This window comes from Phoxinus phoxinus (genome assembly GCF_949152265.1).
Source record: "Phoxinus phoxinus genome assembly, chromosome: 13".
Lineage (NCBI taxonomy): Eukaryota > Metazoa > Chordata > Actinopteri > Cypriniformes > Leuciscidae > Phoxinus > Phoxinus phoxinus.
Window position 1 is genome coordinate 29735096 of NC_136888.1, and position 56632 is coordinate 29791727.

At 39.5% G+C, this 56632-nt stretch overlaps 2 protein-coding genes across 3 annotated transcripts; both read right to left on the reverse strand.

Annotated features, from left to right (window-relative positions):
- Positions 1 to 4484: 4484 nt before the first annotated feature.
- LOC307009448 (histone-lysine N-methyltransferase set-1-like) lies at positions 4485 to 13672 on the reverse strand. Of its 2 annotated transcripts, XM_079633216.1 has the most exons (6): positions 13566 to 13672; positions 12864 to 13005; positions 11237 to 11423; positions 10928 to 10999; positions 4764 to 4805; positions 4485 to 4666 (listed from the first exon to the last, which is right to left on the reverse strand). In XM_079633216.1, exons 1-5 carry the CDS (start codon positions 13669 to 13671, stop codon positions 4791 to 4793), a joined length of 522 nt encoding a protein of 173 aa, XP_079489342.1. In that variant the 5' UTR covers position 13672; the 3' UTR covers positions 4485 to 4666; positions 4764 to 4790. The 2 variants fall into 2 exon arrangements, with proteins under 2 accessions (XP_079489342.1, XP_079489341.1); XM_079633215.1 differs by lacking the exons at positions 4485 to 4666; positions 4764 to 4805 and having other exon boundaries at positions 10028 to 10999.
- Positions 13673 to 18816: 5144 nt separating this feature from the next.
- On the reverse strand, positions 18817 to 55802 carry LOC307009447 (kinesin-like protein KIF26A). The gene is made up of 3 exons (XM_079633214.1): positions 55535 to 55802; positions 54817 to 55050; positions 18817 to 19366 (listed from the first exon to the last, which is right to left on the reverse strand). Exons 1-3 carry the CDS (start codon positions 55589 to 55591, stop codon positions 18830 to 18832), a joined length of 828 nt encoding a protein of 275 aa, XP_079489340.1. The 5' UTR covers positions 55592 to 55802; the 3' UTR covers positions 18817 to 18829.
- Positions 55803 to 56632: the final 830 nt, after the last annotated feature.

A 56632-nucleotide genomic window follows, 5' to 3' on the forward strand; every position in this document is an offset into this window, starting at 1 on the left:
TGCTAGTCTTGAGAGAAATAAGCAGTTTAGACGTAAAGATCTCGAGCTGAAGACGTTACTGTAGTTTTACACATTAATAAACACGACACTTCCTTGAGAATAAACTCCAGCACAACAACCATAATGAGCTGATCTTCACAGTAGAGAACGCTTTACAGTGAACTCTGTTAGAGACACACACACACGACAGTTCATCTGTTCAATAACACACTCACTCTCCTGCTGAGTAATACACACCATCATCTCCACGTCACTTTACAACACTTCAATCCCTCAGTTCTTCATCTCCTAAAGACAAGCTGATGTTGATTCTTGTTTTATTATGAGCTCTGTCACACACACACACACACACAGTGCTCACGCACACACACACACACGCACGCACGCACGCACGCACGCACGCACGCACGCACGCACACACACACACACACACACACACAATCTGATGTTGATTCTTGTTTTATTATGAGCTCTGTCTCACACACACACACGCACACACACACACACACACACACACACACACACACACACACACACACACACACACACACACACACACAATCTGATGTTGATTCTTGTTTTATTATGAGCTCTGTCTCACACACACGCACGCACACACACACACACACACACACACACACACACACACACACACACACACAATCTGATGTTGATTCTTGTTTTATTACCAGCTCTGTCTCACACACACACACACACACACACATACTGGTACGGGTGCTTTATAAGGACTTTTCCCCCTAAAAAGATCCATCCTGGTTTATGGGGACCCACCTTTCCCTTTGTCATAGAGATTAATAAAAAATATTAAACTGCTCCTTATGGCATGGGGTAAAAATCTGACTGCTCAGAATTTAATTCTAATGAAACAGTCTGGTAATATGAAGACCTGACAAACTAAAGCACTGTAAGGACAGGGCAGGAGTGGGCGTTTCCTGATTCAATTATGATTTATGAGGACTACCCTGGTTTATCTGGACATCACTCACATACACACACACATCTGACCATTAATTATGAGGACTAACCTGGTATAACCTGGACTAACTTTACCCATGAGAGTGCCACATCACTTAAGTTTGTTTCAATACCAGCATATAGAAAAACAAAACAAGAAATTATCATCAAATTGTTCACACTGGCTTAAACTTTAAGAGAGATTTCAGAAAACTAACCTGAGTTTGTAATGTGAGATTTAACAGGTGTGAAGTGAGTGAAGAGCAAAGAGAGAAGAGGGAAAGTGAAATACGGAAATATTTTAGCTTTAAAAATTAAGAAAATAAAAAACCAAAAGGAGTTTACACTATTTAACCATCACTGACAAATGCATTCACCCACAAGTATTTTTCATATTTGAACCTTGAATGTCAGTCTTAATTTATTCATTAGATTTTAAGAAGTTTTGTCTAAAGATAGTTTTGAATAAAGCTAAATATTTCCAGTTGATTGGGTTTGGGTTTTGTTAATGTGAAAAGAGAAGATTGTTCAAGACTTGGTATTAGTATCTAAATGAACATTGCTGACCATTTGGGTTTAACTGTACATCTGTAACCATATGAATCATGCATACACACACAACCCTAACTAACCCTTGATTATGAGGACATTTTGGGTTTAACTGGACCTCTCACACACACACTCTCAAACACCTGACTAACCCTTGATTATGAGGACATTTTGGGTTTAACTGGACCTCACTCACACACACACTCAAACACCTGACTAACCCTTGATTATGAGGACATTTTGGGTTTAACTGGACCTCTCACACACACACTCTCAAACACACACACAAACACCTGACTAACCCTTGATTATGAGGACATTTTGGGTTTAACTGGACCTCTCACACACACACTCTCAAACACACACAAACACCTGACTAACCCTTGATTATGAGGACATTTTGGGTTTAACTGGACCTCTCACACACACACTCTCAAACACACACAAACACCTGACTAACCCTTGATTATGAGGACATTTTGGGTTTAACTGGACCTCTCACACACACACTCTCAAACACACACAAACACCTGACTAACCCTTGATTATGAGGACATTTTGGGTTTAACTGGACCGCTCACACACACACTCTCAAACACCTGACTAACCCTTGATTATGAGGACATTTTGGGTTTAACTGGACCTCTCACACACACACTCTCAAACACCTGACTAACCCTTGATTATGAGGACATTTTGGGTTTAACTGGACCTCTCACACACACACTCTCAAACACCTGACTAACCCTTGATTATGAGGACATTTTGGGTTTAACTGGACCTCTCACACACACACACTCTCAAACACCTGACTAACCCTTGATTATGAGGACATTTTAGGTTTAACTGGACCTCTCACACACACACTCAAACACACAAACACCTGACTAACCCTTGATTATGAGGACATTTTGGGTTTAACTGGACCTCTCACACACGAACACCTAACTAACCCTTGATTATGAGGACATTTTGGATTTAACTGGACCTCTCTCTCACACACACACACACTCTCAAACACCCGACTAACCCTTGATTATGAGGACATTTTGGGTTTAACTGGACCTCACTCACACACTCTCAAACACACACAAACACCTGACTAACCCTTGATTATGAGGACAAACTGGGTTTAAATGGACATCACAATTAACTCCACACATAGCAGGAGTACCTGTATTAGAGTTAACCATACTAAACCAAATCAACTATTCTACGTTAAAGAGTGAATTCACAAATGATTGTGCATCTTTTTGCTGCCACTAAACCTGTAAAAGTAATACGCACACCTAAGGAAATAGTGCTACAATGTGCTGTTGCTATATCAACCAACATATACACGTGGTGCAAAATGAACCTGGTTGGAGAAAAGGATTAAAGATCAGCAAGTTTTACACTTCATAGAAGACTAGTTAAAGGACAATTAGATGAAGAAATGCAACTAGACAGCCAATAAAAACGAACAAAATTAAATTGAAAGGGCAATTTTTATTTTGCAAATGGTAAAAAAAAGGCTCAACAACTGAGGTCTAATAAGGCCATTATTAGAGATGCACCGATTGATCGGCTTGGGACCGGAATTGGCCGATTTTCACGTGATCGGCCATGACCGGCGATCGGCCAGTCAGTCTGACATATACCGGTCAAACGCACTCTGGCACCGCATGATTAACATCGCGCAACATCAGCATCACACGTGCACACGGAACGCACATGTAGAAAACCTCATGAATTACGTCAGTTTCACACCGCAAGCGTGAGAGGCGCGTATTTTTTTCGGCGTGCATGTTAATCAATGAGTGCATCACACCGGGAGCAGGACAAGCAGGAGCGTCGCGTGAGCAGCAGTGAAGCGCAGTCTATTTTTGCTGCGTTGCTCACACTCAATTAAAGTGAAAGCACACTTTTTTTGATGTGCAAAATAAATATGATTTCACACAAAAAGTGCCAAAAATGCACTGAATTTGCATGTCTAGTGTGTTTTAACAAGAACTGGAATAGGCTATGTCAGAAAAGAAAATGAAATGACTCAAAAATATTTATAGAAAATTCACCCATTTAAACTTGTTTTTATTATTCAGTTTGGGTAGAAGTATATGGTGTTTTGTATAAAAAAAAAAACATATAGAAAATAAATGTGTGTGCTGTTCAGTGGTTAGAAAAAATGAAATCGGAATCGGCTAAAATCGGTATCGGCGGGTCAACCTCGGAAAAAATCGGAATTGGATTACAATACAAAATTGTAATCGGTACATCTCTAACCATTATGGGACTAAAGTGCATGAGGGAGTGTGCCTCAAAATGACCACAGCAACACACTGGAAATAAAACCAAATTAAATTGCCTTCCAGTAAATGCATGTATTTGTAAATTTCTTTCAAAACAGTGTTTTAATAAAAGTAAATAAAAGGATGTCTTGAACACTCTTCTGGCCCAAAAACACTTTAGAGAACAAAACCCACAGACATTAAAGGTTGTATCAGCGATTTCAGGCCCAAACATAAATGATCACATTCATCTAATCTTTCCTAACAATCCGCTAGCTGCCCGCCCCATAAGCATGCCGTCCAAAAACCGCGTCTCTGTAGGCAGCCTAGGCTCTGAGATCTGCACACAAAAACAATGGGTTTCACCAACCACCAAAACCAAAATAAACAGTGTTCCAACCAATCACCGACAGTTCCAACCAATCACCGCAAAATCTCAAACCACAACACCCCCACCTTTTGTGTGCAGATCTGAGAGCCTAGGCTGCCTACAGAGACGCGGTTTTTGGACGGCATACTTATGGGGCGGGCAGCTAGCGGATCGTTAGGAAAAATTAGATGAATGTGATCATTTATATTTGGGCCTATTTTTGGGCCTGAAATCACTGATACAACCTTTAATGGAAGGCAACACTGATCTCTCGAAGAACTCTAAGATGATTTCTTTTTCAACATCAAACCTCAGTTCCTCACGAAATCCCTTATATTTTGGGCCGTTCTTTCTCTCAGAACAGGGTCCTCTGCAGTCTTGCACTGCTCACACTCTGCCTTTGTTGCAAGGTGTCCCTTTGAAATATGGACTCTGAAATGTTTCATGACAGCATTCACTTCATTTGGGCTCCATGGCCTTTTCACTATTCTCCTCAATTTGGTCTCTGTAAAACAAACAAACAAACAAACATACATATGTATACCTATACACCTATATGTATATACATGGAATAACTTTAATATACCCAAATGTTTAAATACCTCTGGTGTTCTCAGTTTCATCCTGATTCATTTGGCTTTTTCCTGAGGGGTAAAAAGCAACAATTAAAATGTATTCCAGCCCTACAATCTAAACAGTTTCGGACCATGTGAAATATCAGCAGATAAGCACACAGGGAAAACTAGTCTCTGGTCCTGTGTAACACGAAAAGGACCACTTTACACTGAAATGTTTTTTGGTGAACGGAGTAGTATTGGATGAGTTGATCAGAAAGATCAACACCTCCCATATTCTTGTTGTATTCAGTGACAGGGGTTGGGCATGGAATGGATTTGGTGTTCCAGCCTCCATCCTGAGTTCTTACCCTCCTCTGAACTGTGTTGCCAGAGAAGGCCGGGTGAATTGTGGAGCAGACAGAGACTTCCCGAGTGTCCATCCACTAAACGAAAACCAGAGGGCCGTCACGGATCCACCTGATGGTGCCCCTAGGATCCTTTTTGTTCATGGCATTTGTGGTTGTGCGGGGGCATCCTCGTCTCTGTTGTCCCTGTAGGTGCCACATGCTCCAAAGTTCATGCTGTAGAGATCCATGAATAGCTTTGGACTTGTGTAGAAGTTGTCTACATACACATTGTAGCCACTCCCTAGGAATGATTTGCTCATGAGGGACATAACCGAGTCGTATGCCAGTCCTACACCAGAAGCAAACACAGACTTCCCCGTGTATACAGCAAAGTCTAAAGTGTACCCAATGCTGCTGTCTGCCAGCACAAAAAGTTTGAAGCCCCACTTAGTTGGCTTCGCCTTCATATATTGCGTCATGCCAGTGTGAGCCTTTGTTGGCACCATCCTCTCGTCCACTGAAAGGTTCTGCCGTGGGCGATAAAATGCTCTGCATGCATGTTTGATGTCATCTAAAAGGGGCTTCAGACGAAACAGCCGGTCATAAGCTGGTGTCCCTCTCTTCCGGTCGTTGTGGACATCTTCATCAGGGTTGCTCATGTGGATGTTCCAGGAAATTACCTGCTACCTGTCACGTGCCATCACTGAGTGGGGAAACTGTTGGCTGAAAATGGTGTTTGTCCTCCAGTAGTCCCGGATATTTGTCAGTCTCACCAGTGCAAAAAAGAAAGTCAGTCCTAAATATTGGAAAAATTCTTCAACAGTTAATTTTTTCCAGGAATATTTTTTGCCAGTGGCAATGTTTTTTTTGCAGCGTCTGTGTATGTGTTATTACACAAAGTGGTTGCTGCACTGTCACTGACAAAAAGTTTGAAAAGGTCCAATGGTGTGTATATGGATGATGTCCTGGCTTTATTGTTGGGACGAACCTTTTGGGCACTGGAGGGATGTCTGGCTGACTCTTACTGTTCCATGATGGAGTTGGGGCTGCTGGCTGAGGTGATCTAGATCTCGACCTTGTGGATTCAGGACTCTGTCGACCCCTCAAGCTGCCGGATCTGGATCTGGATCTTGACCTTGACCGCGCTCTCCCTCTAGACCGTGACTGCAGCCGTTCATGGCCTATTCTAGAGTGCGGATCGGGCCGAATTTTTCTGTCCGAGCCCGGCCCGCGTCCGACAGAGCAGTAAACCGAACCCGACCCGAGCCCGACAGGCATACAGATATTTATGTTCGAGCCCGACCCGAGACCGAAAGTTAAAATCCCGTTTTTTTTTATTCTCATACTAATGACACATGTACGTTTGTTTGTGTGGAAAGCCCGCTTTTATTAAGCAACTGAAAGGAAGAGATTCAGAAATGTCAATAGATGAGCGTTTCAGCGCGCGGAGCAACAAGCGCACGTAACACAGGCGTACATGCACGTGTTTCGTTGTCACGGGCCACGGCTACATAAACAAATTTCCGCACACAGGAAGACAGATGTTATGGTAATATTTTACATATTTTTTAATCACAAAAACGAACGTTTGCATCAAGTGAAAGCATCAGGCACATTGGCTACCTACATAATAACCTGTTTTAAATTTAAAATGTTCAATGCCTTCGCGCTGATGTGACCGAGCCCGACCCGAACCCGAACATCATTTCTAAATATCTGTCCGAACCCGGCCCAGCCCGTCGGGTACCGGCGGGTCCCGTCGGGCTTGGGTCGGGTATCCATCCTCTAGCCTATTCCTGGCAGCTGCTGGGATGCTGCAGCAGAAGTGGGAGGCTGGGATGCTGCAGCAGAAGTGGAAGGCTGGGATGCTGCAGCAGAAGTGTGAGGCTGGGATGCTGCAGCAGAAGTGGGAGGCTGCGATGCTGCAGCAGAAGTGGAAGGCTGGGATGCTGCAGCAGAAGTGGAAGGCTGGGATGCTGCAGCAGAAGTGGAAGGCTGCGATGCTGCAGCAGAAGTGGAAGGCTGCGATGCTGCAGCAGAAGTGGAAGGCTGGGATGCTGCAGCAGAAGTGGAAGGCTGCGATGCTGCAGCAGAAGTGGAAGGCTGCGATGCTGCAGCAGAAGTGGAAGGCTGCGATGCTGCAGCAGAAGTGGAAGGCTGCGATGCTGCAGCAGAAGTGGAAGGCTGGGATGCTGCAGCAGAAGTGGAAGGCTGGGATGCTGCAGCAGAAGTGGAAGGCTGGGATGCTGCAGCAGAAGTGGAAGGCTGGGATGCTGCAGCAGAAGTGGAAGGCTGGGATGCTGCAGCAGAAGTGGAAGGCTGGGATGCTGCAGCAGAAGTGGAAGGCTGGGATGCTGCAGCAGAAGTGGAAGGCTGGGATGCTGCAGCAGAAGTGGAAGGCTGGGATGCTGCAGCAGAAGTGGAAGGCTGGGATGCTGCAGCAGAAGTGGAAGGCTGGGATGCTGCAGCAGAAGTGGAAGGCTGGGATGCTGCAGCAGAAGTGGGAGGCTGGGATGCTGCAGCAGAAGTGGGAGGCTGGGATGCTGCAGCAGAAGTGGAAGGCTGGGATGCTGCAGCAGAAGTGGAAGGCTGCGATGCTGCAGCAGAAGTGGGAGGCTGGGATGCTGCAGCAGAAGTGGAAGGCTGGGATGCTGCAGCAGAAGTGGAAGGCTGGGATGCTGCAGCAGAAGTGGAAGGCTGGGATGCTGCAGCAGAAGTGGAAGGCTGGGATGCTGCAGCAGAAGTGGAAGGCTGGGATGCTGCAGCAGAAGTGGAAGGCTGGGATGCTGCAGCAGAAGTGGAAGGCTGGGATGCTGCAGCAGAAGTGGAAGGCTGGGATGCTGCAGCAGAAGTGGAAGGCTGGGATGCTGCAGCAGAAGTGGAAGGCTGGGATGCTGCAGCAGAAGTGGAAGGCTGGGATGCTGCAGCAGAAGTGGAAGGCTGGGATGCTCCAGCAGAAGTGGAAGGCTGCGATGCTGCAGCAGAAGTGGGAGGCTGGGATGCTGCAGCAGAAGTGGAAGGCTGGGATGCTGCAGCAGAAGTGGAAGGCTGGGATGCTGCAGCAGAAGTGGAAGGCTGGGATGCTGCAGCAGAAGTGGAAGGCTGGGATGCTGCAGCAGAAGTGGAAGGCTGGGATGCTGCAGCAGAAGTGGAAGGCTGGGATGCTGGAGCAGAAGTGGAAGGCTGGGATGCTGCAGCAGAAGTGGAAGGCTGGGATGCTGCAGCAGAAGTGGAAGGCTGGGATGCTGCAGCAGAAGTGGAAGGCTGGGATGCTGCAGCAGAAGTGGAAGGCTGGGATGCTGCAGCAGAAGTGGAAGGCTGGGATGCTGCAGCAGAAGTGGGAGGCTGGGATGCTGCAGCAGAAGTGGAAGGCTGGGATGCTGCAGCAGAAGTGGAAGGCTGGGATGCTGCAGCAGAAGTGGAAGGCTGCGATGCTGCAGCAGAAGTGGAAGGCTGGGATGCTGCAGCAGAAGTGGAAGGCTGGGATGCTGCAGCAGAAGTGGAAGGCTGGGATGCTGCAGCAGAAGTGGAAGGCTGGGATGCTGCAGCAGAAGTGGAAGGCTGGGATGCTGCAGCAGAAGTGGGAGGACCCTCCTCAGCGGAAGAATGGGAGCTTTCCTGTCTGGCTCGGGTGGGTGGGCTGGTGTCTTCATTATCATGACTGTAAAACAAATAAAGCAAAATATTAGATCATACATATCAGATCAATTAGTGTTTTTGTATTTGATTTCTCACATAAGATAACAATGGCTGAGATTGCTACTGTACCCCCCAACCCACCACAGCTATAATATGAGCACTCTCTCCCCAGCCAAAAGGTGTGACCAACCCCCCACTACAACATCCTTGAGACATTCTCTCCACAGCTAAAAGGTGTGACCAACCCCCCACTATCCTTTGTTTGTCTGAGTTTACCTAGAGATACAAACAATGGCTGAGAGACAAAGTGTAATCCACAACTCTTACTACTCTGTAACAAACATAGAAAACGAAATACTACTTTTACAGAACTTATTATTACATATTTAGAAAATTTATATTTTATAATATTCGTTTTTTTTATATACTTTTACAGTAAATAAATAAATGGAACTTACTCTTCAGCAGTGTCTAGACCATCCTGGTAATCGAGTTCCTCATCAGTCAAATAGCTCTCTTCTCCAGAAAATCCATCATCCTCCATGGCATCAAAAAAGGCCAGCGCTTGATTTAGATCCATGTTTCTCAATCTCTGACGATCCATTATTCTCCGTGTATTCTTCAAAACTCGCGTCTCTCTGTGCGTCTCTCTCTCCCCTCGAAACCACTGTGCCGTGCGTCTCTCTCTCTCTCTCTCTCTCTCTCTCTCTCTCTCTCTCTCTCTCCACAATATCAGCCTTGGTTCATGCGTAATGACGCACACCAACGTGGACGACGGATCAGCCTGTCATTGGTCAACAACCTCACGCAAAGAATCACGTGATATCCAAAATGGCAGCTAGCATCGAGCTAGCGGCAAAAATGACAGAAAATGTATAAATTATGGACATCAAGTGGATAAAACTTGGATATAAGTGTTTGGATTTATTGCTGAAACACTCTAAAAGGACGCATAAGTTCCAGGCTGGATAGAAAAACTTCTGTAAAGGCTAGAAAGACACCAAAGACACCCCCGTGACGGCTAGCTCGTTAGCTTTCTGCTGCAAAAAACGGTAAGAAAATCAATCAAATAATATAAATATTTATCGGAGGAGTCGTGTGGCGTCGTGGACGATGCCGTCGGGCTCAAAGGGTTAATGCAAATGGGTGGAGTGTCTGTTCCGGATGGCTCCTGGACGCCTTCCCGGGAAGGTGTTCCGGGCGCGTCCCACCGGGAGGAGACCCCGGGGAAGACCTAGGACACGCTGGAGAGACTGTCTCCCGGCTGGCCTGGGAACGCCTCGGTGTCCCCCCGGAAGAGCTAGAGGAAGTGGCTAGGGAGAGGGAAGTCTGGGCATCTCTGCTTAGACTGCTGCCCCCGCGACCCGGCCCCGGATAAGCAAAAGAAGATGGATGGATGGATTTGTTTTAGACAAATATGCTTGCACTCTGTCACCAACTAGATATATTTAAATTAATGAAGGCCACTTTTCACTGGTAACAAAAGACATTTAGCATTATCAGGACCCACAAATATTCCCCCACTGCATTATATATATATAGTAGTTTAATGTAGTATTGACACTAAAACTCTGTAAACTTGATTGTTTCCCCTCAAACAGTAACTTTTATTTTTGGGTGTCCTATACACAATACATATTGTCACTATCCACAATATATATTGTTGCATTTTTGTATTGCGATACATTGCTTAATTGACAGCCAATCGGAATCAATTCTGCTATAACATGCTTCAATATATAAGCGGCAGTCAAAGATGCGATCACAATAAACAGAACGTTACCGTCTGCTGGTTGGACCCTAACACAGTTATGGTTAGTGTGAATGGGCCTTAACAGTTTACATCTCTGTGACTGAAAGTCACAAAGCATATCCAGATTGAAAAGTGTGCATATTGGGTCTACAGCTTATCCACAATAAAGAAGCAGCCGACACATACCCAAAGCAACATCTTTTCCTCAAACCCTATCCCTGACATGACGGTCCTCGTAGTGGAGAACTGTCCTTACATTTCAGGTCAGTGTCATGCCCATCCCCCAACGCACGAGTTATGAAAATGAATGAACCGAGCAAGGTACATTTTACTCGAATTTGAGACGTCACAACAGGGTCTTTAAGACGACAGTCCACGTCAACCAGTCTAGTATGGTGCCCAACCATCCTACACTTAACATTGCCTGTGTCAAAGAGAAGAAAACAATGAAGGAACATGCGCTCACTTACTTTCTGTTTCACTGATGAGGAAGGATTCACACTGCATTCAGTCACAGCCACTGATGTCTCGTCACACAATTCCTGTAATTATGAGAAAGACAGGTACAACACTGAGGCAAGGATGTTTGCCAATTGGTCACCGCAACTAATTCTAGTATCAACCAAAGTCTAAATATCTAGTGTCCCTTTCATTGCTCCGTCGTGCACAAAGCAGACATGCAGAATTTAAAAAAAATAATCTGCATCATATAAAAAACTAACATTCATGAAATACAGAACATGGTTGACTTTCAGTGATAAATTATTTAAGAGACTCACCCTTAAACGCCAAGGCCAAGAGGAATCCCCATAGTTGTATGTGACCTCCTCATCTGGAAAGATATGTCTTATACTAAACAGACACAGGTGTGGCCTTCCGTCAACAATGACTGTCTTGACTTTGCAATTTGGATCATTCACCAGTCGTCCAAGTGAATGTCCACCGTACTCTTTTGTTGCATCTATGCTGTGATAAAAATAGTGCAGTAAGAAACTTAAAACATAGACACACACTGAAACATACGGTTCTAACTGAACATTTGGGTTAGGCTAACCTTGGCCTATTTAACCTATATTCAAATACACATTGTTAAAGTTAACTTGACTTCCTAAGAATTTAATAGGTCAGATGATCCACTTAAGGTAAAAAAATAATACCCCAGTTGAAAAATAACCATGTTATTGATTATCACTACTAACTAATAAGTTCCTCATGTTATGAGAACCATAGCAAATCTGCTATTGTAATAGTGCTGCACGATTAATCTTATCGCAATCGTAATCGCGATGTCAAGCCTGTGCGATTATATGACGCAAAATGCTGCGATTTTGTGTAAAATAAACAATGGGCTGGTACGCAATTAACGCAGCATCTGTTATTTTTTGTCATCCTTTGGCTAGTGTTACATGATAATGCTCTCATGCGATTGCTTAAAACCATTAATGCGAGACAAGTCAAAAGAGAGCGCGCTGATTCGCTGAATGTCCGACTGTGACTCATAGAAAGACATGCGCCAGAAATACAGTTCTCTTTCGCGCTTGAACGAACAATAACACACAATTATGCCAAAATGTCGTTTGTCGAGTATCTTCATAACATAAGAGCAGTCTTATGATGGACGTATAGAGTTGTGAGAGAATGAGGCGCATGTGAGATCCGCGTCTCTGTCAGCAGCGGCTGCTCTTAAAGGGCCAGCAGCCAAAGCTTTCTGTCAGTAAAGTAAATCAAAGAACAAAGGGGACAGAGAAAATTACTCACTGCTCTTGACTAAAGAACTTATGTAGCTTTAATAAGGATTAGTCTATTTATTATGTTTGATAACTTTATTAAATTTCTGTATACCTGAAAGAAAGGGAGGGCACAGGTAAATATGACATTTATTATGGGTTTATGTGAGGATTATTTGAAGTTCACTTAAATTAAAAGCTGTTATATTTAATGAAGTCTAATAAATGTTTTTTTTATTTTTTATTATAGCTTTCAATTGTAATGATGGAATCACTGTAATGTTGGATGGCTATAATTAATGTTTTTAATGGGGGTGGATTAATTTATATCCAGACATCAATGGCTTCGATGTTATCAATCATTTAGTTGTTGTTGCTAGTTTGAGTTGAGAAATACACATTTCAGAATTATCACTAATCTGTGTGTGCATTTTGCTTTAGATCCAAGCAAGTAGACTCATGAAACCATTTGTTTATTATATCGCAATTGCATATTCCAATTGCAATATTGACCTCAATCGCAATATGACATTTCCCCCAAATCGTGCAGCCCTATATTGTAATAATAATAATCATCATCATAATCATAACTGTTTTTATTAGAATGACATGCAACTAGTTTGCTCTGAATATGAACCAAAAATAAATAAATAAACCAAAAAAGAAACAGCCAGCTTACCAATAACTGGTTCCATTCCATGTGAAGTCAAACAAGTAGTTGCCTTGAACATCTTTAACATGTTTACTTTGAGAGAGAATCCCACGGTATTCAACAACAAAGGTGGATGGTTCAATGTGCTCAAGTGCAAACACACCTCTCCCTAAAAGAGCAAAATAATATATAATAATACAAATAAAACATGAATCCAAGTGCACCTATATGTTACACAGCTAACCAACCTATCCTTTTAAAGAGTTAAATCCTGTAAAACTGTGTAATGTATAAATGTAATATGAGGTGCAAGAAAAAATAAAATAAAAAATAAAAAAATAAAAAAAATCAAGCATTGGTTTTCACTGTGATATAGTCTACTAGTTGAATTTGGTTGTAACCAAATTAGGTACAACAAATAAAATAAAAATAAATACTTAACTATGTATACAGAGAATAATGTTTACATTATTCTCTGTATACATAGTTAAGTATTTATTTTAAAATAATAATAATAAAAAAATTGTTTAAAGTTTTTTTTTTTCCATCTCTTAACCTTTATGAAAAAATTAGCGGCTTACCCAAGGGTAAAATGTGTGAATTTGAAAGATCATGTCCAGACTGCCAGCAATAGGCCTACTTTTCATTCTTACAAGTGCATGCCTACTTTATGATTTGATTTGCCTGCAGTCTGAACATAGTCAAATTGCCTTGTGGTGCACAATTTACCTTTGAATGTGTTGATTTGTCGTCCCTCAATGAAGGCTTTGTCTTTGCCCGACAATATGTGTTCTTTTGCATCCTGCTCAGGTTTTATTCTCTTCTTTCTTAACATGTTGACTGAAAACATTCCAGACAACATAATTAGTATGTGTGTATATATATAAATATATATATATATTAGATAGATAGATAGATGCTTTATATACAGTACATTATTGTCAGACTGTAGTCTGTATCAATAAATACAACATTTTACACATAAATAGTTGATAAGTGAGGTTTTGAGGCTTGCTACTTATGATAAGAAACAGTCTCCGATTTCAAATTCAGTCCATTTTAATACCATTGTATCACTCTTTAATGTGGCGCCTCAGATCAAACGAAGCTAACTAAACTCGTTACTTAGAAAAATTAACTATAGAGAGAAAGTTTTAGAAAATGTTACATGTATTACACCTGATTTACATTAAAATAATACATGTAAAATCAAATTGGAAATTGAATCGAAAGAATGTGAATTAAAATTGAATCATAAAATGTCTGCTAATATCCAGCCCTAAAATGAATAAACTAAATATTTTTTCAAGTCATTCTAATGACAGTAACATTACATTAATGAAAGTATACTTTTACATTAATGAAAGTATACTTTTACATTAGTTTCGTTTCTGTTTATTTAATAGATTTCTGTATCTTACTGTATTAAACTGTAAATTCATCCACTCAACTTTACCAGTCATCATGATGACATGACAACATAGATTTGATTTATTTCAAAATGTAAATTAATTCTCTCATAGCATCCATGGAGATGTATCTTTCATCAACTAATACTAATACTTGTATGTGTCTATGAACAACAAGAGAATTTCGTTTAAGTACCAAACAAAACAAAAAACGTGAATAGCATGTTCAAGTTGTTTGGAGACGCCATTTTAACTGCTTATGGACTTATATTAGCCCGATTAATGGCCACGTTTAAAGTAATGTAACTAACGTTATTCAAAACTGTCTGACTCATGACACTTAACTCCACAAAGGTAGAATATATAAATAAACGCACTTACCTTCCTCGTGATTTAAAGTGAAAATCTCCCACTATAGCTCGTCAACTTCGCTCGAATTCTGCTAATTAATCTTTCATGATGATGATTAACCTTCAGATTAATCCATAGACAGTGGATTAATCACACCGTCACACCACACGTCTGCGATAGAAGATCAGAGGCGCAGGCGCGCTGACTTTGACGGATGTGAAATGCAGCCAATCACTGACGAGGATTCCAGCAGCCAATCACTGACGAGGATTCCAGCGTTCCACCAATGAATCGCGCTTGAGCGTGGTCTGGGTGTATTAGCGTCGAATTTCACATAGACAATCACTGACGAGGATTCCAGCGTTCCACCAATGAATCGCGCTTGGGCGTGGTCTGGGTGTGTGAAATGTGTATGATACTGCAGTAGCGTCGACTTTCACATAGAGGGAGATTATACACTCTGAGCATACACTGGCACACACTGAAAAACGGGTACAACGGATTTATAAGGACATATTGAGAAAAAGCGGGAGGTGGTTAGGCGCAGCCTGATAAGCCTTTCTACACTGCTCGACTTATGAGGACATTAGTGCTGTCCTCGTAGTAACGGTATGTCCTCATAGAGTCGGTATGTATCCATGGTTTTTGTCCTCATAATCCGGTCGCACCAACGCACACACACACACACACACACACACACACACACACACACACACACACACACACACACACACTGAAGCAGCTGTCAAAAAACCCACTATGGGTTTTTGAGGACTTAAGCCCTCCAGTCAAGCTGTTTTCATGAGTGTCAGACAGAGCACGAGGTGCGCATGCTGTATCCCCAGGTCGGGTCATTAAAGTACAGATGCAAGAGCTCCTAGCATTCAATAAAATCAGGTATTCTCTTTATGCTACACCCTACACCCAGTAAACACCCCACCAAAATCCAGAAAATCCTACTACTCTTCTTTCGAAGGTCTGTGTCTTTCCCTTTCCTTTATAGAAAGAAGCAGCATAATTTCTCTCTCTCTCTTTCTCTATTCTTCTTTCTCTGGCTCAGAGAGCGGTAGATCACAGTCTGTTCACGCTGCTTAAGGATTCCTGGTTTTGGGCTCCCAGTAGGCCACTAGGTCATTCCAGCCCATATGAAGCCCACGTGGAAAATCCCACCTCGATATGCTCTAATAATTTTATCTGCCAGCTCGAGCAAAGAGCAATAAAGCTGACATTAACATGCTCTCAAGACAGTTTTTCTTTCTCTTTTTAAAGGTGCTTCTAATCAGATGATTATTATTATTTTTTCAAACTTAACTGTGCTCATTGCAATGCATTCTGGAAATGATGAATGCGATACTGTCTTAGATTTTGGCCAAAACAAGCTGTCGGAAGTGTGGCTATGTGTCCAAACATGAAAATGATATACACTTTCTTAAGTGTGGGTCTGAATGTGTTTTTATACCCCTATATAAACAGCTATTATGATGGTAACACATCGATATTATCAGATGGCAATACCATGGTTCTTGAATGTTGTAATCACTTGTTACCACGGAACATATATAACCAGTCCTACTCGACCCGCTGCGGCGTGGTATGTGGGCGCGCGAACAAGGACCGCAGCCCCTAGCGTGCCTCTTGAGGCCAGGGGAGTGAGGTTTACAGCTCTTACTGGCCTACGTCTGTTACACTCACCCCCTAAACCTGACTCCCATCCGGCTTCTGGCACCAAATGTAACCAGTCCTGCTCGACCTGCTAGGAGCGGGATTCGAACCCGGGTCTCCGGCGTGGAAGGCGGATGGGCTGACAAGGGCGCAGGACAGGGGAGTGGGGTTTACTTGCACTGGTCTATATTCGTTACACATATCCATGCATCATGGTATTTATCTAAGTAATCCAAAGGACTTAAAAGGAATGCAATGGTATTAACAGAGTAAGTGCTCAAAACACACACACATACACACACAGTCTGTCTAAGCATTTCAGACGAATGTTTGAATCTAAACTTGACAGCTGTCAACTTCTTCATCATGTATTGATGATGAATGCCCTGATTCTGCATCAAAGTGCTCCTTGCCATTTGATGTTTCACTTCTTGCTTTTGAGGAACTCTCACCTGCTTCAAAAGTAGCGATGTATCTTTACCCACTAGAAGAGACGTAAAAATCGACTTCACAGAACACAAGGCCCCTCCAAAGACTTCCTGTCAGACTCAGTCCATCTCAAAGGCTTTATCTCCTCCTCTTGCCTCCTGCCGATTGTCATTTCTCCCCACAGAAATCAGAAGAATTAAAGCTCTTTGCTCAAGGCTCTGCTGAAGTCCCAGCGCACTGCATGCAATATTGTCATCCCTCCAATCTAATGAAAGGAAGGAGCCGTTCCAAATCATACAAGGCACATCTTTGAACTAGGGGAAAACATAGAGCTCAGAGCAATTCCCGTTCATGTACAAACTACATGTGCAGTGCGAGTGGTGTGTTTGGGTAAGCACCGCAAGGCAGACAGCTTCTGTTAGTTTTTCAAGACGCACTGGGCCAGCATTGAGCCAGTTTTTTTTATCCCAGGCTTTTTGCTTTGTCTGTGCACAAGCACAAGCACATGCTGGTTGCTAAAAGCTTCTGTGTCGGCTCACTCGCTGGAATAAAAGCACTTGTTGACATTAGTGCAAAAAGAAAATGCACTGGCGTCACTTTTGTTAATCCCCATTCGTCAATAGCGGTAACTGTTGGCAGGAACAAAAAGGCTCTATCAAAAGCAACTGCAAAAGATTGTCAACACCACAAAAATATGTGATATGTATTATAATTAGATACCGCTCTGATGCAGCAGAGACTCGGCAATGGAAGACAGACGGGAATAGTTGAGCTGTCCACCTGTGGTGGCGAGTTTTGTTTAGTTACACTTATACAGCTTCAACAGTCCACTGTGGAATGTAACAGTGCAGTAAGGCAGGCAGTTAATAAAACACAGGAGTAATAAAATGAACTCTTCAAGCTGTCCATCTGCCAACCCTGCATTCTGGTGATCGATCGATATATGACTGAGACCAATATATCAGACAGATGATAATCACACGACATTCAGCCATTATGAGAATATTGCCAACAGTCAATAACAATAAATATTTGCATTTATTTAAATTGCTGTATATATAGACTACTGTTCAAATTTTAGGGTCGGTAAGTTGAAAGAAGTCTATGCTCACCAAGGCTGCATACAAAATACAGTAAAGACAGTAATGTTGAACAATTATTACAAAATAAAAATTTATTCCTTTGTTGGCAAAGCAAATTTTTCAGCATCTTTATTACTTCAGTGTCACATGATCCTTCAGAAATCATTCTAATATGTTGATTTGGTGCTCAAGTAACATTTCTTATTCTTATCAGAGTTGAAAACGGTTGGTGTCTTAATATTTTTATAGAAACTGTGATACTGTGATCTCTGGATTCTTTGATGAATAGAAAATTACAAAGGTCAGCATTTATTTAAATTAAAATATAATTATTTGCATAAATGTAAAAGTCTGTCACTTTTGATCAATTAAATGTGTTATTTTTGGATAGAAATATGAATTTCTTGAATAAATATATATTACTGATCCCAAACTTTTGAATGGTACTGCATATACCTCACTGTAAACCTCATCATAAAGTGTAACTGAAGCAGCAATCCCGATCCCTGCAACATTCATTGACAACATGAGACTAATTTCCAAAACACTCAAGCAACAGGTGCACTGACAATGTGAAACTGCACTAGAGATTTACAAATCTGTCCATGAGGATGCATACAATGTTAACACACATGCTTAGTGCATTATGTTTCAAGCATGCTCTCCATGTCTAACTGAGTGCATGTGATTCAGTTATGCAGGTGTTTTCAATTGACAGCTCATTCAGACAGCTGCAGCTCACATAACCGGACCGGACGTTAAAACGGATGCCTATGCTGAGCACTTCGAAACAATAATGCTTCAAAAAGCCCTTCAAAGTGAACTTTTCCATACCTCTCAACCATTATATGACAATAACAGCAGCACTTTTGACTTGAAAAGATGCAAAAGTGCATCCAAATGACATCCAAAAGTGCATCCATGTTATTTTCAACCCCTACACCCTACTCCTACTGTGAATGATAAAGCCTTTGAAGGGAATAAACGTCGTCACTTATAAATTGAACACATTAGGAGTTTGTTTTTTAGTATAGTAGTAAATTTGATCCAATAAATTCATTTATTGCATAAACAAAATATCTTGTGAGAGAAATGGAAGGTTGCATACCGGGCTTGGCTGAGGCATGTAGTTATTGACGCGTGAGATGCTCCATATGCCCTCTAAATACTGCTGGGCTTGAATGGTGACTGAGCCGATGGTCCCCGTCAGAGGTCTTCCTCCCATGGTCACCTGCACGCTGGGCTTCAGTGGACCAGCGCTGGGAGACGGGCTCTGAGACCAGCCCAGCTCACGTTGCCGCTCCCCCACAGGCAGGACGCTGTGCGCCGGGTGAGGTATCCTCGATTTGGTAGGTCTGGAGGAAAGAGTGACCACGTTGTGAGTCGTCAGCCTGGTGGGATGCCCAGGGAAGGTGTTGGGAGGCAGGGATGGCATGTGGGAACCAGGGTACAGGTCTTGGAGAGTCTGAAGCGCCTGCTGTTTTAGCTGCTGTGCAGGTGTTCCGCACACCTGACACCTCCTCCCTTCATGTCCTCCTTTCAGCGGCCAATCAGGCACTTGCAGCTGGTCAATGATAAAAGAAGCAAATCCAGAGTCCTAAAGAGAGCAAAAGAGGCGAAAAGAGCTGTTATAGCAAGACATTATGCTTGTTTTTATTGTTTTACATATGAGTTCTGACTTAGTGTCTAAAGTATAAAATAACAGTACAAAGCGATACATCTCTGAAATGTGAAAATGATTAAAGAAGTCTCAGATTTTTTTAAATAAGGTTTAAAAAATGATTAATAATATTATTATTATCATCATCATCATTATACTCCTCAACAACAGCAGCAACAACAACCATATTTTATTACTGTATATTAGCTATAATTAGTGACATAATTATATATTCTATATATTAGCTATACATCATATAAAAATATAATATAAATCTCGAATTATTAAATACGTTTTTAAAAACTCAATAACAATAAATTAATTATTTTTATATTATTATAGTACCACTACTAATAATATTAATTTAAAAATGTGTATGTATGTATATATATATATATATATATATATATATATATATATATATATATATATATATATATATATATATATAAAATGATGTAAATCTTTTAAATTTAAAGAAAATTCTGATTTATTTATAATCATAATAATAAATTAATTATAATTAGTCATAAACACCATCAACAAATATGTTTATAATGTTTCTGTTTTATAATGTAACATTTAAATGTTATATTTTATGTTGTAAAGATTATAGAATAAAATAATATTACAATATAGATATACATTTTCTTATTTCCAGATTTATCTGAGCTCACGATCTAAAATAAAGAATACTTTGTGATATAAATGCTAAAAATGCTAAATTATTTAACAATAAACAGCATTTTATTAGCAGGCCGTTTAAAAATATGCAGAAAAATGTAGATTTGGGTTTTGCTGATAAAAACCAGTACAGCCATATAGCCTGCAGACATTTTAGACAAGATCTTCCTAGTTGTCCCAGAAGCCTCATCTTAATTATAATATTTCAAACTAAGCAGAGCTGAAAAGTGAGAGTTTTGTGGGTGGAGGGATTGAGCGGTGGGGTGGGGTGGTGGGCGGTAGGGTGTAAAGAAAACAACAGCTGAGCCCGGGCATGAAGCACATTGCAGCGTGTATTTACATTTGATAAGACTCCCAGCAGGGAAAGATATGACAAGAGACCCAGCATGAAAATAATCATCTCCCATTCAATGCCAGGGGCATGACGCCAGTCTACCTGATGGACAGGGGCTTATGTCTGTCTGTGTCCTCACACTCAAACACAATCAAGTGTGTGGAGCAGTAACTATTGCTACAATACAAGGTCACATATCATGATACAACCAACAAGCCGCCCTTATAAAAACACTTATATAAAGGGTACACATGTAGAATTTATTTGGAAATTAATTACATGCTTGTATGGAATTCTTCACTTAAAAAAGAAAATTCTGTCATTTAGTCACTCCCTTTCTCTATTCCTGGAAAACAGCTGCATGGACGTTTTACGTTCCACAGAAGAAAGAAACCATACAGGTTTGGAATGACATGAGCGTGAGGAAATGATGACAGAATGCTAATTTTAGAGCAAACTATTCCTTCACAGCACTTGTTTGTAATGCTGTAATTACTCTTTTACATCCACACACACTTCTGGTCTTTTGAGAGACACATCTTACATTCTAGATCAGTATTAAGGAGGTTAGACCCTGACTGGAGCCCAGGGCAGCATTGATGTTTATGGAGCCTGCTTTTCTCAGAGCCACGGTAACCTGGATGAACGAGAGCCTTAAGCGACTACCAATTAGGATATTTACTGCAATTAAATCATAATTACTACTCAAACAGACTTCATATGCAAGCAGAAGTCCTCTGTTAAATAAAACATGGGGTCTCCTACGGACGGATATTGCACCCTGAATTTAAAATTCTCAACTCAGGTGTGTTAAAATCCAATTACTAAACATTTTGTGGGACTATTCAAAAGGGCATGAATATTTAAAGATGATCATTTAGATATATCTTTGAATATCTTAACTTGGGAACACAAAGCCAGAAAAATACTCAAAGATATAGAAGGAACCATGTTAGTGCTGAGGAGGTGTGTGTGTGTGTGTGTGTGTGTGTGTGTGTGTGTGTGTGTGTGTGTGTGTGTGTGTGTGTGTGTGTGTGTGTGTGTGTGTTTAGATTTTAGAATGCCAATTGCTCATCTGCAATGTATTTCTAAAATGTGCTACGTCAGAACAACATTCTACAGATGTTTTCATGACGTTAATGATTGACACAGTATGTACACTCCCATTCAAAAGTCATCCAAGAGTTTTTTACACTGCACAATTGCAACATTCATGATAATAATAATGAGAAGAAGAAGAAGAAGAAGAAGAAGAAGAAGAAGAAGAAGAAGAAGAAGAAGAAGAAGAAGAAGAAGAAGAAGAAGAAGAAGAAGAAGAAGAAGAAGAAATGTTTCTTAATCATCAAATCAGCATATTAATATGATTTCTGAGGGATCATGTGACACTGAAGACTGGAGTAATGATGCTGAAAATTCAGATTAGCATCACAGGATTAAACTGCATTTTAAAAGAGAAAACTGTTGTTTTAAATAATAAAATTATTACAGTTTTTACTACATTTGATCAAATAAAATCAAGTCTTGGTGAGCATAAGATAATTCTTTAAAAACTTTACTAACCCCAATCTTCTAAGCCTTATTGGATGTAATCTGACATATTCAAGTTTAAACATGGGTTCTCTATGAAAGAAAATTATGATTTGATCTGCACTTGAACCACTGAAAAGGGGGTGTTTCATATCAGGATGAAGCCAGGTGGTTAGAGGGGTTTGAAAGAGAAGTGGAGCAAGTTATTATATTTTAGTGGAAAAAAAGGGAAAAAAAAGATCAAAATGTATGTCAAATAAAGTCATTGTCTCTTTTTATAAAGTTATTGACTCCTAAAAGAAAGAATCGATTCTGAACTGCCTGAAGCGAGCCGTCAGTAATTCCAGTCTCACATACTGTAACATACCTATGTAACAATGTAACAATGCATAAAGGCCAGCCTATGGTCTTCATTGGCTGCCTGCGAACAACATCTACTTTGACCTCAATCACTGTAGTTGCAAGAGTTTGATTCGTGTTGTCGACAAATCCAATTTACATGCATTTCTAAAGGATAAAAACTCGCATTGGAATTCATACGGAAAAACCAATGCCATTGTTACTGTACTGTACTTTTTATGAAGTGCTGAGGAATTTTGAAATTCAGATGTGGTAATGGCAGTTTGGTTTCCGACACACGCTGTAAGTGGTCGACCAATCACAAAAAAACTGGGCCGTTTGACCAATCAGAGCAGAGTAGGCTCTCGGAAAGGATGGGTTCAGAGAGACTGAAACTTCGAACAAACCGTTTTCAGACTCTTTGAGAAATGAGGTGATGTAAATTATGAGAAAAGTGTTTTTGATGCATGTAAACCTATTGTAGGAGACATCCCAATCTAAATGAGGAACCATAGCATAATAGGAGCACTTTAAAACTGTAAATGGGGTGAATTCACATTGACTTGAAGACATACATGTATTTTCTGCAGTATAGTAAAATGTACCGCCATTAGGATGGTACCATCCATCCACCAGTGCCAGAAAGAGAATTATAAAAAATTGAGAAGAGAGAGAGAGAGAGCGAGCGAGAGACGGGATGAGAAGTAAGATGAGGGTTAGACCCCTGGCCTTGGGGCTTGTAGTCGGCCATTGTGTGACTTTATTGGCAGTCAGCTCTGGGTTTTATGAAGCTCTGGGGATGAATGCAGGAGCCTATCTGCTGATTAGTGATGCACTAAAGAACAGAAAGCCAACAGAAGGATAAATGACTACATGTGTGCCCTCAGCCCGCTAGTCTGACTGTCTCTAAAACTAATGATGATGAGATATGAGTGTGGGGAAAGGACAGAGAATACAAGAGTGGGGGAAGAGCTGCAGAAATACATGTGAGTGAAAAAAGAGAGATAGGAAAGCGAGACGCAGAAGATAAAGCTGACAAATGAGAAGGTGAAAAGAGAGAAGAAGAAAAACATACGATGATGGATGAGATTGTAACATGTGGATCAAGAACTTTATCTATGATATTTGACCACCATTGCTAAAAAATAGTGCTAGATGCCATATATATATAATTGTAGATAATAGATATTATTATGGATAGCATCAAACTCTTTTGCCTTAAAGAGATAGTTTACCAAATACTAAAAATTATGTAATCATTTACTCATTCCAACCCCTTATGACTCCTACCAAACACAAATAACGATATACTGGACAAATGTATCATTGTCTTTTTGTTTATTTTTTATAGAAGGAACGTTAATGGGATCCATTGTTGTTTTTGGACCCCACTGATTTTCATTGTATGAACAAAACATTCTTTAATTCATTTGTGTTCCGCAGAAGAAAGAAAATCAAACAGGTTTGTAACGCCATGTTGACTGCACTTTTATCTCTTACAACCTTGTTTTCAGTCTCATCAAATTAAAGTAATGTGTTGTATTATAACAGCATACAGGTTTTTAACACTAAAGTTATGGCTTGCTTAGTTGGGGACGCTTAATATTCAACAATATTATTGATTTGACTTAAAGCTGCAGTCCGGCACTTTTTTGGGTTTAAAAATATCAAAAAATACATTTTTGAAAAAAAACTTAACCAGCCAGTGTTCAAAACGATCTGCTTGCCTTACCTCGATTCAAAACGGTAAGCTTGTAATAATGATTTTAATTCCAGTGGTACTGGTGGATTTCCGCGGGAATTTCGAGCATGTCTTTGCGTCATTACGTCACTTCTGTACACATAGAGAAGGAGTCCCCGGCTAGCGTGTGTGGATGATGGAGGTGGAGATTTAGCTTAGCACTTGGTATGGCGGATCCCGAAAGTTTAAAGCGACAATCACCAGGGACAACTGGAGATTCACCAGTTGTAAAACACAAAGACTTCGGACTTCAGAGTGGCTACAGAAAAAATATATTTTTCACGTTTTGACGTGATATAAGCAATCGTTAGATTTAATCAGCATGATATAGCCTACTGCAATGCTTACCCCCACCCCCCGAATTTGGTCAGAACAAAAGTGAATGTTACTTACTTGTTCAGATGACATTTTCCGATGAAAATTCTAATGTTGACACTTTCAAAAAGTATACTCTGAGATTGCTGATGATGACAGTACAGTATCCACAGCGACGCAGCAGCCTCAATACATTGTGTTCATCCGCGCTGTTTCATGCCGATTTACTACCCACGCCCAGTTAATAATTCCGCGAATAACTGCAATTGCAGATTTCTAACAGAGATGGCGACAAAGAGGAAAAACGACGGACTGCAGCTTTAACTGACACTATTGGATGATAATTCAACACAGCTGGATGATGACATCACTGTTTTCTGCAGAACAGTTATTGAACCAAAATGAGTCAACACTGAACTGATTTCAACTGAATAATGATTGTTTACTATTGTCTTTTTAAAGATGCTTTACAGCAGAATTGAATTCTGTTTGCATCATTGATTAATTTTCCTGTTGTCACTGTAACTGTGATTTGAAACCGTCTATATTGTATAAATCACTATAGAAATAAAGGTGACTTGACTTGTTTGAGTTTCTAGCAACTGGCAAAGGTGGTTTGGCACTTTTGCTGCAGGTATGAGAGGGAGGAGCTTTTCTGAGATGGAAACCAGGGTTGTGTGAAAGTCCCAGGAACAGCTGTTTCTACACACCCTGTAGTGAAAAGGTGAGCGCTGGGTCTTTTCACAGCAGGCCATTAATACAGATTACATTCACTATACTCTAAAAAGCTAAAGACCACATCCAACGCTAATCCCCGTGGACCTCTACACAAACGCACACACACATGCAATGGTCTACCCAAACGCACTGCAGCCCAGGAGGGATTCCTAAGCAGGGCCATAATGTAAGCTATAGACCAGGAGCTCTGAGATCCTCTGGGTGTAGGTGTGTGTGTATGTGTGTGTGTTGGGGTCAGTTTTTTTTTTTTAAGAAATACGTCTTTAATACTTGTATTCAGCAAGCATGCATTCAACGGATCAAAGGTGACAAGAAATAATTAATTAATTAATTATAGATATAGGGTTAAATTAATCTACCAATACAGGAATAGAAAATGTTAAACTACAAAGAAAACACTATGATTATATTTTTACACATGGTACATGTAAAAAAAAACAGCAAACCTCAGCTCCTATTAACCTGTGTTTACTGCAGTAAGATGATCACACACACACACACACACCGCGGGAGAATGAGACAGAGGGTCATTAGAAACACAGATGTTTGTCTGTCTGCTGAGTGACAGGCCACAGTTGGTGCTCTCTCATTACTGTCTGATTGATTATATCCACTGTCAGTGGCATTATTCCATGTATTCTGCAAGCGTATAATACAACTACACTGAAAAAAACAATAAGAACATTTTTTTAATATAAAATCTGTGCACAAATATTTTTTAAGTAAATTTCACACGCATACTTTGTAAGTAAATTTCACATATGGAATTAAGTAAACTCTACTTAACAAAGTAACAAAGAAAATAAGTAATTTTAACTTAACTAAAAGGTTGAGTAATATCTATTTAGGTGAAGTTTCCTTTGCAATACATTTCACTCAGACAACATAACATTGAATTACACCACACTTTCAAAACGTATGCTTTACTTTGAAACATCCAAGTACTTAATTCAATAAATATAGTGTGTGTTACTACTATATCTACATTTCAATGTCATGTGTGTGAACGCAGAGACCTCAATACTTGGTAGACAATACACAATGACGGTAACATTTGATAGATCGTTTTGAATGTGTCATTTTGATGAACTCCAAATGTCACAAAATGGCAAGTTACTAAACCTAACAACAAAAGCAATTATGAAACAGTGTAAATACAGCTGGGAAACAGTGAAAAATCAACCTCATTAATTATTCAAGGCCCAGTGCATGATGGGAACTCCAGTCTCAGAAAAGTTGAGTAATTTTACTTAAATTTTATAACGTTGATATTTCCGCTTTCATTTCTACACGATTGAATTGAGTACTAGTATATAATTAATATAATTTACTTCGTTTTTTTTTTATTCTTGCCTTTACTAACTTTTTCATGTAAATTAGATTGATTTTTTCTATAGTACTTACTTCACCACAAAATAATTTGTATCCGTGTACTTATTACACAGCTTTCTCAAATACTTCATTGTAATTGTTCAATCATGCCGTTATTTTTAGTGACCACTAAACTATAATTGACCAATATCTATCTATCTATCTATCTATCTATCTATCTATCTATCTATCTATCTATCTATCTATCTATCTATCTATCTATCTATCTATCTGGTGGCATAAGCAGGAACATTTACAGTCAGTCACTTTACGTAGAGTGCTGGTTAAAAAGCCTCTAAAAAAAATCCCCAAATTACACAAATTTAATCATATTATTCCAATATCAATTAATCAATTAAAATGTCTATAAATTTGAAAAAGTGGCAGGTTTCATAAATCAAAGCTAACTTGCATGAATATTTATGTAGCTCACAGTCAAAAGATCAAGACCTCTCCTAAACACTGGCCTTCTCTCGATAAATCACTAAATCTTACCAAAGCGGAGAAAACTCGATTACTGTGCTCAAGTTAATCTTATATATTTTATTTTTTTGTTGTTGTTGAGAAATTCAGTTATATTAATCCGGATTACTGACCAGCAAAAATCCTGGCTGAAAAATCGATTTGATCAAGAAAAGAAAATCATAATGTCTTATGATCATAATGTCTACCAGATTTTAAAAGTACATCTATATGCTCCAAGTAAGCCAAATATTTACCTGTGTAGTTCACAGTCGATTTGCTTTATTTGTGCAGTTGTATATTGACATGAACATCTTCAATCTCCAGGGTCCATGCAAAAAAGAATGCAGGTATGTCCCAATCACCTATCCATCATAGATCGCTCTCAACAGTCAGATACTCCAACTGCTTTTCCTGTTCACTGGGGCTTGAGAAAGAAACCAGCTTTCTCCCAAATTGTTTGGATAACCCACAATACTGTCTCCCATCTGTCTGTCACCCTCCCATTCACTCTCCTCATGGTTCACTCCAGCTGTCAGTGCCTCGTCAAACCCTGGATGGGCAGTCAGTCAGTATTGAGGCTGTTGTAACCACACACCATTATTTCCAACGCTTCTTTGAGCGTAAATTGCAGTTTATTGCTGCAAGACAAACTATAAGCACTTGTCTGCATGTTTGACTTCAGCGATGTTCCCAAACCTTGTGAGCTGCCCTGCTTTCTGCATCTTATGAAAGCCCGCTTCCACCACAGAATAAAAAATAAAACTGAAATTGCACATTTTTATCTCATGATTCGTATGTCTTCCAATTCCGAGTTTATATCTCACAATTTTTCTCTGAATAGCGAGTTTATCACACACTATTTTATCACACACTGAGTTTATATATATAACAATTATGACTTTATTTCATGCAGTTTTTTTAGTATTTATATCTTGCACTGTTAAGTTAACATGTTGAATTGAGTTGGTACATTCAATTTTGCATTCATGTCTGAAAGTCTGAGATGTTAACTCACAATTTCAGGATATAAACTTGGACTGCGAGAAATAAAGTCAAAATTGTGAGATAAAAAGTCAAAATTACCTTTTTTTATATCATTTATTATTATTATTATTTATGTTTAAAAGAGAGGCAACTCACAACAAAGAGAGTTAGCATGTTGCTTAGTTAACAACACACACACACAAAATTAGTTTCAGTATTGAATTAAATATATTTTAGTCAAATTTGTCGATAGGTGTTTTTCCCCATTACCGTGATTGCTTTCTACTGTACATGAAGCCCACAGGTGATGCCCGGTAGCAATCATTTGGCCTTATAGTGTTGTCTAGATAGGCAGCTCACTCAGTTTTGGAGCAGAACTCATAACTCCTCAGCACAACATAAGAGTTTTATGTGACCCAGGGCTAATGCAGCAGTTAAACTTAGTTAAACTAACAACGCCGCCTTACGTTGCACTAGAGACTCACTTGCGCATGCATATTTATACATGCTCACCGGCTTATTTTCCGCAACTAATTAAAATAGTTGATGTGCAGAGACTGTTTGGAAACTCTCCAGACTGCTCTTGATTTATTTATCTCTTTAGCCAGAGTTTATGGAAATAAAAACAATAAATCAACTCTTCAATCTGTGTAGAAGTACAGCTGCATGTAGAAAGGTGAAGAACAGGGAAAGAAAAGTAATTGCTGCAAGGGATTGTGGGTGTTCTTGACTATTAATCAGCTAATCAAGGTGGATGGCACCACTGAGCACTTTGGGAAAGAGCGGCACCTGAGTGAAGAGTCAATGTGTGTTCGGTGTGACAGCAGTTCAGTCACTGGAGGCTGTTGATTGCCATATGCCGGGAATGGATGTTTCAGCCAACCATTCTCATCAAAAAGAATGATTTATCAGTCATAATCCATTATCATGTCCATTAGCCAAAAAAAAATGTCTGATCTAGTACACAGAACATAATTTATGTAAGGAATAATTGACGACAGGCCGTTGAATTATTATAAAAATAATGCACACCCGAGGTGGTAATGCGGTCACGACGCGTAGCGGAGTGGCCGTTACACCACGGGTGTGCATTATTTTTATAATAATTCAACGGTCTGGAGTCAATTATTCCGCTTATACCACAGTTACCACACCTCGAAATATTGTTCAGATGATGTATTTCAAGACGTTTGTAAAGTTTTTGTCATTAAAACGCTCTTGTATGTAGGACTAATTCCTTGCGCATCTAAACCCATGCTCCGTTGCTAATTCCAAAACGTCATTTTAGAGTTAGTAACGGAGGTTTGAGCCACTGATAGCAGAGTAATGCTGGACACACTTAACGACTAGAAACATTCTCTGACTGTGAATGCAGCAGATTTTAAACACCGCTGTGAACCGACTGAACGCGTTGAAAACGCGTGCATGATTAGTGAACCTTATAATTCCAAGGTGGCGATATGCATTTAGACTTTAAAAGTATGATGAGTGTGATGACCAAGTGATCCAGGATCAACAAACATCTTTGTTGATCCTGGAACAACATTTCAATCAACCAATCAGATTTGAGGGACAAGTTTACAGTTAATGTCAAGTTTAGGCTTAAAACCAGGGTTAGGTGCTTCTATATCAGTGTTATTCACCTGATATTTCCCTCTGATTTTATAGATAAATTATGGGTAGGGTTAGGTTTACGGGTAGGGATAGGACAACATTTTTGGAAAGGAATGCTGTTAGGGTTAGGGTTAGGGTTAACAAAATATGTTGATCCAGGAACATGTTTTGGCAAATCCACGGTGAGCAGCAAAGTATACTCCACTTGATAACATAAAAATGCAAACAATGGCGGTCAACAAATGTATGCTAGAAAGAGTTGCGGTTATCGTTATCTCTAAGCCCCTCCCACAAGCACTAGTTAAAAAGCGCTAAGTTGGCAGAAAAAAAAAGGCTGGGCCAGTGTCATGAACTACTTAAGGCAAAACACTTCAAGGCGCAGTAGCTCACCATAGAATGAGAGGATGTTCATACTGAAAGCATTTTTTTTTATTCCACTGTGTTACGACGACGTTGCTCTCTTTTGTGAGTGCATCATGGCAAAAAATCCATTCTCTCTCTATATTACCGTATATACATAGAAAGTAGACAGTATATGAAAAGGTATTAGCGTATGCCGTGTGGTTGATGTCCAGTGTGCTAGCAGAGCAGAAATACATAATCATGTTTCTCTTGGTCCCCTCAAAGTTGCGTTGGACTTTCTCCTTAGCGTAAAGGCTAAGAAGCCTATCTATCACTGTTTTCCATGTTCGTAGAGTTAGTCTGTGGAGTAAATATATAGGCTATAATCTGTGTGTTTACACAGCTTTTTTTTAAATGACGGGTGCTGGTATTTCGTATATATATATATATATATATATATATATATATATATATATATATATATATATATATATATATATATATATATATATATCCTGAAAAATCAAAGTACCTCTGCAAACACTGAACTCTGAACAGAGCTTCTATCCAACTTTCACGAACTTTTCCACAGCTCTAAGCCTCCTCTCAACTTCCTGTAAGCCCTCCCAGAGCCATCTGCTTTCAACAGAGACCTCTTCTCTCGGCTTTAACACACACCGGCCCGTGTGGGCGAGAAGAGAAGTTAATTACCTAGTGAAAAATGCAAACAGGAAGAGGTAAACACACAAACACATGCGTCTGTAATTTGCATGAGCTCCACTCGTCTGCAACAGCAGCACGGGAACTGATGAGATTGCTCGCTCTAAAGCACTCGTCCCTGGAACTCAGTCTCCAAAGTCACATCTAAAGTAGCACATCAGCATAATTAGGAAGAGTCATTCACACAAGAGACTGGTGTCTTAGACTGCTCTGAGGGTGGAAACTCTGGAGTGGAATGTGATTCGATGACTCTGGCTAGATAATTCACAGGATCTACTGGACAAAAGATGGGAAAGCATGAAAAAATATTTTTCTCAGTTGCATGGGGCAGTTGAGGCCTAATGGTTAGACAGTCTGACTTGTAACCCGAAGGTTGTGGGTTCGATTCTCAATACCGGCAGGAAATGACAGAGATACCCTTGAGCACGGCACATAACCCCCAACCTGCTCTGGGTGTGTGTGTCCACGGTTTGCAGTGTGTGTGTTCAATAATAACTGCTCCTAATGTGTGTGCACTTACTTGAATGGGTTAAATGCAAATTCAAGTATGATGTATCATACATGGCCGTCACGTCACGTCACTTCACTTCACTAAAAATGTGAGGTAACTTGGGTTGTTTAAAATTACGGTCATAATGTCCTTTAAAATACAATTTATATTCAGATAATATATACAGATAATTTGAAACAACACATGATGAAAGATGCTAACCGGTGACCTAAATCATTTTTCATTGGTAACAACAATCGCCTTTCAGCGTAATTAAATGTAATTCAATCTGTCAAAACAATTGGAGCAAGGCCAAGTTCACAAGGATGTACACATAGGAAAGAACAATCATGTCTTGTTAATCATAAATCTCATTTGTTTCTCCTACACAGCAAATCATGTTAAAAGGAGAGTGAATTGAGAAACCTGCTTGATTCTCCAGCTTCTCAGGAAGAGTTGTAGCCCTCGTCCACACTAATACGTTTTCATTTGAAAAAGCATCTTTTTTTTCCGTCCACACCGAAGACAGCGTTTTTGTCCTGCGGAAACTAAGCTTTTTGAAAACGCGTTCCCAAGCGGATAAATTTGAAACGCGTTTTTTTTTTTTTTTTATCCAGATGAATGTAGATGTGGCCCTAAAAACCCTTCAAAATCTCACGTGTCTCCATATGTTTTAGAAAACATCGCAACAACTCAAATATTTCTCAGCAACTCTCCGAATATCAACTTATCTGTGTAATGTTTTTCATAAGGAATTTTAGGAGGAGCATTACTAAATAAATAAACTGAGAGAGACATTATATATAATAAAGAGAGGCATTTTTTAATTTTGTATTATTTGTTTGGGTGTTAAATCTGTGTTTCAAAAAAGTCAATTAAATAGACATAGACATTCAATTGAATACGGCTTTGTGCTGCAGATATTTGGACACACATCAAGGAAGGCATCCAAGACTCTCGGAGATTGGCAGGTCTGGATGTTTTCTTTGGGTGAATAGAGACGTCTAGACACAGCGAATAAAGATAGGAAGATAGACTGAGGATTCCCAAACCCTTCTCCATCTGGAGCAGACATAAGGCAGAACACACAAACCAATCGCATTAATGATTATAAAAATGCTTTCCCCTTTCATTCTCTCCCTTTATTGAAATCTTTGCTCATCAAAAATAGTAACAAAAGGCATTTAACCACTTTGTGTGACACAATTGGAACGACTACAAACGGCCTTGAAGTAAACTACACAAAAGCTAAATCTATCTGCTACCCATTAATGGCAGCAAGGGTGAGGTGAGGCAATCCTGACTTATAATGGGAAGAATTGAAACGACAAAATTATAAAAGGACAGGGATTGTGAAGATAGGACAGAGAGAAAAAGAAAGATTACCGAGGTGCTTTAGATTGTTTCTACTGAACCAGTATTATAACTGTCCTTTATCAGAGATAAAATGTTCCATTTGATGGAAACAAGGTAAAAAAAAAAACGAAACTCTCCATCCTGATTTAAACTCTCTTCCTGAACTCCATTCAAAACATGTTCAATTTGTCATGGCCTAGAAGCACTACACCTACATAAACGCATCTCTCCTGCACTTACAGTAAACGTTGATGGATTCATTCCGCCTGTTGGTCCTCTGTCCATCAAGGCAATTAAAACATGAAAGCGTTCGGAGAACATTTCCAACAGTGTTGTCACAAGCGTCGGTGTGCAATGAGGTAGCAAGAAAGGCCAAGGCTGAACCCACTCTGATTTGCATATGAATGAGAGCCTATTACATTGAGAGTTCATTACATTATTTTTAATGGCCTGACACATTTAGTCATGTACTCGGTTTAAAGCGAGGCTGAGCGGCATTACGGACACTCTCTTTATCCATACGAGAGAATTTTAGTGAAGACTTTGAGTGATTCTAAACCACATCCTGTTCCTGCTGTTCTGAATTTAGAATCATATAAATAAAATGCTACAAAAGTGAATAAATTGGGCACTTGGTCTTGAAAGTTAACTGACAGCTTAGTATATTGAGCATAAAAAGTACAATGTGCAAGGTTAAAGCAAACAGTAATTGCTTTGGACGTAGAAAACTAAGTTGGGTCAAGACACCATTAGAGCCATAACAGTGCCGTCTCTATTTCTCTAGGCAGCCTTATTAAGATGTTCACCCTATTCCTAACAAACACACAAATGTAGGACAAAGAATGTGGAAGCATGTTGTCTGTGCCTAGGGGTGAGATGTCAAAGGTCAGCTAATTGTGCAGCTTCTGAAGGTCAGGGTAGAAGTGCACTGCAGTTTCAACAGAGTTAAACATTCAGGAGCGCTGACCTTTGACCCCTCACCCTCATCACACATGGCACATTCTCACTGAGTTCCTGTCCTAGAATTGATTTACAATAGATAGATCAACCCACCTATGATCCAGGGATGGAAATTAACTTTTTTGTCCACCTGCCACTGTGGCTGGTGGATTCCAAAATCTACCAGCCACTCAAAGTTTTTACCAGCCACTTTCTTGTTTTTAACCGACAATGTGTAACTGCATGTGAAAATTAATACTACAAGATCTACAATACTTAAGCCGTTTATTCCATAGGGTAAAATCTCAAGATGTGCCTCCTCTAAAAGTGTCCGGGTGAAACCGCATGCTACTTTTATTTACCCGCCACAGTGGCTGGTAGGTGAAGCGAGTTTACCAGCCACAACACAAAATCACCAGCATTTGGCTGGTGGCTGGTGCTAATTTCCATCCCTGCTATGATCGTACATTAAAATACAAACATACTTTATATAAATACAAAACACTTGACTATTTATATAAATGTTGATCAACTCAAAACAGTCGCCATCCAATCACAGCACAGGAACTGACCATGAATCAACAGGAACTTTCCAGACTCAATTTCAATGTATATTTCTATAGCATTGCTGACGAAGTGTATGGTGAAGTGGATTTACTTTGTATTGTATTGTAGAGTAAACTAAAGTTATCACGAGCATTGTAATGTTTGAAGCGGATGTCAGCAGACCGTGAGGATTTGAAAACGAGCGGTTCATTCATTAATCCGTAAGATCTTACTTTCATGCTGTGGAAATACAAACCTGAAGACAGAACTCAACGAGTGCACCGATTAAAAGGGGCGGGGCTACATGAGGTCTATAAGTTAGTTATATGGCTCTCTGGGATACTTGATTCTGATTGGTCAAATGTCTCTGCTTAATGACCAAGCTTCGTCTTACATAAAAAATCTAATGTTCATATCCATTATTTATTTGGTAATAAGCATTGAAATATGCAGAATACTGTACAGTCAGCCAGTCGTTGTTGTAAAATAATAATAAAAAAACGTACAGGTTTATTTTGTGATAACTGGCTGACTGTACATAATCCATCACTGCACCTTAGAGATCTGGCCTGGTAGATCAAAGGTTGCTGGTTCAAACTCCAGTAGGGCCAGTTAAACCACTGTGCTCTCGAGCAAGATATTTAACTCTCGGTTGGTTCAAGGGTTGTAAAATTGGTTTGGTACAATAAACGTCTGCTGAAAGAAGAAGAACTAAAATAATGCAGCATTAAATCACTTAAAAGCAAACAGAAGGTCAAACTGCTAGAAAGAAAGGGAGTACTTCATACTTTATGTCAAAGCATAATATTTTCCAAAAATCTAAAACAGAGGGCTTTTGTGTGCAGCTGACAGCGTGCAATTGCTTTCTCTCCACAGTCAAAGTAAAAGTAGCATTTAGAGTAAATCAACTCCAGGCTATAATGAAAGAAATGAGGAGATCGCTGTCTAGTGCCAAGGTTAATAATCACTGAATTTCCTAATTAGCAATTCGAGGCAGTGCATAATGGTGAGGGGGGGTGAGGGGGAGGGGGTGGGGGAAATGGGGGGGGGGGGGGGGGATTCTGGCTGCCTGTCAGTGTATCTGCCCTGCAATCTGAGAAAGAGGTTAGTCTCAAGAATTAGTTTAATCACAAATACTTCTACGCAGTGTCCAAAAAAAAAAAGAAAACATGTCTGCCAATGGTGGGTGGATCTGAGAATATTTCATTTTAATTAATATTTTAATAATTATTATTAAAATATGTATTACTGCCTAAGAAACTGTAATATGTTTATGAAATATGTATTACTGAATAGGAAAACATTTTTGAATATAATTTTTATTAAACATATTTTTACTTGCAGAAATTCAATACTTTCCCATTACTTTTTGTCTAAAAAAAATATATATAAATTATATATATATAAACTACAAGCAATCATTTTACATGCTACCAAGGGATTTAACATAACATAACTAAATAATAGTAACATAACATAATTAAATGTAATAATTAATTTGCAGTAATTTGAGTTTATGTGAGCAATAGAAGATGGCAAAAGTAAAATAGGAGAAATTATCATGCATTAAATATACAATATCATTCCCTTGTTTCAGTCCAATCTAAACAAAGAAAAACCTTTTACGTTTTAATTAAGTCAAGTTTTAATTTAGTTACCTAAAACGAGGGACTTAATTAATAAGTCGTAGGACCAAAATCTTAACAAGTGGCCACAACACCTTTTTTTTCCCCATGACATGTGACTCCATAATAGTTATCAAGATAAAGTAAGTATTTGACTGGTCATGTGATCCATTGTTTATGAATCAGCAGGTGTTTATCTCTACAGGGCAGCCAGGCACTTACGTTTGAACTGAAATGTCAATTGAAAAATGGTTCCTAGGTACAATGTAACATCTCAATTGTACTCCCACTAGCTTAGGTGTGAACAGAGGAGACAACTTCCCTGCCCACAGAAAGATGGATTGCAGTGATGGATGGAATGTGATGGAAAAACAAAAGAAACCGGTGCTTTCAAAAGCGTTGCATTGTGTGCAGGTCAAAAGGAGCGTCCTGGGAAGAAGGGCACCACTTCAGAAATGATTAACAGCATTCTCCACAAAAGCTTCCTTTCCTAAACACACGCGGCAGGCCAATCTCATTAACGGGGTGTAAGAGGTCCATCAACGCCTGTGCCGAACTACCTGAGGACAGTTGCTTGCGCGAGCCAGCAGTCCATTGCTCTCGCTGTTTGTCTGAGCAAGCCATCTTCCTCTGCTTCCTGTCAAAACAGGAAATGAGCAAATAGGAAATTGCTGTATTGATGTGCATTGGCTGGAATCCTATTCTTGTTTCCACAGTTCAGAAAACAGGGATATGAAGGGAGTGACCCATGGCAGGGCACTCTACAGTGTTATATATATATCACTTCAACTTGAAACTACAGTCAAATCCCAAAATTCATTTCGAATATGAATCAAAGACTGTGGATCAGATATTCGTGACTGAAATATGTAAAGATCACATGCCTCTAGCTAAAGCCAAATGACTTGTAGTTCACACTTGTAGTTCGGTTCTTTTGGTTCTTTCTCTTGACCAAAAAAGAAAATGATACATTTAGGATGTATTCACACTAGGAATTTTTGTTTAGATTAAAACGAACCCTGGTGTGATTACTGTAAGTGCGGTTCATTTGAATAAGTGTGAACGCTACTATCTGAACCCTGGTGCCACCAAACAAGCACACCAAGACGCTGGAAAGATGGGTCTCGGTCCTCTTCCAAGCAAACTCTGGTGCAGTTCGACTGAAATATGAACACAACACAGACCAAAGACATGTAAACTAACCAAAAACAGGACATGATGTCACATGATGTGACCCTAAAAGGGCAGAATGCTCAGTCATACCATTTTTTTTCTCATCGTAGTCACGATGTTGCCCATCACAGTTCGGGACAGGCATCAGAACCGCGTCTCCTCGCAGCAGATCTTTGTGTGTGTGTGACAAAGGGATTCCTGCCGATGTTCTGAGTCCTTTACACATTTTATAAGCTCTTCACGAGTTCTCAGCTGGTCAAAATACCATCATATGTCAGCTACGCACATACAGCGAGCACATTTAGCCCAGCACACATTGTTTTGGATGTTCGGTAAGTTCTGTCATGAAATATACGTAATAAAAGCTGACCAATCAGGTTGTGAACATATCCATATGCCCTATGCCTATGCCTTTTTTATTTCTTTGATATTCAAATGTATGGAGCCCCTGGAGAACTTGATGGACAACACCTGCGATAATAGGAACAATTATATTGCAATGCTTTTGCATTCCACACACAAAAAAAAGATTACATATACTTATATTTTAATAAAAAAAATTCCCTTTTGAAATTATTCACCATATTGCAAATTAACACAAAAGTTTTGCAAGCAAACACAAACATATTTCCATCCAAATGTTAAACTCCATAGAAACATAATTAAAAAAATAATAATTTTATATTTTATCGTTCCATTATTATTATTTCATTTGCTTGTCTTATAACTACTTAACTGACAAGCAAAGATAACTATATAACTAAATAACTACTTTACTGACAAACAAAAGATGTTGTTTATATATTTACTTTCACATTTAACGTTTTAAATAAAGGAATGTTAATTAGCATATTCATTTTGCATATTCTGAAAATGACATCAAACATCATGAAATTTCACTTTTAATGGTGTCAACTACTGAAATGTTGGTGTACCGACAACCCCACCCTCGACGGTGATAACCAGACAGATAGACAGAGTGCCAAAACAAAAGAAGGGGGGGGACAGAACAATGCGAACATGTATGTGTATGCTGTGTGTGTGTGTGCTTAAAGCATCCTAATGAATGCATTCTGCTGTCTGCATTTACGGGTGGGAGGTGAAGCAGGGGGGTGGCGTTCACTTTGAAGGCCATAGTTTGGTGTTGACAGAAGTTCCTCCTCTCTCCACACGTGTTTTTTTTGGGCAGTGTGTGTTCCTTTCATGTGTTCAGGAAGCTGCTCACGAGGAGACACAACAAGCCCCTCACTTGCCTCTCTGATCTTCACTGGTCCATTGTTCAAGAGTTAATTAAGAATCACGCAGCACGGCACTTCATACACACACTCTCTCACACAGCCCTCATAAACACACAGACAAAACTGATTCGATTCTTTATTCATAACCGCGGGCATATTTGCTGCTTAATACAACTTCATTTAACTATAGTCCATGCAAAACACACTGCCATAAGGTTAGGGTGCTCTAGGTCAGGGTTTCTCAACCTTTTACCCAATGCGACCCTATTTTTTTTGTATGCCAGTCATACGACCCACTAAGGCGGGAAAAAAATCAACAACTGAAATGCCTCTTTAGACCTAGGCTGCACCGTATATGATTATTATAATTAATTTCACGAAAACACACAAACATTTTCAATTATTAGGCAGACTATGAGAAAAACAGATGTTTTTTTTTTACTCATTTAATGTGACATTTGAGACTGCCGCTCTGAAATGATGATATCCGGACGCGCTGGAATTTGGGAAAGGGCGACTCGTAGTGTCGCACACAGTATTCCTGCTTTTTGTTTTCGTTGCAGTCAGTGTTGAAAATCCCGACTCGCAAAGATCGGTAGTGCTAAATGGCAAAATAAACTTTGTTGCAACGTCTGCGAGTTCAGGATATTCGTGTTTGAATCCAGAAGGAGCTCAGGTCTGCTGGCTGCCGTCAGATGCAAGTTCCACTAACTGTGTTTGCAAATGAATGGCGAGTACAACATCCACATCACTGGGTCTACTGAAAAAGGATCGCGAATCCACGCATTCCCAACTCTTCGGTCGTTGGGAAAATAATACGAGAATTTCTGTGTTAATCTGGTACCGGAAAATTCTCTGTATGTCGGTGTTTGGACCTTGTCCAATAAGAGCCGTTCGCGGCAATAATAAATGATTGTGATAGGACAGTTTAAAACAGCGTTAGAAAGTTACGGTGATAATGATTCAACATACGACATTTGAAAATACGATTCGTTGGAGGTCACTGTTGCATTGAGCCTTTTGAAACACTGCAGGTGAATTCCTGACAACAACAAAAAGGTAACTGTAGCGTTAACTATAACAATAAAGTTTTAATAATCATCCGAATTTAATGACAATAGGTAAGTTCACACCACAACTACAAAGATAAAGAAACAGAGGAAAAATATGTTGTTCGGTCTATTTATCCATCTATCTATCCGTTATTCCATATCTCTATCTGTCTGTCTGTCATTCTTTCTCTCTATCAATCTGACGTTCTGTCTATCTCGCTATCTGTCCATCTATCTATTTATCCATCTGTCATTATACAATATCTATCTATCTATCTATCTATCTATCTATCTATCTATCTATCTATCTATCTATCTATCTATCTATCTATCGTATATTCGTTTGTTTTAATCTGTCTGTCTGTATGTATGTATGTATGTATGTATGTCTGTCTGTCTGTCTGTCTGTCTGTCTGTCTGTCTGTCTATCCATCCATCCATCCATCCATCCATCCATCCATCCATCCATCCATCCATCCATCCATCCATCCATCCATCCATCCATCTAACAGTTTATCCTGTAAACCTGCAAACTTAAAGACCTTTTTCAAAACTTTCAAACAAGAAAGTCTCGACAATAAAATTAAAATATTTATATGAATTTAAAATAATTTTAATTCCAATTCCTGTTTGTTTCATCAATTTCTGCAACTGCTAAAACCAACTGCACTTCAAAAAAAAAAAAACATGAAAGAGTAAAGACAAAACAACTCTATCAACGGCTGCTGGCTCAGAGAGTGTGGGAAAGCAGAACACGAGATTGCTCAACACCAGCCATTGCCCCTTTCCTAGCATAACAAGCGTACATTAATTGCTGCGTCACTGATAATTAAACCCTCATTTAATGGAAAGACCACAGGGATAACATGCAACTTGTAACTGTAACTGTTTTAAGGCGGCGACTTCACAGTCCTGTGTGAAACTCCCGGCTGCGCTGTTTAAGTGTCCAAAAGTGACTCGCTTCCACACAGAGGACCGGAGAGTGGCTGATGTCTGTGGGAAAGATAGCAGTGGGGCTCATAAAGGGAGCTGTGAAGTAAACTAGCTGACACACCGCAAGGATAAAACACAAGCTCTCCAGGACCACGCTGCAATCTGACATCATAAAAGCCCGCTGTAGTAACCCCAGGCTAGGAGAGGGACGGTAGATTTTTGACATCATAAATAGTGCCATGGTAACAGATGGGCTAATACAGAGCTACTTTTGTTGTGACATCATTAACAAGGCCATGGTAACAGATTGGGTCATACAGAACACTAGCAAGAGAGGCAATTACAGGCCAACCAGCAGTCTACTATGGCACTGACATTATAAAGATGACATTTGTCCCAAGTTTTCAAGTAACAAGCTATTTTTTTCTAACAAGCAGCACTTTAGCATAGCATAATGCTACATCTCTGTCTTAGAAACAAAGCTGAATAATCAAACATGCTCTCCAAATACGGTTCATTCAGACAGTTCAAGTAAATGAAGTACTATGAACTATAGTTAAAAAAAGTGAATCACTGATTCACAATCATTTAAGGTCTGTTTTATGGCAAAATATATAGTTAAATGCTAAACTCATTTATTTCAATTGGGGTGTTTTGCTAGTTGTTGTATTTTGTTTCTATTTTAGTAGTACCCTAATTGAGATGTTCAGTGCTTTGTAACATTTAAAGCAGTTAGCTACTGTTGGCTAGTAACATGAGTACCTTATCAACATTTTGTCTTGACTGCAGTTTAAATTATTTGTAGATTGGCATGTTTTACGGTAAATGATTCTTAAGTTAAAGAAGTCAAAGCTAAAGATGGTTTTTGACTGCATCTTTAGATCTAGAGTAGCACAACCTCCCAAGCTTTATCAGAATAGTCAAAAGAACAAAATTTAAATTGCAGGAACTGGTTTAGGAAACTCACTTTGTCGGTATATGAACTGTGACTAACCCTTGCCTCCAAGGGGGAAAACAAAATAAGGGCAAAGATCTGGCACTCTCACAGCACTCAAAGACATGATTCATTACTCCTACTGTCATCTGCTCTCATCAAAGTTCAAAGAGCATTAGGCCATTATTCATAATAAGCCATTATAATAAAGTGTGATATTACACATTATCTTACAAATTATCAAAGGTTTACATGTCCATCACATAAAAGAAACTCACTATAGACTGAAAAAACAGATAGTAACCACAACAAGAAAAGAGAAGTGATTCTCATCCGCTCTTTGTCATAAAAAGTATTTTTATGCATATTGTGAGAAGAAGCCAGATGCCATGAAATTGCAAGCCTATAAAACAGAGATTAGAAGATCCTTGCAGGAAGTCTCGATTTATCATACGATGACAGTAATAGGCTAAATTAGGTGATGAACTTTTTACTATGGCGGAAACAGAGAACTAGCTGAAATGCACTCAAGAGTCAGAAACTTTAAAGTAAGAGTGGTTGAAGATTACCTGAGAGGAAATTACATTACTGCATGTCTTCCCAAGTGACAAGACCAGAAGTTTTCACAATGTGGTCCAGAAAAGATTAAAAATGGTTGGCAAAATCATTGGCTGATTACAAAAATTTGAAAATAATTTCTTATCAAAAGCACATACCTGTACATTCATTGATTGACTGATATATCAATTCATAACAATAATGAACTGACTGTATACACATACATTTTTAACTGATAAACTTTCTTTTTTTAATACATTTGTATGATTTTTAAGTTAAAACTAGTAATTGTTCTGAGGTATTGGTCCACAATTTTTTGTTTTACCTGGAAAGTTTGGTAAAGAACCTCTGAACTAGGCTATTATCCAGAATGACAAAGAACTGGAAGCAGTGGCTTTTGTTTAACCCAGTGAATCCTGTCACCAAAGGTAAGACAAATCATTTTTTACTGTAATGGCTGATTAAATCTTCCATCTTTGAGAAAAATCTTTTCATAGCACAAGTTATTATAGAAGAGCTTGAATCAGTTCTGAACACGCACTCACGCTCAAACACAAAAAGAATAAACGGTTATCATTCTATGATAAACCAGCATATTTTTATGCAAAATCTCACACACAGACTCACACGATAACATGCTGCACCACACACACAGAGGAAGACAGTGAAGCATGAAATGAACTTAGGTGTGAACTTTGACTGGCATTTCCATGCGCAGATTTATGGCGCCCACATTTCACAATGAGTTCTGCAGAATGAAGAATAAATAAGGGCATCACACACACTCTCTCATTTCATGCTTACACATGCCAAGCCAAACACCACGGGGATCCAGCCAAATTTACACGTATGCCAACAATACAATGACAGTTGTGCTGACAGTTGACCCACTGACCAGCAAACACTGACACTGATGTCAAGGCCAGAGTAGCCATAATGATGCAGAGTCCTTCCTTCCAAAGGAGTTTACAGTTGTTCAGGTTTGTTAAATGGTATCCAGTCATGGCTAGTGATGGGCTATTTCGAAACACTGCTTCATGAAGCTTTGAAACCTTTACAAATCTTCCTTTTTTTTCTGCGAAACAGTGGTTAGGAGCATGAATCAAAGAGCCAAACTCACGTGATTTCAGTAAACTTTTCGAAATTTCAATAGTTCACCACGATCTTTGTGAACCCACGAATCATGTGGAGTCACTGAGATGGCCGCCCAGTGGCGAACCATTAAACTAGTGTCTATGGTTTTTACCTGATCTCTAATCAGTTGTACACATTTGACGTTTTAATAAGACATTAGTAGGACTAATAGTAGTATATAGTCTCTTGTTGGCCTGTTTAGCTGAGCCATCCATGTAACAAACAAAAGAAGCACTGAAAATGTATTAAAAAAACAATCAGATTAATATTAATTACAGTAATATTATTAGATGACTAGTTAATTGCATTTGATTTTACTTCCAATAAAACATTTGCAATGGGCTGTTTTTATGCATGTTTGATCTGAGTTTTTGTTGCATTTACAGTGTTCTGACCTGCAGCAGAACTTTATCGATTTTGTCAAAGCCTTTCATTCGGTTCACCGAGAATGCTTAGCTTACGAAATCCCATCTCGATTTGTTGACATCCTTCGCAATCTGTACCAGAGCTCTTGCTGCTGGGAAAAAGGGGTAATGGATTTCTTCACAATCGAAACTGGCGTACGACAAGGTTGTGTGCTCTCACCGATGTTGTTCCTCCTTGTCAACGACTTTGTCGGTCGCCAGTCCATCGACCGCCTACACATCGACCGCCTACACATCGGCTTACCCTGGACAGGTGGCAATCCCCTCCTCGACTTCGGCCGCCACCGAACACCGTTTTCATTTTGCCGGACACGTCTTAAGCCTCCCCCACCACCGGCTACCCAAGATGACGAGACCCTGCCGGCCTATACAAGGCAAACGAAAACAAAGACGACCAAAAATCGCCTGGTGAAGGACTTTTATGGACGGCCTGCGAGCAGTCGACATTCCATGGGACGAGGCTCAAGTCGCCGCCGCGGATAGGAGAACGCTTTTCGCCCTATGCGCTGAATGGGGCTGGTGGAATTGAAGTAAAGTAAAAAGACCAGCGTGTTGCATTTCGAACGCTTCAAAACAGTGAATCAATTTGCGAAGAAACTGGTTCTATTGATGCTATTGAAGCTTTGAAAAGCTTTACTTCTTCTATCACTCGGCAAGTCTGAAAGCAGTGGCCATATTCTTTCAACAGTGGCTGCAAATCTCATCAGTCCCTTTTGTTTGGGCTTATTAACATTTTAGCTATTTGCTACTGCTAGTCAGGGGTAGGTGTATTCGATGGAGATTTCATAGAGATCTGTAGAAGGTTCCCTCTGGTGGAATGGAGATGGTCACAATGGTCACAATCTGCTAAAATTACTAAGCTCTAAAAGCTAAAAAAAAAAGTGTATTTCAGTCATACACTAGTTATGACCTCAAAGCTAACAGAGATTTTTTTGTAATTACTTCGGTTTGGGATCATCAGCTCTTTGTTATTGCTAGTCAGAGGCTGGTGTATTGGAGGGAGGCAAATGACTTCCTAGAATTCCTATAAATATTCCCTCAGCACCGAAGTTGTGATGGTCTTTTCTTTTCTATTGTGACATACATCCGATTGAAATAGCTTCTCAAACAAGAAAATTAGGACGGGACTTGATTTCGTCCATCAGGAATTAATTAGATGGTTGTGGTTTGCTATTGGTGGATCTCATGTGAGTGACAGGTTGCCCCGCCCTCATGCCAGTAAACGTGTCATCAGAGAAGAGATGAGCTGCAAAAGGGAGGGGAAGTTATTTTGATAAAAGATTACGAGGACACATGAATTAAAAAAAATTGTGATGTGCATGGATAAATCGTTTATAATAAATACGGAAATATTCTATTTAAAAAATAAAAAGGTACATTTTAAACATGCTAATAGCTAATAAAATTGGCAGCAATTGGCTGTATCCCAAATTGCCTCATATTCCCTACATTACTTTAAGGAGTGAGCAGCAGATGCCATCTTCTGTCAAGACGCAGGAATTTATTCAGCATGAAGCTAACAGTGCACAGTATTCTCTAGCAACCGGGTGTTGCGTGAACATCCGTTGTGCACTTGTTGAGGTGCATTATGAAATTGAATGAGTGCACTTGATAATTCCCACAATGGTTTTGGACACCACTACAAATAGCTATCCCTTCAAATAGTGCACTATATAAGGGTATAGGGAGTGATTTTCAGACAAAGTAGAGGAAGTAATTGACTTCCTAGAATGCTGGTGAATGTTCCCTCTGGTGGCCCAAAGAGGAGCTGCAGAATGAACTGTACAATCTGCTAAAAGTGCTAAGAGCTAAAACCTAAAAAAAAATCTTATTTTAGTTGTACACTAGCATATAGATGGCTTCAAATCTGGCTTCCATTGGGTTATTAACATTAACATGAGGGTGTTGTTGTATAGCTTCTAGTTTAATCTCTACAAGAAGTGAGCCATCATCAATGGACCATGAGAAAGGCACTTAACCTCTGGTTGCTCAAAAGCAAATGTCCTTGTGTTGTTCTATGGCGACATAATGTAAAATAGGCTACACCGGTAATGTCGTGATGACTTAAGATTCTATTCTATTCGCAAATTATGTCATCTAAATTTAAGAAAAAAGACAGACATGATGTTTTTGGTGCTGACCACAATCTCTTTTGTGTGGTGAATGATTTGCTTCAGAGCATGAAAACACTTTAAGCCAGATTTAGGCCCAGAGTGTTTGTCAATGCTCTGAAGCAAATAATTCACCACACTAATCAGAGCAAATTAGCATGAGAGCGTAATTCGAAAAAAAGCGCCGATGGGAGTGGAAAGTTCTGAGTGTGATCTACTATGGACTCACAAATGAAAAATAAAAAACAGACGCAGCTGGATAACTTCCATAATGACCAATGCAATCTACCGAGGCCAGCGCAAATTAGCATCTGGGTTAAGAAATGCTTTTTTGGCCAATAAATAATGGTGCAAATACCAGTACATTGACTAGCGCAAACCACAGTAAATCACCTCTCATGATTCATATAAATATTCTCCTCCCATAAATTTTGTGTCTGAAAGGGAAACTCCTACAAATGCATATGCAATAAGGTCAGCCGCAAAAATGACTGTGTCCAGCGCTAGTTTTTTTTTACTCATCCTATGAGAACAAAATCAAATAGATATCGCACTGATCATCTGATGGCCAGATGTGATCAAATCTCAATATTCAGAGCCGGTTCGGTGCCCCACATGCTTATGTCTTATCTGCTAGCCAGCAGTCCGCCTGACATTTACTGTAATAGCAGGCAGGACTGGACAGAGAGAGGAATGACAGACAATAGCAATTATGTTGGATGGAACATTCCTGGATGTTCTTTTTCCACACAGATTCAGTCGTGTGGATTCCCAAACAGTCTGACACCACACAAATACCAATGCACTGGAGCATTTATGCACACACAGTTGCACAGCCTTCAGCTCAAAGCCCTCTTCAGCCGGTTTCCTGTGTCACACCCTACAACATTGAGAAGTTTCCTCTGGCCGTTGGCAGCCTGGGATAAAATACAGAATAAGAGAAAGTATGGCTGTAAACTGGCCAGTGTGAAGTCTTTTTCTCTGACATCTTTTTCACTGCATATCCAGCCGTGTGTGTGCTACACTTTTCTGTACATAAAGTTGTCCCTAACTTATAAATGCCACTGAAAATGTCAAAACCAAGTGGTATAATAAATAAATAAAGCACACATTTCAAGCAAAATATTTCACACAATAAATAAATAAATTATATATAAATATACATTTTTATATAGAACATTTATTTTATTATTTTTTGGAAAATATCAGATATTAGCTTGGGAGTCACTGCAAAAAGTTACTTTGAAAAGTGAAGTTAGTTCTGAGATTTTTTTTTATTATTATTATTAGTGTCCAAATGCTTTTTTGGGCCACTGTAGTTATTTTACTGTTTGTTGAATCAAATACACAATTCATTTAATTGATTTAACCTCTCCTGTTGAAAATAAAAGTCAGTAGATTTTAAAATAGGTTCAACTGAGAAACTGATTTGACTGGCAAAAGATAAAACCACTTTCACCAGCTCAAGTCCTTATATAAAACCACCGGTCAAGAGTGCATTTAAAAAAGAAGCCCATATGCCTCTAGAGGACAAAATAGGAATTTCGAGGGCTTCATGATTTATATTTGACAGCTTCAAACAACATGTCTGAACAATCTACATTAAGCAGTAAATAGGTCAAAGTCTCAATATGCAAATGACCTCCTTGGAAATTTGTTAGGATATATATATATATATATATGTATCTCTGCGAGCATCAGTGCATGCCCTAAGATAGACAAATGCAAGTGTTTTGTTTCAACGTCAAAAGCCTGAGACCGAGAATAAAGCAATTTAGGAAGAGCTTATCATAGTCATATCAGCTGAACACACAGCTTTACAGTGAAACAGCCCGGAAGCAAACAATGAGTTTAAACACTCACTGATTGAGAATCAGATAGCAGGGCTCACCGGAGTAAACATCAATAATGCAGTGTAGTACTTGGCTCTCTCAACCCATCATTTCCTGCGGTTTACATTCTGGTTTTCCTATGGTCGACGTCGGGTAGAAAGGTTAAGAGGAAGACGAGAGTGGCATGCATAAAACGTCAAGGTTCAGATGAAGTGAGTGCAGGGCTATGGACACATGCTGTTCAAAATTATTCAAACTCACCATTTCATTTGGTATCAAAACGCTATTGACAGTTTCACATTAGCTGACCAGCTTAAAAAGTCATGCTGTCAAAGTCTTTCTGGATCAGGGTATATTTTCTGAATTAGATTATATTTTTGGGATATTTTTTTAGGAAAAAACGTATTTGCATTAGAGTCAGTGTCACTGATCTATTAAATTGATTAATTGAAAAATGCATTAAAATGCAAATCATATGAGCAATAACTTCATACACCTCTTCTATGATGAACACGTTTTTCGTGTAGAAACGAATCGTGAAAAAAATATATTTATACAAAATAATTTTTACATTTAAAATAAATACATGCGAAATCAATACATTAAAAATGTCTGTAACTATACCTAAATTGTTATAAAAGTTTTTCAAAATGGCAGCAGCATAAATACAAAATTGACATTTCTAAGAACTTGGCATGTGTGTTTTAAAATAAAATAAAAATTTCAAGAATTTTTTTTTCTTATGTCATTAACCCATTAATCATAAAATGCTTCTCATCAAATAACATCAGAGGCATGTAACGAAAAGACAATTCAAGGAATCAGGTGTGGGTTGACGTATGAATGTTTGCTGGATGCCATCCGCCCCCAAGTTCGTCACAAGTCTGCTGTTATTATGTTCTGATAAACGACTTTGAATTTCTTGTAAACTCAGAGCATATGAAAGTACGAGAAAAGTGCACAGGAGGAAAATTGAATGAGAAACTAATAAAGGCAATAAAACTGAGTGATTTATAGTGACTGCTCTGGCATGTGCTAGGCAAACCTCCCCTGCAGGGTTAAGAGTGAAGAATGGGACGAGCAAGTCGAACCAGGACTTCCAGTAGACCTTCAACTCCACTTCAACCAGCCTCGCTTCTCGTGAGAACCGAGAGCTTTTCTCTGTTAGGGGTGTGAGGAAATAATTGATGTCCTTGGAATAAACATTCCAACAATGCCGTTGGGCATGCACTCAAATTTAAAGTAACCTGAAAATTCAGATGAGCTCACGAAAGCAAAAGGCTTCTTGACAGATTTCACTCTATTAAGTAACATGAAAATTCAGATGAGGTCACGACAACGTCAGGCTTATTGACGCATTTTACTCTATAAAAAGAGGATACAGTCAAACGTTCTTGGCATCAATGAGCCTGTTTACACCTGGTATTAAGATGCGTTTTGGTCGATCAGATCACAACGCTAAATACAGGTTTAAGCGGGGTCTAAAACATTTTGAGCTTGTCCACATTCAACCACTTCCAGAGGTAGTCGAAAACGCATTCGACCGGATTGCTTTCGTAGTGTAAACGCTCATGTGATCGAATGTGTTCGAACAGCCACAAAAAACGCCTACTCTCCGCCTACTGACCTAACGCGTAAACATTACGGGAAGTGCGTTAGCCATACGGAATTTAAACTTGCTTAGTTGAAGATCCAAGTTTGGATTGAAGACGAAAAAGATACCAAGCACAATGTTCTCTCACCATTCCTGATTTCTAACACACACTCACAGCGTTCAGCGGCTGTCAGAGCAGAAATGAAAGCTGATGTTCTCTGTGTTTTTCCGTCTCCGGTCGCGTATGTAAATTGCATGAGCTTATTTCGTCCGTTAGATCGAATGATCTGAAAAAGCCCATACATTTACTCACCTATTGACCCTCCCCTCAAAGAAATCAGGACAGAAGTGGTTAAAAGTGGACAAAAGATAAATTAAAACACCAGGTGTAAACGGGAATGTGTCGCCTTCATCTACTTGTGATCCAAACGACCAAAATGCATCTTAATAGCAGGTGTAAACAGGGCCTATGGTTCCATGAAGAACCTTTTACATCAATGGACCTGAAAAAAGGTTATTTATACACTCTTAAAATAAGGTTCCAAAAGGGAGCTTTCACAGTGATGCCATAGAAGAACCATTTTGGATTCCACAGAGAACACTATAAAGAATATTGTGTGCAATGGAAAAGTTCCATGAATGTCAAAGTTTCTTCATGGAACCATCAAAACCAATAAAGATAAGAACCTTCATTTTTAAGAGTGAGTGGAAAAAGGTTCTTCAGAATATTAAAATGTTCTTCACACTAAGAAAAAAAAGTTCACTGAAAGGTTCTTTAAGGCCATTGCAGTGAAAACCCTTATTTGGAACCATTATTTTGAGGAGTGTATACGTAGAGTGCTTTTTAAACTGGAATCGTTTTAAAATGTCACGTCTTTTCAAGCCTGTCTATAACTCTTAGTTATAGACTCAGAGATTTTTCATAATACTTCTCCTGAGCCCTGGCATACAATATAACATCTAAGTGGCTTACGCAACAACAAATTGAATGAGACAATTAGCCAATGCCCTTTAAAAGATCTCCATCTTTATTGTCCAAAACAATGGTCTAATCAGGCATGGTCCACCCATTTTCATACTTTTTTATGATTCTTATCCCATAGCAGCCAACCACACTGACCTTTCATGCGGCAGTTAAAGCCCCAGTGTCGCTCATACGCACATATAGACACACAGCTGCAGGGGTTAAGTTTTCTAAATGAAAACGGCAAACTGCAAATCCATCTAGCTTTGCTTTAGATGATCCTCCCAGGGGGGTTTTGGAGGTCTGGTCACAAGAGAGTTCAAGTAGATGACTGACAGCAAATGAGAGCTAAGTATTCTCATTACAACCATCCTCTAAGGTTTCACACAGCATTTGAAGGATGGAGGGATGCAGGTGTTTTCGACCTGCCCTGTGAACGGACTTTAAACTTCTTACATGTCACAACAGAGAGCTTATAGACCCTTAGAACTGTAGTGGTCATTATAATTGATGACAGCCATTTCAGTGCCTTTCTTTGGACAATGGAGATGAAATAACGGCCGCCCCCAAGCGCATATTCATCTTATTAAACGTGATACCTTGTAGTCCATCATCACAATAATGGGATTGGGAACGCCACATTCCATACCGCTAGATTGTTCTAACCCAGGTGCGAATGCCCTTAAATTTTGTTGAATGATCCTGTAATCGATGCGGACGGCCAGTGGAGTGAAAGACGTCAGACGTCTCAGATTCGTTCTCAACGGTTAATGGTTATCGTAGCTGGACATATGATTTAGGGTTAACGCTGGCCATTTTTTAAAATTGCGAGTCTTGGGTAATGTGCTGGAGCTTTGTGACTAGTTAAGTGCCAATCATTGTAGGCAATGAAGTCTTTGTCCATTGTCTCGTGTTAAGCTTCCAGGCATTCCATCCTCAGGCATTGTTCAGGTGTTAAGTGCCCTGACATTGAAGTGAATGAACTACTGAGGAGAGAGCTTCTTTATTGTTTGAAGAGAAGAGACCATTCCTCACTGATATCAGGCGAAGGAATCACTGGTAATAAATAATAAAACAAAGGATGGCGAGGACTGAAAGCAAACCTGGTGAAAAAGAGTGAAGCCATTAAAAGCTGTGGGGCGTGAAGGAAGACTAATTGCCACCTGTGAGCGTGTGCTTGGCAGAAGACTGTAAAGAAACGGCCTGTCACACGCTGGGCTGCAGTGATGCTGACCATGCATTTCCTGGAAGGAACTTTTCAGGAGCAAATTTGAAGATTTTACAATCTTTCAAGTTTTTTCAATGAGGATTTCACTTCTGAATAGTTGGCTTTGGTGCACTTGCCAATACATTCATATACAAAAGCATTTTCAGTTATTGTTATAATCAATTATTAATGTACACATTATTACCTAAAGTTTGCGTATTAGCCTCAGCCTTTCATAGAACACCCATTCAAAATAAAGTCATATTTACAAGGTACCGTGTTGCTACATTGAGCCCCTCTGAGAATAAAATTAACATAAAACTAGCCAAAATCTGAGAATTTAGTGCCATTAATTTGCATCATTTGCAGACCACTACTGTTGTGCATTTATTTTAATCTAATTGGTATTAAATTGTTTTAAACCATCACACGTTGTACATAGTACACAAAAGTGCACAATAAGTAATTAAGATTACTATATAAAAGTAAGTAGATAAATCTAAAGATGATATATTATAAATGTGTAGGAAAAGAGGGTGTGTTGGATGGATGGATGGATGGATGGATGGATGGATGGATGGATGGATGGATGGATGGATGGATGGATGGATGGATGGATGGATGGATGGATAGCAATTAACGTCATATAATGCATGATGAAATTTTATAATACAATTATTTTATTATATCATTTTATTACAGTAAAATGTGTAAAGCGCTTTGAGTACCCAGAAAAATCGCTATATACCGGTAAATGTAATGAATTGTTATTATTAATTGTTATTATAAAATGTATTATTTAATTAATAATACTTTTTTCCGATATCTTTTCTTTTTTTCTTTTTTTTATCTAATCTAACATCACTTTAGATGTCAGTCAGTAAAGTTTGCAGCTTTTTGCAGCCTCATTTTTTATTTTTTTTTGCCAATATTCAAAAGTCTGGATTTGCAAACCTACTTGAATGTTGCCACTGGATTGTTAAACTGCACAAAAAACATAAATGTCAGCAATTACACAAAAATAACTGACTAAGATGCCAGTACTCCTTGCCAGCACAAGCTGGCTGGGAATAAATGAGCTCTAGTGTGAAGCAGTGAAGTGCAGCTGGGTCATTAGGGCAGCCTGATATCTGAAACTTATTGAGTGCTGCAGTTCCCAGACTTTACCAGCAAACTGAGAGCAATTTTCATAATGAACATGAGGGGGAGCAGGTGTGAATCGCAATTGAAAATCAAGAATAATGAAAACTCTACCAATTTAAATCCAGGATTTAAGCCCAGAGGCCACCCACACTTTGGCAGGAGCTGATAAACAGTAACCCTCTGTAGCTTCTCAGCTAGAACCATATCACTTGAGTCTCTAAGTTCAGGTCAGGTAACCAACACACATCTCCAGCTGGACAAAGCATCCTTTCTTTTCCCAACTGCAGGGAAAGCAGGACTCCCATGACCAATACTTCCACAGTCTCATTAAGCCATCAGCAGAGGGGCCGATAGAGACCTCTCCGGCTTGACCCCATCGTTTTATCCCCCACACCTGGAGACGACCACACAGGGCAAACAGCAGGAGTGAAACGGCCAGCCAAACTTGGGATGGTTTCAGACAACCACTGGTGATGAGAATAAGTGAGTACTAACCAAATAACACATCTTAGGGTGGGACGAGGTCATACGCATCCACCAACACTGATGCACACCCACACAAAAGCCCTATCTTTATCCCCCGAGGTAACCTGGAGAGAAGAGATCTTGAGGGGGGGTTCAAAGCAAACCGGAGGGCTTGTAATCCTACCTAAGCATGAGATCTCTCTTGAAACACAACCACAAAAGAAAGCGAAGGGAGGGGGAAAACCTGAGGCTAACCCAAGCAGCAAGTCAGACAACAATAAAAAGTCGACAGCCTATATTTAACTGTGGTGGGAATTTGGTGAGGAGTATACAGGAACACTTTGAATGCATGATGAAGGTCAACTGGGTCTCCACTTCCTCCACAGACTCCACAGCGAGTCCGCTCAACTGTTTTCTCCCCCCAATGTCGATGGACAAGGGGGGAGATAATCATTGTTTCCAATAGCCCCTCCCCTATCGACAGACTCCCAGAAACTGGCACTCACATATTCTGCATGAAAACAGTGTGTGAAAGTAAGGAAAGCTGTTCAAAACTCTAGAAACGGAAGGTTGTGAGAAAAAAAGAGAGAATTGTTTGGCTTTAGGAATGAGCAGATAGACCGTAAACACCCCAAACAAACAATGGCGAATGGCTTCAGTTTACCAGCATTCAGAAAAGTGTAACGCAAGGGTGGATATTGTGGATTACTTCAAAGTACCAGGGATTTTTCCTTTCAGCTTTTGTTATACATTACTGGTGTGGAATTCTGTCCTCCATTTGATTGAGTATGTTCCATTACTCTCCAATAAAAAAAGCATTTGTTTTATAAAGTAAAGAAGAAAGAACAGTTAGTTCCAGGGCTCAAACCTGATGGTCAAGCAGCATTTAAAGAGTGCATTAACGGTGGGGTTTTAAAGTTACACTTTCTGAAAATGACTCTCGTTCTGAGTGAGTCGTGGAGTCCTTCATTCAAAATCGTTCAAAAATGCAGATGCATTCAGAAACAAAACAGGAGGCTATCTTATTAGTGATTCATTTGAATTTGAAACTCAACCAATTAATTCAAAGACACTGATCCATTCCATAATGAAAAAATGGACTCTCATAATGAGGTGGTCACTCATTAAATCACTCAAACAATTTGTTAATAAAACACTGATTTATTCAGTGAGTCTTCAAAACTCAGACTTCTGTCAGGACCACTATCATAAAATACGATTGACAATTAGCATATAATTTGGATTGGCGGTGTTGGTTCCGTTCTGGGCAAGAACTCTCCGCGCATCCATGCAGCCTAGCATGGATAAGAGCAGCAATAACCCCCCTTAGGGTAAACAGAACAGAACCAACATGAATGTATTGCAGATATCATTAATTCAAGATTTGAAAGTACAACATAATTCGATAATTTACTCTGATTGAAGGGGAATCAGAATGCCAAATCCTGACTGACGACAGGAGGAGCTGGGGAGGGAGGAGGGTAATTCACTCCTGAGAAACTCGATAGCTGCTGATAATACTGAAGGAGCTTATACATGTATACAGTGATAGGCGTCCTATTCCTTGACTAACATGACCTGCCAGAACTGACTCTACGCTTGATTTAAAAAAAAAAAAGTGAAATAGATGACTCTTTATGAGTGAATCACATGATAATAATTTGTTTCAGTCAATTTAGTGCAACCTTAATAGTTCATTTTTGCATCCAGATTGCTCTCTGTATATCATGCCCATCCACTTACTGCATTGGCAAGCACAGGGGCGCATCACGCCACACAGCTGAGCTTCTCACATCTCACTCCAACTATCCCACTCAAGGCTTGATGAGGCTTCATCACCAGTTTGACCATAAACCAAACATCCAGCAATGAGACATTTCAAACAGCATTTTAAGGAAGTTGTGCGGTGAAGCCATGATCACGCTTTTATCCAAGCCTGTATGCATTTCAAACAAATTATAACAATGACTTGAAAGCATTCTAAAGTACGACAAAGCCTATAGTTTGAAAAAGAGGTTGTTGAAATATTTGCTCTCTGTGAAGGTATAGTAAAAAGATTAACCTTCTGATGACTGGGTGAACTTTGTGAATAGGATATCGGTTTTCTGATAAGAGAGTCATAAAACTAGAAAAACAGGGCTTATTTGTGTCAACTTTTCAGATTTTACACAAAAAAATGGCCTTTGAGAGGCATTCACTGCATCGCATCTGATTTATGTGAGGCTTTCACAATGCTGTGAAAAGAGCAGAGTGACAGAATGTAACAAAGAGAACAACTTCCATAGCTTTTGAAGCTCAGGTGAAAGTCAAGTGCTTCTTGAGACTAACAAAAGCTTCTTAGTCATCCATTTCTGCATGAGTCGAAACAGATCCTCCAAAGATAACTTTATTAGTTTAAAAAAAAGAAAATGCTGCGAAGAACAAAGCAGCAAGATTTCCACCGTCTTGGATGTACTTTGCAGTGGCATCCTAATAATGCTTTTCACTCACTGACCTTTAAGGAAGCGGGGTCGGACAGAGCGAGGGCTTGTCTCCTCAGTTCAGCTACAGTCATCTGACACTGCTTGCACAGATCTGGCCTAGTCTCGTCCCGCTCTGATTCCGAGACGCTCACGGCTCCTGCGCCTTCGGGTGCTGGTCTGCCGGCACACATTTCCTCCTCCGCTGACAGCCTCCTCCTCGGGCTCAGCTCAAGAGAGAGTGAAGACTCTCCAGAACAGCCTTCCACCTTTTTGAAAGACAACACGATCACAATGCAGAAAGAGCACATATACTTCTGTATACATAACTATACATTTAGAGCTTTTACATTAATTGCATATTACAAATTGTTTCTTATATTAATACCCATTTCACACTGTAAAAATGATATGATCTATATGTTGACAACATGTGGTTTTACATTGCTTTAACTTATCAAAACAAGTTAACTTGTTTTATAAGTTATACAAGATTTAACTACTTTTTAAGTCAGTTTAATGTAATTTAAGTTGAAATGACTTAATTATCCAAGTTGATTGTACTTAAAAATGTAAGGCAGTGCATGTACACGTAGCTTCACTAGAGTTCTTAACTCGTGTAAAAATACACAACAATTAAACTTTCGAACGTGTTGCAAGATTTTCAACCACAATGCACAAACAGCAAACCTTGGCATTCAATTCGATTACTGTAACTTCTCCGCATCAGTTGATGTTTATAAGAGGACTTACAGTTGACCGGCTGATCTGGAACTCTCCTCGCGCATTCCCTTGAGGTAAATCCATCATCTCGGTATAAAAAGATCAAAGCACTGCGGATATCTAGTGTAGGCCTACTTTATTGCTCCTCTATCTGTCTACACACATAAATTAGGAAAACAGTTCATGAATAGTCAGTGGGAGCGCAAAGCAAAAGGCAGAACAAGATTCCCCCTAAAGTTTTGCTTTGCTGTAGTTCCATGACGACGCGCGCACGCGGGAGTGAAGTTTGACTGCTGTCAAAGCGTGTGCGCGCTGCGCGGCTCGGTCACTTGGATAGGGGGGTGGAGCTGCTATTCAGTAGCTATTCAAACACTGAGAATATGCTGTTTCAGATAGTTTATTCAGATAGTTGAAAAGTGAAAATAAAGTTGTAGGGAATTCACCATTTAATTAATTGTATGTTTTGTGATAAGGAACGTGCTCGTGTGAACCTAATCAAATGATCAAATTGTGTCTGTCTGATGTACAACACTTCATAATAATAAAAACATTTTTATTGTTGTAAGAAACAGCCTATACACTCATTGTACTATTTTACCATTTGTATGTCTGAAATAAAAAATTAATAAATAAATGATTGCTGCTAACATAAATTACGTCATCTTTTATGTTGCAGTTCACTTGTGTCGACTGTGAGATTACGGGTGTGCTGATGTCGTTTGCATATTACTCTAGCGCCACCCTCTGGTATTTTCTTTAACTGCTTCTTCCAAACCTCTTGATTTGCAAGAAATTGTGGGAATGTTTGAATATTTAGTTACTCGTTGCTAAATATTTTATGGTGATGATGTAGCCTATATGCTGGGATCACGCGATTTTAAATTGCATCCCAAATACGGTCAATCAAACAATTCGCCTCAAACAACCCACATTCAGTCCTTTGTCGGTGAGAGCGCCTGCAGTCCAATAAACCATCAATAACGGACCGTTTAACGTGGGCGAACGGAACAGCTAAACCTTTACTGACAGAAATGCGGCTTTTTTGTGACCGTATAACATTTTAGCCAATATAAATTAAACTCTCTGACAGACTGCTTCAAAACATTTTATTTGAGCATTAATGTCAGT

Excerpts from the sequence above, each read along its gene's own strand:
- LOC307009447 (XM_079633214.1), bottom strand. The coding sequence starts at position 55,591 with ATGATGGATTTACCTCAAGGGAATGCGCGAGGAGAGTTCCAGATCAGC. Across the intron at positions 55,051-55,534 it reads TCCAGATCAGCCGGTCAACT|GTGGAAGGCTGTTCTGGAGA; the intron begins GTAAGTCCTCTT and ends TCTTTCAAAAAG. Across the intron at positions 19,367-54,816 it reads CCGACCCCGCTTCCTTAAAG|GACTCTGGATTTGCTTCTTT; the intron begins GTCAGTGAGTGA and ends TGCTCTCTTTAG.
- LOC307009448 (XM_079633215.1), bottom strand. The coding sequence starts at position 13,671 with ATGTTAAGAAAGAAGAGAATAAAACCTGAGCAGGATGCAAAAGAACAC. Across the intron at positions 11,424-12,863 it reads TGGAATGGAACCAGTTATTG|CATAGATGCAACAAAAGAGT; the intron begins GTAAGCTGGCTG and ends TTTTTATCACAG. Across the intron at positions 11,000-11,236 it reads CTTGGCCTTGGCGTTTAAGG|GAATTGTGTGACGAGACATC; the intron begins GTGAGTCTCTTA and ends TCATAATTACAG.